This window comes from Vitis riparia, chromosome 18 (assembly GCF_004353265.1).
Source record: "Vitis riparia cultivar Riparia Gloire de Montpellier isolate 1030 chromosome 18, EGFV_Vit.rip_1.0, whole genome shotgun sequence".
Lineage (NCBI taxonomy): Eukaryota > Viridiplantae > Streptophyta > Magnoliopsida > Vitales > Vitaceae > Vitis > Vitis riparia.
The window spans coordinates 38,564,313-38,628,186 of NC_048448.1; the positions used below are offsets into that span (position 1 = coordinate 38,564,313).

Sequence of the window (63,874 nt, forward strand, 5' to 3'; positions counted from 1 at the left end):
TTTTTATTTGAGTTTTTAAACTCATTCTACTTATTTTTTATTTTCTATATAAAGATAAAATAAAATAAAAATATATAAAATTTTAATTAATTATAATTATATATGATTTTTTTTTTCAAAGTGAAATCAAACAATAAAAAATCATTTTTCTTTACAATTTTTTCCTTCTTTAGTACTTTCTTGATAAGATTTGTATCCATAAATACTAATTAAGAAAACATAAAAATTGTAATGTATATATCTTTCTTTTATGTTGGTACAAACACATTGATGAATATGTTTTAGAGTGATTCAAATTATGATGTACGGTTTTTATACTAGTGTTAGATGAAAATCCAATACATCATTTAGTGTTTGATATGATAGAAAAAAAAATATTTATTTGATACTAAAATTAAATAATTAGTTGAAAACAACACTATCAATATAGTTTTCCCCTCCCAATTTAAATCTTCAATAATTATTTAAATAACAATTTGATAAACATTGTCTTCCTTTTAAAGTTATATTTCACTTTCAATTCTACTATTATTAAAATTGAATTCTTCAATAGTTAATGTATAAAATATTTATTCTCATAATTTTTTTTAACAATTTGTTGTAAGTTAGAAGATAAAATGAAGGTAGTTCTAGAGTTTAATTTATAACAAAAGGGGTTAAATGTCTCTCGAGAATAAAATTAGATTGTTAGGTTCGATTAAGTCAACTATTACATATTAAAAAAAATTAAATCATTACTATTATAATTTAGGTTTTTTTCTTATTTTCAATGGTTAATTAAAATATTATGCGTTGAACAATCATTCTCGCCAAACAGGGTTTAATACCATATTTAATTACCAAATTTCTTAAATGTTAAGCTTGTAAACTAACAAAATACATTAATTAGGGTACTCATGAATAATTAAAATGCTTAATCTAATTTTGCATGGACTTTTATGGTCTTAAGAGAAGGTTCTAGTAGGTTTACTATTAGTGTGATTGATAGCGAATCGTTATCTTTACAATATACATATCAAGACTTAAAAAGATAGTTTTGAGGGATGATTTATGATTTTTATTATTATAATATATATATTTTAGGAAGAAAATATTTTTACCGTGTTGTAAACTCTTCAATTATCCATATATATTTTTTTCATAGTGTTGTCACTTTCTTAGACTCATAGAAATCAAAGTCAAGTGACATGTCTCATCAAATCATTTATTTTGAACTACACTCCATCTAATCAATTTGAAAAAATTAGCACCTCCTCAATCTATTTATGATATAATTGGAGTTTGAGAAGTAGATTATGATGATTATAAAGGCTATGACATAAATTAAGGTTATGTTTGTTTATAGGGTTAAAAAGTGAGATATACTTTTGAAATTATATATTTGTATATTTGGATATAGAGGGGACAAGATAATGATCTAAATAAGTCACGAACATTTCGAAATTTTAATCTCTTATGGATGAGATTTAAAAATTGTCTTGTTTAATAGACATCAATGAATTTTTCATAAAAAGAAAAAGTAACTGGACTAAGATTTTTTCCTTTAATAAAGGAAAACATACATACTATTTTTTTTTTCTTAAAATGATACTTAAGGAAGAATGCTTTTCAATGAAACTTAAAAGTTTTTTTATTAAAAAAAATTGCCTTTATTTAAACCAAAAGGAAACATATCTTTTTGGTTTCCCTGTTACAATAAACATAGTGGTTAAAAAACCAAGTGCTTCGGTCTAGGTTTTTATTCTACATTAACTACATGATCTTGTTTGATTTTTCACTTTCTTAGTAGTCCGTATGCCACTGCTAATTAAAAGAAAAATACCAAAAGCTTCATGACCACTACTGATAATGAACTTCCACCGTAAAAATGGAGTACTTCACTACAATTAACTTCCCCTTTCAATTTAAAGAGTTTTTTTTTTTAGAAAAAAAAAATTGCTTTTATCTAAACCAAAAGGCAAACGTATCTTTTTGGTTTATGTGTTATGAGAAATTTTAACAAGAAAAGTCGTAGCATACAGGTTCCCTTTGAAAGGACACCACAATTAATGTGTTGGAAATCGTAATAAGAAAAGTCTTATTTGGGTAAGTTCAAAATTTCCAAGAAGTTTTCCAGAGTGAATTATTTGCATATAAATTGGAGTGTACCCATCTCCATTTCTCTCATCTCACCACTCTCTCTCAATTGTTTTGGGAAGAATGATGTTAAACTCTTCCTCCTCTGTTTTCTTTTCCTTCTCTCATCCTCTCAACTTCTTTCCTCATCTTTCTCTTTCTCTAATTCCACCAAACTCTGCCCTCGTCACCAATCTCGTGCTCTATTCCACCTTAGGAAATCATTTTTCGTTATTGAAAATTCTAGTTTTTGGGGATGCAATTACTATGGTGTCACTTCTTATCCGAAAACAGAGTCTTGGAAGAAGGGTAGTGATTCCTGCTCGTGGGATGGGGCCACATGTGATAAGGTGACAGGCCATGTAAGTGGGCTAGACCTCAATTGCAGCTGGCTCTATGGCACCATCCATTCCAATAGTACCCTCTTCTTCTTTCCCCACCTGCGAAGGCTCAACCTTGCTTTCAATGACTTCAATGGGTCCTCTGTTTTCGCTGGGTTGGCCCCTTCTCAAGCTTGACGCATCTCAATCTCTCTGACTCTGGATTTTCAGGCATAATTTCACCAGAAATCTTTCACCTCTCCAACTTGGTTTCACTCGATCTGTCTGGGAATGGGGCAAAATTTGCCCCACATGGCTTCAATTCTCTGCTTCAAAATTTAACTAAGTTGTAGAAGCTTCACCTTAAAGGTATATCCATCTATTCAGTTTTTCCTAATTCATTGCTAAATCGGTCTTCTTTGATATCATTAGATCTCTCTGACTGTGGATTGCATGGGAGTTTCCATGATCATGACATTCATCTTCCAAAACTCAAGGTTCTCAACTTATGGGGAAATAATGCTCTCAATGGAAATTTTCCACGATTCGATGAGAACAATTTCCTTTGAGAGTTGGTTCTAGCTTCCACAAATTTTAGTGGAGAGGTTCCTGCTTCAATTGGGAATTTAAAGTCTTTAAAGACTTTGGATCTCTCTATTTGCCAATTCTTAGGGTCCATCCCCACTTTCCTAAAGAACCTTAAACAAATCACATCCTTGAACCTTATTGGGAATCATTTTAGTGGTAAAATTCCAAATATTTTTAATAACCTTAGAAATTTAATTTCACTATGACTTTCTAACAACAATTTTAGGGGTCAGTTTCCACCATCAATTGGAAATCTAACAAACCTTTATGATTTAGACTTCTCCAATAATCAGCTAGAAGGAGTCATTCATTCTCATGTGAATGAGTTTTCATTTTCCAGTCTATCCCATGTCAACTTAGGATATAACTTGTTCAACGAGACAATACCATCTTGGTTGTATACTCTGTCAACGTTGGTGGTGTTAGATCTTAGTCATAACAAACTCATTGGTCATATTGATGAATTCCAATTTGATTCATTGGAGAATATTTATTTGAATATGAATGAGTTACATGGGCCAATTCTAAGTTCAATATTTAAGCTTATAAACCTTAGATATCTTTATATTTCTTCAAATAACTTGAGTGAGGTTTTGGAGACAAACAAGTTTAGAAACCTTAGAAATCTTATTGAGCTTAATCTCTCAAACAACATGCTCTCATTGACCACCTCTGGCAATTCCAACTCCATTTTACCTAACATTGAGTCACTAGACCTTTCAAACAATAAGATTAGTAGAGTATGGTCATGGAACATGGGAAAGGATACACTATGGTACTTGAATCTCTCTTATAACTCGATAAGTGGGTTTAAGATGCTTCCATGGAAAAATATAGGTATTCTAGATCTTCATTCCAATTTGCTACAAGGACCACTTCCAACTCCTCCAAATTCTACATTTTTCTTTTCAGTCTCCCATAACAAATTGAGTGGAGAAATCTCATCGTTGATTTGCAAAGCGATTTCCATGGAAATTCTTGATTTGTCTAATAACAACTTGATTGGCATGCTTCCTCATTGTTTGGGGAATTTTAGTAAATATCTCTCAGTTTTGAATTTAAGAAGGAATCGATTTCATGGCAACATTCCTCAAACATTTTTAAAGGGCAATGCTATCAGGGATCTTGATTTCAACGATAATCAATTGGAAGGCCTAGTACCTTGATCTTTGATCATTTGTAGAAAACTTGAAGTTCTAGACTTTGGGAATAATAAGATAAATGATACATTTCCCCATTGGTTGGGAACTCTTCCAGAGTTGCAAGTTCTTGTTTTGTGTTCTAATAGTTTCCATGGTCATATAGGGCGTTCCAAAATCAAATCCCCATTCATGAGCTTAAGAATCATTGATCTTGGTCACAATGATTTCGATGGTGACTTGCCTGAAATGTATTTGAGAAGTTTGAAAGCAACAATGAATGTAGATGAACGCAACATAACAAGAAAATATATGGGGAATGGTTATTATCAAGATTCCGTAATGGTGACAATAAAGGGGTTGGAGATTGAATTTTTGAAAATCTTGAATACTTTCACAACAATTGATTTATCAAGCAATAAATTCTAAGAAGAGATTCCCAAGTCCATTGGAAATCTTAATTCACTTCGAGGGCTCAATTTGTCGCATAACAACCTTGGAAGACATATTCCACCATCTTTTGGGAATTTGAAGTTGCTTGAATCATTGGACCTCTCTTCAAACAAGCTTAGTGGAAGAATTCCTCAAGAATTAATAAGATTGACATTTCTTAAAGTTTTGAATCTTTCCCAAAACAATCTCACCGGATTTATACCTCAAGGCAATCAATTTGAGACATTTGGAAATGATTCATACAACGGGAACTTAGGGCTATGTGGATTTCCATTATCAAAGAAATGCATAGCTGATGAAACACTAGAGCCTTCAAAAGAAATGGATGCAGAGTTTGAAAGTGGGTTTGATTGGAGAATCACATTGATGGAATATGGATGTGGATTGATAATTGGGTTGTCTCTTGGGTGTCTTATTTTCTTAATTAGGAAACCTAAATGGTTGACAACGATGGTAGAAGAAAGCATTCACAAGACGATCACAAGGTTCAAAAGAAGTACTTGTAGAAGAGGAGCAAGAAGAATGTAGCATATTCCAACTGTATTGTATTTTGTGCTACATATTACAAATGGATTTTACATTTGTTAACAAATAATCTACTTGTTATTATAAAAGTGTAATATTGTTTGTAAAATTAAAATAATGTTTTTTTTCCTTTTTTTTCTTTTTTTGTGACAATGCAATAGTCATTGGGTTTAACTTAAAATTCATCAAAGAGCAATTTCTATATCTTAGAGATTAATCAAACACTAATGGATATTAAAGACTTAGTAGGAATTTGGACATACTTCTAATTTTTATTCTTTTATAAAAACAAAACTTTTATACAAGTAGGGACTTACATTATGTTTTCAAAACTACTTTTAAATTATTATTTTTTTAATTTAAGAACACAAATTTTTTAAAATTTTAAAAAACCTTTTAGAAAATATAAGATAAATCTCCTCTCTTGCTAAGAAAAATGACTAGATTGTATAGAAGATTTTAAAAACAAAAAAACAAAAGACAAAAAGTGTTTCGAAACACCACTTTTTTTTTTTCAATAATTCATATTGTATTATTATATAGGGAAAGAACAATAATTTGTTTATATTAAATATGTATGGGTATGTTATAACAACTAGTATTTGATTTGATTAAAACATGTGTAGGAGCCACGATCGGGCCAAGTTCAGACCATGACAAGGTATAAGCATTGCAGCTAAAGCTCAATTGGTATTTCATTGGAAATCATTTTTCAAATATATGTGTGGACCCCGTATTTCGCTCGATGCATTCCCACTCGATGGCGAAACTCACTTTTTTATTTGTTTGGTGAAAATATGATTTTTAGAAAAAGACTTGAAGTCACCACTTATTTTTGCTTTATTTTTAAAGGGAAAACAAAATAAGAAAGAAATAACCCTAAGTGTGACTCCTTATTTGGAAAAGCAGGTTTGTGAAAAATCGAACCTAGATTCGAGAGTCAAGTTACTTATTGGGAAGGTACGATAAAAACCATAGCGCCCCTCTAAGCCCCTAAAAATGTGTCTCTACTAAATAAGGTGAAGCAAGAATGATAATTGACTAGGAGATCAATGGATATCAAAATGAAATAATCCAATAATAAAGTGAATCATGCATAAGAATAAGCAAAATGGGGATGAGATCGTACCTTAACAGCAATTAATAATGGGCTATCATGGAAATAGGGTTAGCTCAAATATAAAATCATCACATGCATATCAAAGAGCAAGACAAAAATCAAGCAATACTAGGAATGACAATTTCGCGGGTTTTTCGGGTCACCCGCCCGCCCACCCCGATTAGAACGGGTATGGGAGCACAGCAATCGGGATGGACGGGTTCACGTTTTTTTAAAAAACCCGAATCTGGTTCGGGGCGGGATCTGGTTTAGTAACAATATATCTCGCCCCGCCCGAATATGGAATTACAATTTTACCCCCACATATAAATATTTGCTTCCTATCATTTCTGGTCTTCCTCTCCGTTTCCTCTCCCGTTTTAGGTTTTTTTTCTCTCGTTTTAGGGTTCTCGTCCTGGGTTGTTGATGAGAACACAAGCGATGATGGAGGCGGAGCTGTCCCGAATCACCTGAGACGACCTCATCATACTAGATTGCCTTGACCCCTTTCTGTACCAGTTTCCAATGTGAAGAAATGGCTTCCGCAAATCCCTTCCATCCTCGTTCTCGTCCCTGAAACTCATCCCTAATATGCAATCAACAACTCAAGTGTTCGTCAAAATGCTAAAAGATGGTGTGTTTGGGACAGTTGGAGTACTCAATGCAGAAATCATCCGAAACTGCCATTTTCTCTATGGGAATCGTTTTAGGTATTTTTTTTTTTTTAATGTTGATTTTTTGGTTTGGGGTTTTTTTTGTAGTTTTTGGGTAAACGATGAGAGATTTGAATGTTGATTTGTTTGGTTTCGGGTGTTTTTTTGTCAATTTCTGGGCAAAAGATGAGAAATTTGTTGGTGATATTTGGGATTGTCCAGATTTGTAATCTGGTAGCAACAAGGTGGTTTTTTTGCTAATTTATTTTCCTCATTTCAGCAGTCTGTAACTCATTTCTTTTCACCTGTTTTTGGGCAACTCGGGTTGGAACGGCCGGGATGGATTTTGATTATTATTTCAAAACGGGATGAGATACATACCCCGGCCCGGGTTTGGGATGGGGATGGGATTTATTTGAATAAACGGGACGGGGTTGGGATGAGGCGGCCGTCCGAACCGCCCGTTGCCATTCTTAAGCTCATCAAACATAACAATTGACAATCAGAAGAGAAAACTCATATATGGGGCCCCCACCAAAACCCAATATATCTTGCACAAATTAGTCTCACAAATTCTATTATTTTGAAATTATGAAAATTGCATTCATACTTATGTAAAATCAAGAAAAACAAAAGATTATTTGAGAACCAGAGTGGAATTAAAACTGTTAGAGAGAAAACTGGATTTTTGAAAATTGGAGTCTCAAAAATTATTTGAAAATTAGAGTCTTGAGAATTAAATTTAAGAATTGGAATTTTGGAAATTAAATTTGAAAGAAATTGGAATTTTTAAAATTATTTGAGAATTAGAGTTTTGAAAATTAAATTAAGGAATTCGAACTTTGAAAATTAAATTTGAAAGAAATTAGCAAATTATTTGATAATTGGAGTTTTGAAAAGTAAATTTAAGAATTAGAATTTTGGAAATTAAATTTGAAAGAAATTAGAATTTTGAAAATTTTTTGAGACTGGGAACTATGAAAATTAAATTATGAAAATAGGAATCTTGGAAATTATTTGAAGATGGAGTTTTTTTAAAAAAATAAATAATAATAATAAACAAATGTGAAAATTGGAATTTTGGAAATTGGAAATTAAATTAGGAAATTGGAATTTTGAAAAATTATTTAAAAATGGAAATTTAAAAATAAATAATAAAATAATAATAACGAAAATAATAATGATTGACTAAATAAATGTGAAAATTGGAATTTCGAAAATTGGGAATCAAATTTGGAAATTGGAATTTTGAAGAATTATTAAAGATGGAATTTTTAAAATAAATAATAAAATAATAATAATAACGAAAATAATAATGATTGAATAAATAAATGTGAAAATTGGAATTTTGGAAATTGGAAATTAAATTAGGAAATTAGAATTTTGAAGAATTATTTAGAGATGGAATTTTAAAAATAAATAAATAAAATAATAATAATAATAATGAAAATAATAATGATTAAATAAATAAATGTGAAAATTTGAATTTTTGGAAAGTGGAAATCAAACTTGGAAATCGGAATTTTGAAGAATTATTTAAAGATGGAATTTTAAAAATAAAGAATAAAATAATAATAATGAAAATAATAATGATTGACTAAATAAATGTGAAAATTGGAATTTTAGAAATTGAAAATTAAAATAAATGTGAATTTTGGAAAGTTAATTGAGAATAGAATTTTTATAAAAATTAAATTTTTAACATTACATTAAATAAAATTAAAAAAATTAAGGAGGGTCAAATACTTGGCCCATTGGGGTCTGTCCCAAGTAAACAAAGACTCTGAGTAATAAAATATATATATATATATATATATACCAAGTAACCTACAATAAAACCCAGTCATACAAAGCCCAAATGAGTATAAGCTCATCAAGCCCAAGGTTGAAGGTCAATGGATGACAACCTAACGAAGAGGGACAATGGTTACACATTGATGATGTCGATGATGGAATGGAGAAATGGGATGGGAGCGACCACTTGTGAGCCGCGGCATGGGCAGGCAAACGAAGGCATGGATGCGGCGAAGCTGAAGCAAAATGAGAGCAAAAGGGACGACAAACAGTGCCGCGAGCCGGTTGATATCGGAATAGGAGGAGGAGCAGAAGAAACAATTGTTTTTGGTGCGGCAGCAGTCATTGGAGTAGGAGCGGCAGCGGCAGCCGCATACACTGGAGCGCCAATCCCTACACGCTGGGAGTACCGACCCTTACCAAATACAAAGATGAACCCTCCCCCCCCCCCCCCCCCCCCAACGGAGCACGTTCAAAATGACGAACAAATAAACAAAGACTCAATATGTGGGAACCCATTTCATGCTGAAATAGACGAGCTCCATGGTCGGTGGCATAACTCAAACCATATCCAGATTTATCTTTGAAGTGAATACCAGGAGAAAACGACAAAAAAAATAGAGCAATAATATACCCAAGTAACAAAGGAAAGCCAGAAAATGACCAGATAAATGCATGAGGAGTGATATAATAAGGAGATGAATAGGAAGTCCACAGTGCTCATACCCGGAAGTCCCTTCCCCTTGCAAGATGTGCTTGTTTGCCAGCACTCATCTTTTTCTCCATCACCCTGCTAATGCCTCGTTTCAACTATCCTCCCCCAGCTGCTATCATTCTGTCCCATCTGGCCACCACAACCAGCTCACTCCCAGTCCTATCTGGCCGCCCAAAGCAGTCCATTTCCCGCGGTGGTCAGAAAAAGAAAAAAAAAAAGAAAAAAACCTTCTCACTCCGAGGGAGTCTACAATATGTTATTGAGAAATGTCAACTATCACATCATGGAAAAGAAAATTTTACAAAAAGATACTTAATATCTTTTCATTTGAAAGAATATCATTGTTAGTGATCTATGTTAAATATTTAAATCAATTTTAAAATAGATAGTGGATTAAAATGGATGAAATCTTTCCCACTTTGAAAAACTAACCCTTCGTCTTTTTTAACCTAAAAAATACCAACTTTTGACAAAAATATTCTTATCTTTTTCTTGCAAAAGTAACTATTTCTTTTAAAATATATATGTAAATAATGAAAAAATTGAAGGGTATTTATGTCAAAAACCGGTTATTTTTTAAGTTAAAAAATGGGGAAGGTTAGTTTTACAAATTTGAGATGTTTTCATCATTTTTAATCAATTAATCCATTTTAGAATTGCTATAGATATTTCAAAAAAAAAAACATAAATAAATTATATAATTTAACATTTTTCAATCAAACTGACTTTAATAAATAAGGTTGAAGATAGTGCACAAAATCAATAAAGAAAAAGCATATTTTTTTTTTATAATTATTCAATTAAACAAACTAATATTCATTCATTTTATGTTTATCTCTTACCCTTTTAAAATATTAATATTTATTTTAAAAATATTAGTGTGCATTATAATTTTTTAAAACAGTATTATTGATTTTAATAAAAAAATATAAATTCTAATATTCATTTTTAAAAGTTGGTGATTTGTGAAATTTGTTTCTAATATTCATGAATTTATACTCATATCTTTTTCTCAAAATAAATAAATAAATATTATTAATTTATTATGAATAGTTTGAATTTTAAAATATAATACTTGATTATTTAATAAAAATGTTGTTATTTACCATAACTTTTATTAAAATTTATTATTTATTATTAATTCGAAGAAATAAAATTTTAATATTTATTTTGATAAAAAAAAAAAAAAACCCCCCAATGATGTTTTGTGGCCTTATAATAATAAAGTTTATTTTTATTTTCACTTTCTATTTAAAAAATCTGGAACTAAAATCATTGCCACGTAGGTTGCAACATAAATGCATGATAGATGTAATAACTTGGTAGTAATAAGAAGCATGTATTGAAATATTATACTCATTTAAAAATATTATTTTCACTTATAAAACAAGAAAACCTATAGTTAAAAAAATAAAAAATTTAATATCTTTACTATTAAGAAATTGATAACAAATTTTATTATGTAAATAAAAAAAAAAATTGAATCCATTTTGATTTTAATATGTATGGAAATTTAATCTAATGAAATTAATTTTCAACATTTATCTTTATTATATAAAAAGTCAAGTGATCACCTTATCTCTTTTAGTTATTATTAAACTCAGATTCAATTGTAAATTTTAAAAACAGCCAAATGTATACAATCTTGAGTGGGGTCCACACTACTGCCACATGCTTTATTTTCATTTTTATTTAAATTTATTTACTTCCACCATTTTTTTAATAAATAAATAAATATTAATGTTTCTTCTTTGTGTGTTGGTTGTGGTTAAATCTATAGGTAGTTTGCATATTCTAATTTTGACTAGATTTATAAGACGAAAACAAACGCATTTGGATTGAGCAAGTTTGAGGAGATAGGTGGATTTGGGCCTACTCAAATTTAGATTTGGGCCTAGAACATGATTCAAAGCTCAGTCCAGCCCAAACTGCACATGTCTTATTGGGTCTCAATTTGGGCCTATTGAGTTGACCTGGGTCAACCCGATTCAATTCATAGTTGTAATTGGCATTAAACAAGGTTTAATTTATAATTAAATATAACAAATATAAGAGAAAAAAATGTTAAGAAAAATTATTTTCTCACATTTTTTTATTATAAAAAGTATAAGAGAAAATAAATATAATTAAAATTAATTATAGATTTATTTATTTTTAACTCATTTAATCTTTATATAGAAGAAAAAAAGAAGTGAAATGAGTTTAAAGAAGAATATAAAAATAATTTATCACATTTAATTCTATTTTTAAAATTTTCTATTATTTTTTTTTATCTTTTTTCATATTTTCTTTAATACTTTTTAGAAACCAAACACCCTAAAACTGGTTTCTTTTTTTTTTTTTTAATCTTGTTTTTCTATTTAAATAAAAAAAACAAAAGTATACGATAAATAAAATGATTAGAAAACCAAGTGCTTTGATTTGAGTTGCATCCTTTAATTTCTCTATTTCATAGAAGAATATTGTTCTACTCTAAACTTTTAAATTCAGCCTTGACTCTAGTGAGTCATAGAAGTCAATCTCTCTGGGTCATAGTAATTGATATGGAAGACATTCCAACTGTGCCCTCTCATGCTCCTCTGCTCTATTTTCTCAAGATATTTCCTTATCTTTGTCTAATTCCACAAAGTTGTGGCCCAGTTTAAGAAATCATTTTTCATTATTGATGCTTCCACACGGTTTTGTGGAAAGATGATCAAGAAGAAGACATGGCAAATATGAAAATGATATTCACTTCTTTCAAATGACAATTTTGCTTTTTATTCCCATTTTATTTATCATACTTTCTTTACTAATATATCACTTTTCAAAGAAAATAATTAATTTACTAATTACTTTTTAACTATATCCTTTAATCACTAAAGTGGCAACAATCTATATAATCGTTTTCAAATTTAGAACCCGTTTGACAGTAATTTTAGGAAATGCTTTTGATATTTTTATTACTTGAAAATTTTTATCATTTAAGTATTAAAAATACTAGAAACGCTTTCTAAAATCACTTCCAAACGGGTTCTTACTCGTCACATTATTTATTTGGCTAGAGGCCACAAGTACAATAGTGTAAACTAACAATATCATTAATTAAGATATTTTGGAATAACTAAAATCCTTAATCTAATTTTTCATGGATTTTTTATGGTCTTAAGAAGGAATTGATTGGTCAAGGTTTCATAAGTTTACTATTACTGTAATTAGTAGCCAATCACCATCTTTGAGTTAATAGATATAAATTTTCTCTTTAAATTAATTATTTAGAAGACTCAATTGATAATTTTGGAAGATGATTTATTTATTTATTACAAAAGATGCTTTAGAAAAAAAAAATATATCCTTATCGTGTTGCAAACTCTTACATAGTGTTGTCATTTTATTGATTCATAGAAGTCAAAGTCAAGAAACATGTTTTATCAAGTCATTTATTTTGTTTGTTTAAGAAATTTCAAATAATCAAAGAGAAGAAAAGAAAGTAAAAAAGTAATGGTTGAAAAATGAGAGGAGGGAAGTTTCTATGAATTTATGATTCATAGAAAAGAAGGTCCCCACACGGTTTTATTTATGGTGGGTGCTAGTGCTAATAATATTATGATTTTAAATAGAAAAGAAATAAATTTATGATTAATAAGTTTGTTCACCTGTTTTTAAAATTTATTTTTTCTTCTCTTTTATCTTTCACAAAAAATAAATTTTTTGAAAAGATATGAATATTTTAATAATTTGAATTGTTATTTTTCTTTGCAATTTTAAATTAAACCAAATAATTAATATTAAATTTTTTTTGTTTTAATTTTAATCTTTTTAATATTTTCTTTGATCCAAAGGGGTAATTTCATTTTCAAACTTTTTACACAAATAATACCAAAAATCTTGTGATATTCTACAATTAGTAATACTAACTTATAAGACAGAAATTATTTTCTTTTACCACTTAATTATTACCATAGGATGGTATTAAATTTAAAAGGAATAAAGAAAAGAGAAAAATAAAATTAAAAATATTTTATTTTACAATAAAGGCGAATAAAAGAAAATGGTAACTATATCAATATTTCATGTTTCATTGTTGGTGTTTATATGGAAAGGTAAAAAAAAAAAAAAATAATAAAAAAAAATAAATAAATATAATTTCCTGCCCATTTCCTTGTTTTTTCATCTACTATTGGTGGTCAAAGTATTACATATTTGTATTTGTTTTTACAATTTTTAGATAACCGGAGAAAAGAAAGAAGAAGGTCAAGGGAAATTGTTGAAAATGAAATTGAGAATGAATGAAGGGGAAGGGAAGTTTCTGATGAAGAAGATGAAAAGGATTGCATGTGACGCAGGTTGTGATGATCCCATACTCCTATTTCTTCTTCCCAAATTTGCTCTTCTCTACTCTTTTCATATTTGATACTCCATTGAAAACCGATTCACATCAATTCCTTGCTTCTGCTTTTATATCAGGTAAGTTGTCCAAATCTGCGTTTCTCAAAGAAATCATAATGGAGATAAAAAAAAAAAATGAAGTCCAAAGATGATAAGGTAGGAAAAGTATAAGATGTTAGCGTCTATAAAAGAAGTATACAAATTATTATATTTTTGGTTTACATGTCTTAAAAACAAAATTTTTGTTAACTTTTCATCCTCCTTGGTATCATTTATTTTCCTTTTGTAGGTAATAAAGAATTTCCACTTTAGAAATGGAGGAGGAGACAGTAATAAAGCTAATATGAAAAGAATTTTGTAAATTTGCTTTGTCATGGGGAAGGGACCACTTATTTTCCTATTTCTTCAATCACTACATCGAGATGAATTTTTCACCAAAAATAGTAAGTAGATTATGATTTTTTAATAAAGAAAAAACATATCTATTGTTTTTTCCTCTTATAATAGAGAAGGAAGAAAAATGCTTTGGATGAAATTCAATGCTAAATTTGCTTTCAAGGAAGTATTAAGGCAAGAAAAAAAAAGTTAAGAAAAATTATTTTTATATATTTGATTTATTATGAAAAATATGAAAAAAAAAATTTAAATTAATTATAAATTTATTCATTTTTAAATCATTTAATGTTTATATAAAAGAAGAAAAAAAAGTGAAATGAATTTGGAGAAGAATATAAAAATAATTTATGATCTTTAAATTTTTTTTTTAAAGTTTTATGTCATTTTTTATTTCTTTTTATTTTTCTTAGTATTTTTTTAATACTTTTTAAAAACCAAACACAACCTAAAAATTATTTTTAAAAATTTTTATTTTTTTATTTAAACCAAAAAATAAAAATATGTTTTTATTTCTCTTTCATGAGAAACAAAATAGTTAGAAAACCAAGTGCTTTGGTTTGAGTTTCTCCTTTCATTTATTTGATCAATAAAACATTATTATTCTACTTTAACCTTGCAAATTCAGCCATGACCATACTGAGTCATAGAAGTCAAGCTCTTTGGGTCATAGTAATTGATATGCAGGAAATTCCAACTGTGCCCTCTCATGCTCCTCTATTCTATTTTCTCCCAAGTTATTAATTTCCCCATCTTTCTCTAATACCGGAGACTTGACTTCTTGTGGTCCAACTTAAGAAATCATTTTTCATTATTGACCCTAAGTCAATGGTTCATGCTTTCTCATGAACCTTCCTGTTTTGCTTTAATATTATAAAAAAAGGGGTAGGGGTTTCACACGGTTTTGTGGAAGATGATGAAAACATTATCATTCTAACTTTTGAACAATATTTCTGGCCGGTTTCACTTGAAATATCAAGAAAAAAACATGACAAATCTAAAAAACATACTCCACTTCTTTCAATTAACAATTGTTTTTTTTTTTTTCCTTTTAATTGATTTATACTATTTACTTTTTAGCTATATCCTTCAATCACTCTAGAGTGGCAACAATTTATTATATTTGCAAATTTAACCATCATATTATTTATTTGGCTTGAAGTCACAAGTACAATAGTGTAAACTAACTTTGTTAATTAGGGTATTGATTGGTTTAGGTACATTTCATAAGTTTACTATTGATGTAATTAGTAACTAATCACTATTTTTAAGTTAATAGATATAATTTTTCTCTTTTAATTAATTATTTACAAGACTCAATTGATAATATTGGAGGATGATTTATTTATTTATTGCAAAATATGCTTTAGAAAGAAAATACTTTTGTCGTGTTGCAAACTCTTAGATAGTGTTGTCACACTATTGACTTATAGATGTCAAAGTTAAAAAACATGTCTTATCAAATCATTTATTTTGAGTTATATTTTACCTAATAAGTTTGAAAATAAAAATAGTATTATTTTAATTTATTTATGATGTAATTGTAGAGTTTTGAGAAATATATTATGATGACCATAAAAGTTAACTATAACTTAATTTATTTAGTCTACTAGAATAAATGGTGAACATAGTTTTTTTTTTTTTAAACCTATTGTACTTTATTTTATAATGGGTTTGAGATCATGATAGTTTCGGATTTAGTAATTCTTTTGTTCCAATCTTTATTTTTATTTTTTTGATGTTTTATTATAAATATATAAATAAAAATTTACAAGGGCCATTATGAGATCTCACATATCTTCCAATAGAAATATTATAAATATTGTTTGGATTAGGATGGTATTTCACACCTTTGAACCACATCAGTAAGCATTTTGATATGAAATGTAATGTAATTCCAAATATTTAAATTCAATAAAATAATAAAATTTGTTGTTTTTTTTTTCATGATTTGGAATAAAGAAATCTTAAGTCTTCGTCAAATTTTGTTAAATATATATATATAATCCAAGATATAATTATATACCATAAGAACCAAAATATCAACCTCTTTTCCACAAAACCGTGTGGGGACTAGTTGTGTTTGTTTTCTTTACGTGTCCACTCAGTTAGACTTCAATCTTTACTTTTTAATTGGGTACAATTAATGCATTAGGACTTGACATGCAAAACCGTGTGGGGACTAATTATGTTTGTTTTCTTTACGTGTCCACTCAGTTAGACTTCAATCTTTACTTTCTAATTAGATAGAATTAATGCATTAGAACTTGACATGTAAGTTAAACTTTTTGGTCAAATTAAATTTTCATTGTTTTATACTAATTAAAAAAGTAACAAAAAAGTGGGCTTAGGACCAAGAAATTAACTATTTAATGGGGATTGGTCTATGAAAGTATGTTTAATATATTAATAATATGATTTTAAAGTGAAAGCACTAACAATGATTTTGGATTAAAGAAAGTATCCCCACTCACTCACACTACTTTTGGGGTAATTGATAAATAATGAAGTTTACATAGACTCCAAGAGAAAAATCCGATCAAAGACTTAGGGTGGAAAAAGAATCATCCAATCAATATCTTTTTTTTTTTCGTATAATTAATGTTAGATAGTAATTATTAATTTAATCATCTTTATCAATCTAGAAAATGATTATTATTTAGGTGGATTGAAATGGTCTCTAAATTCGTTACTTGAAAGAAGCCTCGCCAAATTCTTTTTATACAAATTATCATCTAATCATGTCAACTACAAATATAACAAAGATAATCATGCCAAATTTCAAAGAAGCAAAAACACTCTCATTCATGTATCAATGAGTCTAAAACAATAAAATTCAATTAATGAACCTAAAAAATAAATTATTAAATGAAATTAAACATAAATAATAGTTCAACAAAATTAGACTATTAGGTTTGATTAAGTCAACTATTACATATAAAAAAAACTAAATCATTACTATTATAATTTAGACTTTTTCTCACTTTCAATGGTGAATTAAAATATTATGCATTAAGATTCAAATACATCATCTCTCGCCAAATGGGGTTTAATACCATATTTAATTACCAAATTTCTTAAAATCTTAAGCTTATAAATTAACAAAATGCATTAATTAGGGTACTTGGGAATAATTAAAATGCTTAGTCTAATTTTTCATGGACTTTTATGGTATTAAGAGAAGGTTCTAGTAGGTTTACTATTAATGTAATTGACAGTGAATCGTTATCTTTACGGTATACATTTAATTTTTCTATTGAATTAATTATTTAGAAGACTTACAAGATAGTTTTGGAGGATGATATTATGATGTTTATTATTATAATATATATTTTAGGAAGAAAATATTTTTGCCGTGTTGTAAACTCTTCGATTAGCCATATCACTTTCTTGACTCATAGAAGTCAAAGTCAAGTGACATGTCTCATCAAATCATTTATTTTGAACTACACTTCATCTAATCAATTTGAAAAAATTAACACTTCCTTAATCTATTTATGATATAATTGAGGGAGTTTGAGAAGTAAATTATGATGGTCATAAAGACTATAACATAAATTAAGATTATGTTTGTTTATAAGGTTAAAAAGGACAAGATAATGATCTAAATAAGTTACTGATCTAACATTTTTATTTTTAATCTCTTATGGATGAGATTTAAAAATTGTCTTGCGTAATAGACATCAATGAATTTTTCATAAAAAGAAAAGGTAACTAACTAAGATTTTTTCCTTGAATAAAGGAAAAACGTACTTAAGGAAGAATGCTTTTCAATGAAACTTAAAAGTTTTTTATTAAAGAAAAAATTGCTTTTATTTAAACCAAAAGGAAACATATCTTTTTGGTTTCTCCGATAAATATAGTGGTTAAAAACCCAAATGTTTCAGTCTGGGTTTTTATTCTACATTAGCTACATGATCTTGTTTGATTTTTCACTTTCTTAGTAGTCCCTATGCCACTGTTAATTAAAAGAAAAAATACCAAAAGCTTCATGACCATTGCTAATAATGAACTTCCACCGCAGAAATGGAGTACTTCACTACAATGAACTTCCCCTTTCAATTTACAGATTTTTTTTTTTAGAAAAAAAAAATTGCTTTTATCTAAACCAAAAGGCAAACGTATCTTTTTGGTTTCTGTGTTATGAGAAATTTTAATAAGAAAAGTCGTTGCATGAGGTTCCCTTAGAAAAGGACACCACAATTAATGTGCGGGAAATTGTTACAAGAAAAGTCTTCTTTGGGTTTCTCTGAGTTCGAAATTTCCAAGAAGTTTTCCAGGGTGAATCATTTGCATATAAATTGGAGTGTACCCATCTCCATTTCTCTCATCTCACCACTTTATCTCAATTGCTTTGGGAAGAATGATGTCTAAACTCCTCCTCTATTTTCTTTTCTTCCTCTCGTCCTCTCAACTTCTTTCCACCTCTTTCTCTTTCTCTAATTCCACCAAACTCTGCCCTGGTCACCAATCTCGTGCTCTGCTCCACCTTAGGAAATCGTTTTCCGTTATTGATAATTCCAGTTTTTGGGGATGCGATTACTATGGTGTCACTTCTTATCCGAAAATAGAGTCTTGGAAGAAGGGTCGTGATTGTTGCTCATGGGATGGGGTCACATGTGATAGGGTGACAGGCCATGTAATTGGGCTAGACCTCAGTTGCAGTTGGCTCTATGGCACCATCCATTCCAATAGTACCCTCTTTCTTTTTCCCCACCTGCGAAGGCTCAACCTTGCTTTCAATGACTTTAATGGGTCCTCTGTTTCCACTAGGTTTGGCCGCTTCTCAAGCTTGACCCATCTCAACCTCTCTGAATCTCTATTTTCAGGCCTAATTTCACCAGAAATCTCTCACCTCTCCAACTTAGTTTCACTCGATCTGTCTGGGAATGGAGCAGAATTTGCCCCGCATGGCTTCAATTCTCTACTTCTAAATTTAACCAAGTTGCAGAAGCTTCACCTTGGAGGTATATCCATCTCTTCAGTTTTTCCTAATTCCTTGCTAAATCAGTCTTCTTTGATATCATTAGATCTCTCTGACTGTGGATTGCATGGGAGTTTCCATGATCATGACATTCATCTTCCAAAACTTGAGGTTCTCAACTTATGGGGAAATAATGCTCTCAATGGAAATTTCCCACGATTCAGTGAGAACAATTCCCTTTTAGAGTTGGTTCTAGCTTCCACAAATTTCAGTGGAGAGCTTCCTGCTTCAATTGGGAATTTAAAGTCTTTAAAGACTTTGGATCTCTCTATTTGCCAATTCTTAGGGTCCATCCCCACTTCCCTAGAGAACCTTAAACAAATCACATCCTTGAACCTTATTGGGAATCATTTTAGTGGTAAAATTCCAAATATTTTTAATAACCTTAGAAATTTAATTTCACTAGGACTTTCTAACAACAATTTTAGTGGTCATTTTCCACCATCTATTGGAAATCTAACAAACCTTTATGAGTTAGACTTCTCCAATAATCAGCTAGAAGGAGTCATTCATTCTCATGTGAATGAGTTTTCATTTTCAAGTCTATCCTATGTTAACTTAGGATATAACTTGTTCAATGGGACAATACCATCTTGGTTGTATACTCTGTCATCGTTGGTGGTGTTAGATCTTAGTCATAACAAATTCACTGGTCATATTGATGAATTCCAATTTGATTCATTGGAGAATATTTATTTGAATATGAATGAGTTACATGGGCCAATTCCAAGTTCAATATTTAAGCTTGTAAACCTTAGATATCTTTATCTTTCTTCAAATAACTTGAGTGAGGTTTTGGAGACAAGCAAGTTTGGAAACCTTAGAAATCTTATTGAGCTTGATCTCTCAAACAACATGCTTTTATTGACAACCTCTGGCAATTCCAACTCCATTTTTCCTAACATTGAGTCGCTAGACCTTTCAAACAATAAGATTAGTGGAGTATGGTCATGGAACATGGGAAATGATACACTATGGTACTTGAATCTCTCTTATAACTCGATAAGTGGGTTTGAGATGCTTCCATGGAAAAATATAGGTATTCTAGATCTTCATTCCAACTTGCTGCAAGGACCACTTCCAACTCCTCCAAATTCTACATTTTTCTTTTCAGTCTCCCATAACAAATTGAGTGGAGAAATCTCATCGTTGATTTGCAGAGCGAGTTCCATGGAAATTCTTGATTTGTCTGACAACAATTTGAGTGGCAGGCTTCCTCATTGTTTGGGGAATTTTAGTAAATATCTCTCAGTTTTGAATTTACGAAGGAATCGATTTCATGGCAACATTCCTCAAACATTTTTAAAGGGCAATGCTATCAGGAATCTTGACTTCAACGATAATCAATTGGAAGGCCTAGTACCTCGATCTTTGATCATTTGCAGAAAACTTGAAGTTCTAGACCTTGGGAATAATAAGATAAATGATACATTTCCCCATTGGTTGGGAACTATTTCAAAGTTGCAAGTTCTTGTTTTGCGCTCTAATAGTTTCCATGGTCATATAGGGCATTCCAAAATCAAATCCCCATTCATGAGCCTAAGAATCATTGATCTTGCTCACAATGATTTTGAGGGTGACTTGCCTGAATTGTATTTGAGAAGTTTGAAAGCAATAATGAATGTAGATGAAGGCAACATGACAAGAAAATATATGGGGAACAATTATTATCAAGATTCCATAATGGTGACAATCAAGGGGTTGGAGATTGAATTTGTGAAAATCTTGAATACTTTCACAACAATTGATTTATCAAGCAATAAATTCCAAGGAGAGATTCCCAAGTCCATTGGAAATCTTAATTCCCTTCGAGGGCTCAATTTGTCTCATAACAACCTTGGAGGACATATTCCACCACCTTTAGGGAATTTGAAGTTGCTTGAATCATTGGACCTCTCTTCAAACAAGCTCATTGGCAGAATTCCTCAAGAATTAACAAGTTTGACATTTCTTGAAGTTTTGAATCTTTCCCAAAATAATCTCACCGGTTTTATACCTCGAGGCAATCAGTTTGAGACATTTGGAAATGATTCATACAACGAGAACTCAGGGCTATGTGGATTTCCGTTGTCAAAGAAATGCACAGCTGATGAAACACTAGAGCCTTCAAAAGAAGCGAATACAGAGTTTGATGGTGGATTTGATTGGGAAATCACATTGATAGGATATGGATGTGGATTGGTTATTGGGTTATCTCTTGGGTGTTTTGTTTTCTTAACTGGGAAACCTGAATGGTTGACAAGGATGGTAGAAGAGAACATTCACAAGACGATCACAAGGTCTAAAAGAAGTACTCGCAGGAGAGGAGCAAGAAGAAAGTAGCATATTCCAACCGCATTGTATTTTGTGCTACATATGACAAATGGATTTTACATTTGTTAGCAAATAATCTACTTGTTATTATAAAAGTGTAATATTGTTTGTAAAATTAAAATAATGTTTTTTTTTCCCTTTTTTTCTTTTTTGCAATAGTCATTGAGTTCAATATTTTTCCAATCAACATGATAACTTAAAATTCATAAAAGAGCAATTTTTATATCTTAGAGATTAATCAAACACTAACGGATATTAAAGACTTAGTAGGAATTTGGACATACTTCTAATTTTTATTCTTTTTAAAAAACAAAACTTTTATACAAATAGAGACTTACTTTATGTTTTCAAAACTACTTTTTAATTTATTTTTATTTTTAAAATTTAAGAACACAATGTTTTTAAAATTTTAAAAAATCTTTTAGAAAATATAAGATAAATATCATCTATTCCTAAAAAAAATGACGAGATTTTATAGAAGAGTTTAAAAACAAAAGACAAAAGACAAAAAGTGTTTCCAAACACCACTTTTTTTTTTCCCGATAATTCATACTTTATTATTATATAGGGAAAGTTCAATAATTTGTTTATATTAAATATATATGGGTATATTATAACAACTAGTATTTTATTTGATTAAAACATGTGTAGGAGCCACGACCGGGCCAAGTTCAAACCAGGACAAGGCATAACCATTGCAACCAAAGCTCAATTGGTATTTCATTTTTCAAATATATGTTTTTCAGAAATGTCAACTTGATATCTTTTCATTTGAAAGAATATCATTGTTAGTGATCTATGTTAAATATTTAAATCAATTCTATAATTGCTATAGATATTTGAAGAAAAAAAACATAAATAAATTATATAATTTACCATTTTTCAATCAATCTAACTTTAATAAATAAGGTTGAAGATAATATTCATTCATTTTATATTTATCTCTTACCATTTTAAAATATTAATATTTATTTTAAAAATATTAGTATGCATTATAATTTTTTAAAACAGTATTATTGATTTTAATAAAAAAAATCTAAATTCTAATACTCATTTTTAAAAGTTGGTGATTTCGGAAATTTGTTTGTAATATTCATGAATTTATACTCCTATCTTTTTCTCAAAATAAATAACTAAATATTATTAATTTATTATGAATAGTGTGATTTTTAAAATATAATACTTGATTATTTAATAAAAATGTTGTTATTTACCATAACTTTTTATCAAAAAAAATTATTATTTATTATTAATTTGAAGAAATAAAATTTTAATATTTATTTTAATAAAAAAACCCAATGATATTTTGTGGCCTTATAATAATAAAGTTTATTTTTATTTTCACTTTCTATTTAAATAATTATTTAAAAAATCTGGAACTAAAATCATAAATAAAATAAAAAAATTGAATCCATTTTCATTCACATTTTTATTTTAATATGTATAGAAATTTAATCTAATAAAATTAATTTTCAACATTTATTTTTATTATATGAAAAGTCAACTGATCACCATATCTCTTTTATTTATTATTAAACTCAGCTTCAATTGTAAATTTTAAAAAACAGCCAAATGTATACAATCTTGAGTGGGTCCACACTACTGCCACATGCTTTATTTTCATTTTTTTTTAAATTTATTTACTTCCACTATTTTTTTTAATAAATAAATAAATATTAATATTTCTTATTTGTGTGTTGGTTGTGATTAAATCTATAGGTAGTTCGCATTTTCTAATTTTGATTAGATTTATAAGACGAAAACAAACGCATTTGGATTGAGCAAGTTTGAGGAGATAGGTGGATTTGGGCCTAGAACATGATTCAAAGCTCAGTCCAGCCCAAACTGCACATGTCTTATTGGGTCTCAATTTGGGCCTATTGAGTTGACCTGGGCCAACCCGATTCAATTCATAGTTGTAATTGGCATTAAACAATGTTTAATTTATAATTAAATATAATAAATATAAGACAAAAAAATGTTAAAAAATTATTTTTTCATGTTTGTTTATTATAAAAAAAATATAAGAGAAAAAAATATAATTAAAATTAATTATAGATTTATTTATTTTTAAATCATTTAATCTTTATATAGAAGGAAAAAAAAAGTGAAATGAGTTTAAAGAAGAATATAAAAATAATTTATCATATTTAAAACTATTTTAAAATTTTTCTATCATTTTTTTTTTATCTCTTTTCATTTTCTTACCTTGATATTTTTTCAAGATATTTCCTTTATCATTTTTCATTATTGACGGCAAATCAATGGTTGATGCTTCAACACGGTTTTGTGGAAAGATGATCAAGAAGAAGACATGGCAAATCTGAAAAAGATACTCCACTTCTTTCAAATGACAATTTTGTTTTTTTATTCCTTTTTAATTTACACTAATTACTTTTTAACTATATCCTTTAATCACTAAAGTGACAACAATCTATATAATTGTTTCTAGATTTAGAACCTGTTTGATAGTTATTTTAAGAATCTCTTTTAATATTTTTATCAGTTAAAAATTTTTATTATTCAAATATTAAAAATATTAGAAAAACTTTCTAAAATAACTTCAAAATGGGTTCTTACTGGTCACATTATTTATTTGACTAGAGGCCACAAGTACAACAGTGTAAACTAATAATGTCATTAATTAGGATATTTTGGAATAACTAAAATCCTTAATCTAATTTTTCATGGATTTTTTTTATGGTCTTAAGAGGAATTGATTGGTTATGGTTTCATAAGTTTACTATTAATGTAATTTAGTAGCCAATCACTATCTTTAAGTTAATATACATAAATTTTCTCTTTAAATTAATTATTTAGAAGACTCAATTGATAATTTTGTAGGATGATTTATTTATTTATTACAAAAGATGCTTTAGAAAAAAAATATCTTTATCGTGTTGCAAACTCTTAGATAGTGTTGTCATTTTATTGATTTATAGAAGTCAAAGTCAATAAACATATTTCATCAACTAATTTATTTTGTTTGTTTAAGAAGTTTCAAAGAATCAAAGAAAAGAAAAAAAAAGTCAAAAAGCAATGGTTGAAAAATGAGAGAAGGGAAGTTTCTATGAATTTATGATTCATAGAAAAGAAGGTCCCCACACGGCTTTATTTATGGTGGGTGCTAGTGCTAATAATATTATGATTTTAAATAGAAAAGAAATAAATTTATAATTAATAAGTTTGTTCACACATTTTTTAAAATTTATTTTTCTTCTTTTTTATGTTTCACAAAAAATAAATTTTTTGAAAAGATATAAATATTTTAATAATTTGAATTATTATTTTTCTTTGCAATTTTAAATTAAATCAAATAATTAATATTAAATTTCTTTTTATTTTAATTTTAATCTTTTTAATATTTTCTTTGATCCGAAGGCGTAATTTCATTTTCAAACTTTTTACGCAAATAATATTACCAAAAATCTTGTGATATTCTACAATTAGTAATACTAACTTACAAGACATAAATTATTTGTTTTTTACTAAATAATTATTACAAAAAGAGAAAAATAAAATTTAAAATATTTTATTTTACAATAAAGACGAATAAAAGAAAATGGTAACCATATCAATATTTCATGTTTCATGTGTTTATATGGATAGGTAAAATAAAATAAAATAAAATAAATATAATTTCCTGCCCATTTCCTTGCTTTTTCATCTACTATTGGTGGTCAAAGTTATAAATATTTGTATTTGTTTTTATAATTTTTAGATAACAAGAGAAAAGAAGAATATAAAAATAATTTATCACCTTTAAATTTATTTTCTTATTTTAATTTTATATCATTTCTTATTTCCTTTTATTTTTCTTAATATTTTCTTTAATACTTTTTATAAACCAAACACAAACCTAACAAATATTTTAAAAAAATTTTATTTTTTTATTTAAACCAAAAAATAAAAATATATTTTTTATTTCTCTTTTATGATAAATAAAATGGTTAGAAAACCGAGCGCTTTTGTTTGAGTTTCCCCTTTCATTTATTTGATCAATAAAACATTATTATTCAGCCATGACCATACTGAGTCATAGAAGTCAAGCTCTTTGGGTCATAGTAATTGACATGCGGGAAGGAAATTCCAATTGTACCCTTCTCATGCTCCTCTATTCTATTTTATCCCAAGTTATCAATTTCCTCATCTTTCTCTAACACCGGAGACTTGACTTCTTGTGGGCCAGCTTAAGAAATCATTTTTCATTATTGACCCTAAGTCAATGGTTCATGCTTTCTCATGATGAAACATGTCTGTCATTTATTTTGAACCACATTTTACATAATCAATTTAAAAAATTAGTATAATTACTTTAATCCATTCATAACTTAATTAAGGGGTTTTAGAAATAATATCAGTACGTAGCTTTAATTTGTTAATTCTTGGAATGTGGAATTTTACCTTTTATAATAAATTTTTTTATGAAATTTTTTATTAATTTTTGAAAAGACTAATAAGAAATCTTTCTTTTTGCTTTCTTTGTTATGGAGGCCAGTGTGCCCTCAAACTAAGTGCTCTGGTTTCATTTCTCTTATTTATAAAATTTCATTTTTGTACTTCAAATCTACATGATGTATTTTGATTTTAAAACTCTAATGATCTGGAAATTGTAACAAGAAAGGTCTTCTTTTGATTGTTCCTGTTTAAGCTGGAAATTTCCGAGAAGACCTTTCTTTAAGATTTGTTGAAGTTATTTTAAGTAGATTAAGGAAAGGCAATGAACTCAACTTAAATTCATATTCAATTCCTAATAATTTCTATGGGCAAAATAAAGAGTATAAGAAAAATATCCTCAAAAGATAATAAATTTTTTTTTCCTCATTTCATTTATCATTTTTTTTAACTGCTCACCAAAGATAAGATAATAATAAAGTTAAAAAGAAGAACAATAGACAAAATAAAAGAAAAAATACTTTACTTTCAACAAAAAGAATAATGGTGTTACTAAAATTTATTTCATTTAATTTTGTTAATGAGATTAGGTCATGAAAATATCAGAAAATAAAATAAAATAAAATGGTAGTCATGAACATTTTTTTTTTTTAATTGAGTTGGAAGTTTTAAGTTTCTCCGTTTCAACAAAAAGACAAATTATTAGGATTGAATATCATTTTTAAAACTTAAATTAATTGATATTTTATTTTTTTATGTTCTTTGGTTATGTCTAATAATCATATATGAAAATTTTATATAATTATCATATATAAAATTTAAAATTTGTTTTAAGAAAAAAAATATATTATATTTATATTAAAAGACTTTCCAAGAAGTTTTAACAAGAAAAGTCTTCTCTGGTCCACCATTTGAGTTGGAAATTTTCCATAATGAAGAAGAGTAGGGTAAAGTTAGAGTGAGTCATTTTCATATAAAGTGGAGAATCCTCATCACCATTTCTCTCATCACACCTCACTTTCTCAATTGCTTTTGGGAAGAATGATGTCTACACGCCTCCTCCTCTGTTTTCTTTTCTTCCTCTCATCCTCTCAGCTCTCTTTCTCTAATTCCACCCAACTGTGCCCGCGTCACCAGACTCTTGCTCTGCTCCACCTTAAGCAATCATTCTCTATCAACAATTCCAGTTCTTCGGATTGCCATTACTATGGTGTCACATCTTATCCCAAAACAGAGTCTTGGAAAAAGGGTAGTGATTGCTGCTCATGGGATGGGGTCACATGTGATTGGGTGACAGGCCATGTAATTGAGCTGGACCTCAGTTGCAGCTGGCTCTTTGGTACCATCCATTCCAACACTACCCTCTTCCTCCTTCCTCATCTACAAAGGCTCAACCTGGCTTTCAACAACTTCAGTGGGTCGTCCGTTTCAGCTGGGTTTGGTCGGTTCTCAAGCTTGACGCATCTCAATCTCTTCGACTCTAGATTTTCAGGCCTAATTTCACCAGAAATCTCTCACCTCTCCAACTTGGTTTCACTTGATCTCTCTTGGAATATTGACACAGAATTTGCCCCGTATGGCTTCAATTCTCTGGTTCAAAATTTAACCAAATTGCAGAAACTTCACCTTGGAGGTATTTCCATCTCTTTAGTTTTTCCTAATTCCTTGCTAAATCGGTCTTCTTTGATATCATTAGATCTCTCTGGCTGTGGATTGCATGGGAGATTCCCTAACCATGACATTCATCTTCCGAAACTCGAGGTTCTCAACTTATTGGAAAATAATGATCTCAATGGAAACTTCCCACGATTTAGTGAGAACAATTCCCTCAAGGAATTGTATTTATCATCCAAAAATTTTAGTGGAGAGCTTCCTACTTCAATTGGCAATCTACAGTCTTTACAGACTTTGGATCTCTCCTATTGCGAATTCTCAGGGTCCATCCCTGCTTCGCTAGAGAACCTCACACAAATCACTTTCTTGTACCTCAGTCGGAATCATTTTAGTGTTAAAATTCCAAATGTTTTTAACAACCTTAGAAATTTAGTTTCATTACACCTTTTTGGCAACAATTTCAGCGGTCAGCTTCCACCATCAATTGGAAATCTAACCAACCTTCAGGATTTAGCCTTGTATGATAATCAACTAGAAGGAGTCATTCCTTCTTTTGTAAATGGGTTTTTAAGTCTATCCTATGTCGACTTAGGATATAACTTATTGAACGGGACAATACCATCTTGGTTGTACACTTTGCCATCGCTGGTGGAGTTAAATCTCAATCATAACAAACTCTCTAGTCATATTGGTGAATTCCAATTTGATTCATTGGAATCTATTGATTTGCGCATGAATGAGTTACATGGGTCAATTCCAAGTTCAATATTTAAGCTTGTAAACCTTAGATATCTTTATCTTTCTTCAAATAACTTTAGTGGCGTTTTGGAGACAAGCAACTTTGGAAAACTTAGAAACCTCACTACGCTTGATCTCTCAAACAACATGCTCTCATTGACCACCCCTGGCAATTCCAACTCCATTTTACCCAACATTGAGGGCCTAGACCTTTCAAACAACAAGATTAGTGGAGTTTGGTCAAGGAATATAGGAAAGGATACATTAAGGTACTTGAATCTCTCTTATAACTCGATAAGTGGGTTTGAGATGCTTCCATGGAAAAATATAGGTATTCTAGATCTTCATTCCAACTTGCTGCAAGGACCACTTCCAACTCCTCCAAATTCTACATTTTTATTTTCAGTCTCCCATAACAAATTGAGTGGAGAAATCTCATCGTTGATTTGCAGAGCGAGTTCCATGGGAATTCTTGATTTGTCTGACAACAATTTGAGTGGCATGCTTCCTCATTGTTTGGGGAATTTTAGCAAAGATCTCTCAGTTTTGAATTTACGAAGGAATCGATTTCATGGCAACATTCCTCAAACATTTTTAAAGGGCAATGCTATCAAGAATCTTGGCTTCAATGATAATCAATTGGAAGGCCTAGTACCTTGATCTTTGATCATTTGTCGAAAACTTGAAGTTCTAGACCTCGGGAATAATGAGATAAATGATACATTTTCTCATTGGTTGGGAACTCTTCCACAGTTGCAAGTTTTTGTTTTGCGTTCTAATAGTTTCCATGGTCATATAGGGTGTTCCAAAATCAAATCCCCATTCATGAGCCTAAGAATCATTGATCTTGCTCACAATGATTTCGAGGGTGACTTGCCTGAAATGTATTTGAGAAGTTTGAAAGCGACAATGAATGTAGACGAAGGCAACATGACAAGAAAATATATGGGGGACCATTATTATCAAGATTCTGTAATGGTGACAATCAAGGGGTTAGAGATTGAATTTGTGAAAATCTTAAATATGTTCACAACAATTGATTTATCAAGCAATAAATTCCAAGGAGAGATTCCAAAGTCCATTGGAAATCTTAATTCACTTCGAGGGCTCAATTTGTCTCATAACAACCTTGCAGGGCATATCCCATCATCTTTTGGAAATTTGAAGTTACTTGAATCATTGGACCTCTCTTCAAACAAGCTCATTGGGAGAATTCCTCAAGAATTAACAAGATTGACATTTCTTGAAGTTTTGAATATTTCCCAAAACAATCTCATTGGACTTATACCTCAAGGCAATCAATTTGAGACATTTGGAAATGATTCATACAATGGGAACTCAGGGCTATGTGGATTTCCATTATCAAAGAAATGCACAACTGATGAAACACTAGAGCCTTCAAAAGAGATGGATGCAGAGTTTGAAAGTGCGTTTGATTGGAAAATCACATTGATGGGATATGGATGTGGATTGATAATTGGGTGTCTCATTTTCTTAACCGGGAAACCTAAATGGTTGACAATGATGGTCGAAGAGAGCATTCACAAGATCACAAGGTCTAAAAAAAGTACTTGTAGCAGAGGAACAAGAAGAAAGTAGCATATTCCAACCGCATTGTATTTTGTGCTACAGATTATAAATGGATTTTACATTTGTTAGCAAATAATCTACTTGTTATTATAAAAGTGTAATATTGTTTGTAAAATTAAAATAATATTTTTTCTTTTTCCCTTTTTTTCTTTTTTGTGACAATGCAATAGTTATTAGGTTCAATATTTTTCCAATCAACATGATAACTTAAAATTCATCAAATAGCAATTTCTCTATCTTAGAAATTAATCAAACACTAATGGTTATTAAAGACTTAGTAGGAATTTGGACATACTTCTAATTTTTATTCTTTTAAAAAACCAAAACTTTTATACCAGTAAGGACTTACATTATGTTTTCAAAACTACTTTTTAATTATTATTATTTTTTAAATTTAAGAACACAAAGTTTTTAAAATTTTAAAAAATCTTTTAGAAAATATAAGATAAATCTCCTCTCTTGCTAAAAAAATGACGAGATTTTATAGAAGAGTTTAAAAACAAAAAACAAAAGACAAAAAGTGTTTCCAAACACCACCTTTTTTCAATAATTCATACTTTATTATTATATAGGGAAAGAACAATAATTTGTTTATATTAAATATGTATGGGTATATTATAACAACTAGTATTTTATTTGATTAAAACATGTGTAGTAGCCGAGAACAGGCCAAGTTTAGACCACGACAAGGCATAACCATTGCAACCAAAGCTCAATTGGTATTTCATTGGAAATCATTTTTCAAATATATGTTATTGAGAAATGTCAACTATCACATTATGGAAAAGAAGAATTTACGAAAGGACCATTTGATATCTTTTCATTTGAAAGAATATCATTGTTAGTGATCTATGTTAAAAAATTTGAATCAATTCTATAATTTCTATATATATTTGAAGAAAAAAACATAAATAAATTATATAATTTAACATTTTTCAATCAATCTGACTTTGATAAATAAGGTTGAAGATAGTGCACAAAATCAATAAAGAAAAAGCATTTTTTTTTATAATTATTCATTTAAACAAACTAATATTCATTCATATTATATTTATCTCTTACCATTTTAAAATATTAATATTTATTTTAAAAATATTAGTATGCATTATAATTTTTAAAACAGTATTATTGATTTTAATAAAAAAAAATATAAATTATAATATTCATTTTTAAAAGTAAGTGGTTTCGGAATTTATACTCGCATCTCTTTTGCAAAATAAATAATTAAATATTATTAATTTATTAGTGTGATTTTTAAAATATAATACTTGATTATTTAATAAAAATGTTGTTATTTATCATAACTTTTTTAAAAATTTATTATTTATTATTAATTCGAAGAAATAAAATTTTAATATTTATTTTGATAAAAAAACCCCAATGATATTTTGTGGCCTTATAATAATAAAGTTTATTTTTATTTTCACTTTCTATTTAAATAATTATTTAAAAAATATGAAACTAAAATCATTGCCACGTAGGTTGCAACATAAATGCATGATAGATGTAATAACTTGATAGTAATAGGAAGCATGTATTGGAATATTATACTCATTTAAAAATATTATTTTCACTCATAAAACAAGTAAACCTATCCTTAAAAAAAATAAAAAAAAAATAATATCTTTACTATTAAGAAATTGATAACAAATTTTATTTTGTAAATAAAATAAAAAAATTGAATCCATTTTCATTCACATTTTTATTTTAATATGTATAGAAATTTAATCTAATAAAATTAATTTTCAACATTTATTTTTATTATATAAAAAGTCAACTGGTCACCATATCTCTTTTATTTATTATTAAACTCAGCTTCAATTGTAAATTTAAAAAAAAGGCCAAATGTATACAATCTTGAGTGGGGTCCACACTACTGCCACATGCTTTATTTTCATTTTTTTTTAATTTATTTACTTCCTCTATTTTTTTAATAAATAAATAAATATTAATATTTCTTATTTGCGTGTTCGTTGTGATTAAATATATAGGTGGTTCGCATTTCTAGTTTTGATTAGATTTATAAGACGAAAACAAACGCATTTGGATTGAGCAAATCTGAGGGGATAGGTGGATTTGGGCCTTCTCAAATTTAGATTTGGGCCTAGAACATGATTCAAAGCTCAGTCCAGCCCAAACTGCACACGTCTTATTGGGCCTCAATTTGGGCCTATTGAGTTGACCTGGGCCAACCCGATTCAATTCAATGGCAGGCAATTTGGTACCATCATCACTAGTATACAATTGCTGGTCTAATTTTAGTATTCTCTCTGTTTTTGAGTTTTCTCAATCCCAATTCACTAGCCAACTTTTCATACTTGTAACGGGCATTAAACAAGGTTTAATTTATAATTAAATATAATAAATATAAGAGAAAAAAATGTTAAAAAAATTATTTTCTGATGTTTGTTTATTATAAAAAAATATATAAGAGAAAATAAATATAATTAAAATTAATTATAGATTTATTTATTTTTAAATCGTTTAATCTTTATATAGAAGAAAAAAAAAGTGAAATGAGTTTAAAGAAGAATATAAAAATAATTTATCATATTTAATTCTATTTTTAAAATTTTCTATCATTTTTTTTTTTATCTCTTTTCATTTTCTTACCTTGATATTTTCTCAAGATATTTCCTTTATCATTTTTCATTATTGACGCCAAGTCAATGGTTGATGCTTCCACACGGTTTTGTGGAAAGATGATCAAGAAGAAAACATGGCAAATCTGAAAAAGATACTCCACTTCTTTCGAATACAATTTTGTTTTTTATTCTTTTTTTTTATTTATCATACTTTCTTTACTAATATATCACTTTTCAAATAAAATAATTAATTTACACTAATTACTTTTTAACTATATTCTTTAATCACCAAAGTGGCAAGAATCTATATAATTGTTTCCAAATTTAGAACTCGTTTGATAGTAATTTTTAAAAACACTTTCAATATTTTTATTGCTTAAAAATTTTTATATTAAAAATACTAGAAACACTTTATAAAATCACTCCTAAACTGGTTACTCGTCACATTATTTATTTGGCTAGAGGCCACAAGTAAAATAGTGTAAACTAACAATATCATTAATTAGGATATTTTTGAGTAACTAAAATCCTTAATCTAATTTTTCATGGATTTTTTAGTCTTAAGAGGGAATTGTTTGGTCAAAGTTTCATAAGTTTACTATTAATGTAATTAGTAGCCAATCACTATCTTTAAGTTAATAGATATAAATTTTCTTTTTAAATTAATTATTTAGAAGAATCAATAGATAATTTTGGAAGATGATTTATTTATTTATTACAAAAGATGCTTTAGAAAAGAAAAAAAAATTTATAGTGTTGCAAACTCTTAGATGTGAAGTCAAAGTCAAGAAACGTGAAAAACGAAAGAAGGGAAATTTCTATGCATTCATGATTCATAGAAAAGAAGGTCAAAAGGCAAATGGTTGAAAAATGAAAGAAGGGAAGTTTCTATGAATTTATGATTCATATAAAAGAAGGTCCCCACACGGTTTTATTTATGGTGGGTGCTAGTGTTAATAATATTATGATTTTAAATAAAAAAAGAAATAAATCTATGATTAATTAGTTTGTTCACATATTTTTCAAAATTTGTTTTTCTTCTTTTTTACCTTTCACAAAAAAATGAAAATTTTGAAAAGATAGGAATATTTTAATAATTTGAATTTTTTTTTGAAAATTTAAATTAAACTAAATAATTAATATTAAATTATTTTCTTTTACCACTTAATTATTACCATAGGATGGTATTAAATTTAAAAGGAATAAAGAAAAGAGAAAAAAAATTAAAAATATTTTATTTTACAATAAAGGCGAAAAAAATAAAATAAAAAATAAATATAATTTCCTGCTCATTTCCTTACTTTTTCATCTACTATTGGTGGTCAAAGTTATAAATATTTGTATTTGTTTTTACAATTTTTAGATAACCGGAGAAAAAAAGAATATAAAACTAATTTATCACCTTTAAATTTATTTTCTTTTTTTAATTTTATGTCATTTCTTATTTCCTTTTATTTTTCTTAGTATTTTCTTTAATACTTTTTATAAATCAAACACAACCTAAAAATGAATTTTTTTTTATTTAAGCCACAAAATAAAAATATGTTTTTTATTTCTCTTTAATGATAAACAAAATGGTTAGAAAACCGAGAGCTTTGGTTTGAGTTTCCCCTTTCATTTATTTGATCAATAAAACATTATTATTCTACTTTAAACTTGTAAATTCAGCCATGACTACACAGAAATTCAAACTGTGCCCTCTCATGCTCCTCTATTATATTTTCTCCCAAGTTATTAATTTTCTCATCTTTCTCTAATACCAGAGACTTGACTTCTTGTGGGCCAGCTTAAGAAATCATTTTTCATTGTTGACCCTAAGTCAATGGTTCATGCTTTCTCATGAACCTTTTTGTTTTACTTTAATATTATAAAAAAAGGTGGGTGGCTTTCACACGATTTTGTGAAAGATGATCAAAACATGATTATTCTAACTTGGAATCATTTGCATATAAATTGGAGTGCACTTGTCACCATTTCTCTCATCTCATCACTCTTTCTCTCTATTGCTTTGGGAAGAATGATGTCTAAACTCCTCCTTTGTTTTCTTTTCTTTCTCTCGTCCTCTCAGCTTCTTTCCTCCTCTTTCTCTTTCTCTAATTCCACCAAACTATGCCCGCATCAGTAGGCTCTTGCTCTGCTCCACCTTAAGCAATCCTTTTCTATTGATAATTCCAGTTCTTGGGATTGTGATTCCAATGGCATCACTTCTTATCCTAAAACAGAGTCTTGGAATAAGGGTAGTGATTGTTGCTCATGGGATGGGGTCACATGTGATAGGGTGACAGGCCATGTAATTAGGCTAGACCTCAGTTGCAGCTGGCTCTATGGCACCATCCATTCCAATAGTACCCTCTTCCTCTTTACCCACCTGCAAAGGCTCAACCTTGCTTTCAATGACTTCAATTACTCTTCTGTTTCCGCTGGGTTTGGCCGCTTCTCAAGCTTGACGTATCTCAACCTCTCTGAATCTTTATTTTCAGGCCCTATTTCACATGAAATCTCTCACCTCTCCAAGTTGGTCTCACTTGATCTGTCTTGGAATTCTGATGCAGAATTTGCCCCGCATGGCTTTAATTCTCTGGTTCAAAATTTAACCAAATTGCAGAAGCTTCACCTTGGAGGTATTTCCATCTCTTCAGTTTTTCCTAATTCCTTGCTAAATCGGTCTAATTTGATATCATTAGATCTCTCTTTGTGTGGATTGCATGGGAGATTCTCTGACCATGAAATTCATCTTCCGAAACTCGAGGTTCTCAACTTAGAGGAAAATGATGACCTCAGTGGAAACTTCCCACGATTCAGTGAGAACAATTCCCTCATGGAGTTGGATTTATCATTCACAAATTTGAGTGGAGAGCTTTCAGCCTCAATTGGCAATCTACAGTCTTTACAGACTTTGGATCTCTCCGATTGTGAATTCTCAGGGTCCATTCCTACTTCAATTGGCAATCTAAAGTCTTTAAAGACTTTGGATCTCTCCGATTGCGAATTCTCAGGGTCCATCCCTACTTCAATTGGTAATTTAAAGTCTTTACAGACTTTGGATCTCTCCTATTGTGAATTCTCAGGGTCCATCCCTACTTCAATTGGCAATCTAAAGTCTTTACAGTCCTTATACCTTTTTGGTAACAATTTCAGTGGTCAACTTCCACCATCAATTGGAAATCTAACAAACCTTCAAGACTTAAGATTCTATGATAACTTGTTCAACGGGACAATACCATCTCGGTTGTATACTCTGCCATCATTGGTGAAGATAGATCTTAGTCATAACAAACTCACTGGTCATATTGGTGAATTCCAATTTGATTCATTAGAGTATATTGATTTGAGCATGAATGAGTTACATGGGTCAATTCCAAGTTCAATATTTAAGCTTGTGAACCTTAGATATCTTCATCTTTATTCAAATAACTTGAGTGGTGTTTTGGAGACAAACAAGTTTGGAAATCTTAGAAATCTTACTAACCTTGATCTCTCTAACAACATGCTCTCATTGACCACCTTTGATAATTCCGACTCTATTTTACCCAACATTTGGCGGCTAGACCTTTCAAACAATAAGTTTAGTGGAGTATGGTCATGGAATATGGGAAAGGATAGACTATGGTACTTGAATCTCTCACATAACTCGATAAGTGGGTTTGAGATGCTTCCATGGAAAAATATGCGAATTCTAGATCTTCATTCCAACTTGCTGCAAGGACCACTTCCAACTCCCCCAAATTCAACGTATTTCTTTTCAGTATCCCATAACAAATTGAGTGGAGAAATCTCACCGTTGATTTGCAAAGCGAGTTCCATGAAAGTTCTTGATTTGTCTAACAACAACTTGAGTGGCATGCTTCCTCATTGTTTGGGGAATTTTAGCAAAGATCTCTCTGTTTTGAATTTGCGAAGGAATCAATTTCATGGCATCATTCCTCAAACATTTTTAAAGGGTAATGCTATTAAAAATCTTGACTTCAACGATAATAAATTGGAAGGCCCAGTACCTCGATCTTTGATCATTTGTCGAAAACTTGAAGTTCTAGACCTTGGAAATAATGAGATAAATGATACATTTCCCCATTGGTTGGGAACTCTTCCAAAGTTGCAAGTTCTTGTTTTGCACTCTAATAGTTTCCATGGTCATATAGGGTGTTCCAAGATCAAATCCCCATTCATGAGCCTAAGAATCATTGATCTTGCTCACAATGATTTCGAGGGTGACTTGCCTGAAATGTATTTGAGAAGTTTGAAAGCTATAATGAATATAGATGAAGGCAACATGACAAAAAAATATATGGGGACCATTATTATCAAGATTCCATAGTGGTGACAATCAAAAGGTTAGAGATTGAATTTGTGAAAATCTTGAATACTTTCACAACAATTGATTTATCAAGCAATAAATTCCAAGGAGAGATTCCAGAGTCCATTGGAAATCTTAATTCACTTCGAGGGCTCAATTTGTCTCATAACAACCTTGCAGGACATATCCCATCATCTTTTGGGAATTTGAAGTTGCTTGAATCATTAGACCTCTCTTCAAACAAGCTCATTGGGAGAATTCCTCAAGAATTAACAAGTTTGACATTTCTCGAAGTTTTGAATCTTTCCCAAAACCATTTTACTGGATTTATACCTCGAGGTAATCAGTTTGACACTTTTGGAAATGATTCATACAATGAGAACTCAGGGTTGTGTGGATTTCCCTTGTCAAAGAAATGCATAATTGATGAAACACCGGAGTCTTCAAAGGAAGCGGATGCAGAGTTTGATGGTGGATTTGATTGGAAAATCACATTGATGGGATATGGATGTGGATTGGTTATTGGGTTGTCTCTTGGGTGTCTCGTTTTCTTAATTGGGAAACCTAAACGGTTTGTTTGGATTATTGAAGAGATTATTCACAAAAAGATCAAAATGTATAAAAGAAGCACTTGCAGGCAAGGAGTAAGAAGAAATTAATTCGTTCCACTCCCATTTTATTATGTGTTGCATATTACAAATGGCTTTTACATTCTTATGTTAGCAAATAATCTATATTGTCATTATACAAGTGTAATCTTGCCTATAAAGTTAAAATAATGTCTTTTTCCTTATTATTATTATTATTATTATTATTATTATTTTGGTTTTGTGATAATGCAATAGTCATTTGTTTAGTATTTTTCCAATCAATATGGTAACTTTAAACTCAAAAAGCAATTGTCATATCTTGGAAACCATACACTAACGAATAAATATTAAAGAGTTATGAGGCATTTGGATACATATCAATTCTTTATAAAACAGACAGTAATATCATATGTTCTGCTTTAGTTGCCCTTGATCACTTTTTGGGATGACGGTTAGTCTTCTCACCAATTGGGATTTGTATGAGTGAGACCTCAAGTTCAAACCAATAAATGATTCAATTCCTCCGATTAACATGGTTCCAACTGATCAATTTGTTGTTCCTACCTTCCAATCCCCAACCAATGTAAGGCAAAGGTAAGGAGTGCCTTTTTTCTCAAGCCAACACTCAAATGTGATAATCCATAGGAAAGAAATGCTGATTTTTCTTGTATGCCTAATCGTGAACCCTTCTCTCTCTTTCTTTAATTAAATCCTTTGGTTCCTTCTTCTAACAAGAGTTGTCCTCCATCCTTTTGTAAACAACTATTTAGTCTTTTCATTGCATTCCAATTTATTTAAGAACCTTAATTAGGAAATAACAATAATCTTGATTATATTTCAATATGTATAGAATGGATTATTTTCAACTAGTATTTGTTTTTATTATAACATGTATGGGAGCCAATTTGTTCACGGCCCAAGTTTAGGCCACAACAAAATAGAACCAGTGCTGCAACCAAAGGGCTGAAGCTAGCTTTAACTTAAGATCCATGAGTCAGGGCCCAAGCCCAATTGGCATTTTCTTTGGAAATCATTTTTTTTAACCCCATCCTTAATTCAAAGGTGTTTTCTTTAAAACAGCTCTCTTCAAATTGAGAAATCTCAACTATCAGATCAGTGAAAAAAGTAAAAAAGAATTAACTAGAACCAATTGTTTCATGGGCTACATTTGAAATCTTTTAATTTGAAAAGAAATTGAATGTACAATGTTAGCCCCATTATTAGTCATCTATGTCAAATATTTAAATCAATTTAATATTTGTTATAGATATTTAGGGAAAAAAACATAAATAAATTATATGATTTAACATTTTTCAATCAAGTTGATTTTAATAAATAATAAAAAAACATAAATAAATCATAGAAAATTGTCCTTCTAATCAATTAGTTAATCAAGTTAATATAATTATAGTATTTTTATCTAAGTGGAAAATAGAGTCATAAATGATTGAAGAAGGAAAATAATTAATACTACCATATAAAGGGCTGAGAATTAAAAAAGTTTCCGTATAGTATATAAAAATCTGGTCAATGAAAATTGTAGCCACAAGCTCGTGTGACATCACATGCATGACATGGAAAATGGAATGGTTTGAAATTCTCAATCTAGAAGGAGAAAATTTTGGCAAATGAGTCCATTTTCTGAGTCAGCAAAAATATTATATGGTATGATGTAAGTGTACGTGGAATGAAAATTATTATAATATTAATTATTCTCCATATAGGGCAAGTGGAATGAATAAATATTAGAATATTAATTATCCTCCGTGGATGAGAATAGGAGGTATAACATAGAATGACCATTTTTAATCAACAACATTCTAGAAATTCTTTAGCAAAATAAAATAAAATTGTATATCATTATATAGAAATATTTATATTTAACATTTTAAAGCTTGAAACTGAATAATCAAAACTCATAATTATAATATTAGCATTTTTTTTTCTATTATGAAGTTTGATCCTTTTTCAAAAAGAAAAAAAAACTATTTTTTGAGTCCATTAGTCAATCAAATTAATATAATTATTGTATTTTTATGGTGAGTCAAAGACATCTCAATCAATATTATAATCTTAGAGGAAATGTTATAAACCATATTAATTAACATCCATATTTATATAAAAAAATTATTAATAAATAATGATATTCTCAATTTTTACTGACCTTAAAAATTCTAGCACTCTTGGATGGTATAAAATGAATACAATAGGAGCTTTGAAATTAAAAAGCATATATTAGATTTGTTGGATTCTTCTAGGTTTTACTAGAAGATGGAACATTTTAATTTTTTTCTTTTTTACTTTTAAATCATATTCTCAAATCTCTTTATTTATTTAAAGTCCGAAGCACTTTTAGTTCAATGATGTGTTGTAACCTTACAATAAAGTTTCTTTCTATTTTTATTTTTATTTTCTATTTAAATAATTATTTAAAAATCTGAAACTAAAATCATTGCCATGTAGGCCACCCAAGTGAGATGGCGCAACATAGATGCAATAACTTGGTGGTCATAGGATGCATGTATTGAAATATTATACTAATTTAAAAATATTATTTTCACTCATAAAACAATTAATATGTAAATAAAATAAAAAATTGAATAAATTTTCATTTTAATACGTATAGAAATTCAATCTAATAAAATTAATTCTCAATATTTATTTTTGTTATATAAAAGGTCAAGTGATCCCCTTATCCCTGTTAATTTATTGGACAAATAGAAAAGCATTTGGATTAAGCAAGTTGGAGGAGATAGGTGGATTTGGGCCTTCCCAAATTTAGATTTGGGCCTACAAAAGTGATTCAAAGCTGAGTCCAGTCCAAACTGCACATGTCTTATTGGGTCTGAATTTGGGCCTATTGACCTGACCTGGGTCAACCTGATTCAAGTCAATGGGAGGCAATTTGGTATCATCGTCACTAGTGTACCAATGTTGGTCTTATTTTAGTATTCACTCCGAATTTGAGTTTTCTCAATCCCAATTCACTAGCCAACTTTTCATAGTTGTAATTGGCATTAAACTAGGTTTAATTTATAATTAAATATGATTAGCCTTAAACTAAATCCAATCATCTATGGTTGAATGGGTAATTTTCATATGAAAATTTATGTTGTAATTCATATTATTGGGTATTATAATAACCGTTCATTTAGTAGTAATTTTAGAAAGCGTTTTTAATGTTTTTAATATTTAAAAATTTTTATCATTCAAGTGTTAAAAATATTAAAAATATTTTCTAAAATCACTTTCAAATGCACTCTAAATACTCTTCAATAATTGAATTCATGTCAAGTTTCAAAATTAATATCATAATTCTTCCTAAAAAGTGTCAAAGTTTTAATGTAAATACCTCAAAAATTAAAATAAATTTAACAAAATTAAGATAATTATTTAATACAAGGTTTGAATTTTATGTGGTAATTATTAGTTTAAATTAGAATGTATAATTAAAAAATTGAATGAAATAAAACAAAAGAAATTAATTGTGAAGGTTACCCAATACTATTCTGCATCGTTGGTTGACCAAATATTAGTTGTAACAATTTCACCAATTTCGTTTTCGCTATCAAGAACCATATGAGTTGCAAATTTCAATCTTTCAAGGCTCATGTGTTCCTACACATTAAACTTATGTTAGACCCTACATCCCGGTAACATTTAACATGTACATTTGAAAATAAAAACATAACATCATATTTAACAACTTACAGAATTAATGGTTCTATTAAGACCACTTCCATCCCAATGTTGCATATAGAGAATAGCATACATCCCAGTATGACATCTGCAATAACAAGTATGATTTGTGACATGTTATTAACATAGGACCCAATTAGGATTGAAAATGAATACATGAAAAAAAAATATATGTAACTAACAATTTTGGATCACCAACGATATCTACATACTGTGGATGTAAATTATTTATATTCACATCATTCCGTTTGAAGGAATTTTTTAATAACTGCGACATAAATCCAACTACTTTGAAAGCTTCATTAACAAAGTGAACGCGTTGAATGCTATTATATGATGAAAGTAGATCCACCCTTTTAGCCTCCAAATTGATTACCATGATGACCCATTCATTAAATTGGAATAAGGGGATATAAAACTACAAAACAGACAATCATCATAACAACAATGAAGGCTTAAATATTTGAAATATAAATTCAAAATTACTAAAAAATTGTCATCAATCTATGTAATCAATACAATAGTCAAGTATTACCTAGTTGCAACATTCAAGATTAACACAATAGCTACCTAATATTTTCTTGAGTGTTGATTTTGAGGTAGACTTGCTCATTGAACCACATATTTCATGTAAAAAGTTGTTGAGATCATAGTAACAATGTATGACTAAAACTATACATGCATCTTATATTAGGGACAAGATTTGGTGTACTCGAGGAAAAAACCTCACCCTAAAGTATGGATTAAAAAAGTGTCTGCGAGAAGGATTCTCTTCTTTTGCATTCATGTATCAGCAAAACATGGAAATCACCTACATAATGCCTCTTCATTAGTTAAAATGATCAATGGAAAGATGAAGGTATTTTTTCTTATTTATCATAAACCTTACCGGAATATCAATGAAGCTCTCCCCTACTAAGCATTGAAGTTGTTCCCGTGTCACGCCATAGCCACCATATGCACAAAGCATCTCACTATTAATCACATGAAACACAAGACGTGAGTAATTTTTTTTGTTTTCTAGACAAATCCATAATCATAGTCTTTTAAGAACAATACTTGCTAAACGTGTGATTTGGGACTAACCTAGGATCTTTTGACTCGTCAAACACATAGTTGGCAACATGTGTCTCTTCCTCCGTCAACCTTTTATATTTTGATACACATAATTGTACAAAAGGTGACTTGCAGGCAGCTGCTTGTTGCCTATGACGACGTACTTTCATTTTTATTCTTCGTGGTCGTATTTCTTCTGAGGCTTGTGGTGCTACATCCACATTGTTGTTCATGCACGATTGCACTAACACCAACATATTGTGTGGCCCAGGGTGAAGGGGATCCTCGTTTGAAAAGAACACACCATCTTCTACATTGGGTCTTTTTGACACCCCTTTACATCCAAGGTCATCTTCAAAAGATCTTCTTTGACCACCAAAATGAACAAGTGAATGTTGTGGATTATTTGTATAAAATGGTGCACCACTTTCATTAACATGTTCATGAAAATTTGACGATTGGCCTTTATCTATGCGATAGTGTGAAGAGGTGAAACGAGTCCTCAACACTTTCACGTCACGGTTGTATGATGCAATAAGACTATTAAGATGACTTTGTGCATCGGTGATTTGACGTTGTGTTGCCTTCATGTGAGCACAAATAACCTAAGTCAAACATAATGAAGGAACATTAAATGACATATATTTAAACTAAGCCTTAATATAAGTTACTATTCATAGTCACTAGGTATGAAGGATTACATCAAAGTCTTCATTCTCATCTGGGTCAACTGGGTCATCAACTGCAGCAACCTTATTTTTTTCTGTTTCATCTTGCTCCGCCGATGTGCTAACCAACTATCATTGCAAAACATGTAAATTGTCATCCCATTAATCTAATTACAATGGTAATCAACTATCTTAATATAACTAAAAGCTAATTATACCTCAACTTTGCCAAATCCTTCAAGCATTTCTAACTCCAACTTGATGCGTTGCTTGACCAAAAAATCGTTCCATGCAACAATGCGAGGAATGGTAAGTTCCACATACATGGCTGGAAAATTAGATATTGAAAAGTAGAATATCTATTGCATTATATAAGACATAATTAGTGGTAACATCATGGCCAACATAGTGTATAACCATTATTGAATATCTAATACATGGACATATACTTATAAATAAGACAAAAAGTTACCTGTAGAAACATCAAACACCCTTTAATCCAAACACTTTTCTTCCTCCTATGTTCATGTATAGCTTGAATAAAAAATTCTAAGACATTCTCCCCAATTTATGTTCCCAAGTAACTGCTCTCGGGGTGTATACCATAACGAGTGACTACCTTCCAAACGAGATGTGGGTGCCAACAAGGTTGCACAAGCGAAAATCAAGAAACCCGCTTAAATTCCTCCATATCATCGATGCCAACCATCATTGACTCTATATCTTGCAAACTCAACATTTGACTAGCTTTAACACTTCCCTTCTCAACAATTAACTTTCTTCCACTATGTGGAATGCCGATCGTCATCCCAACATCATGACATGTCAAAGAAACCTTCTTACCCCTAAATAACTCGAGTTGGGAATAAGCAATGTTTGTGTTTTTTATCAACCAAAAACATAAATCTAAATTAACCTCCTTACAACCTAATTGCAATAGCCCACCAAAACCAAGTTCTCTTATTACATCCTTCTTCACTTCTGAGAGCAAATGGATTCTAGAGAGGAATCTACGGCAAGAACAACGACACCGTATGTTCATATTATCACTGCATTAAACAACCATAATTCATTAATAAATTAATCAAATGTTAAAGACATGTGAACGTGAATATAGTGTTCTTATATACATTCATCATAATTATTACACAAATATAACATATATTAACAAAGAAATGGGAAACATTTTGTTACATCATGTAAATGAAAATCATTGAGATCGGTTTCCCCTAGCCTTTCAATAATATGGTTATCAATAAGGGTGAAATTGTTATATATAGGGTCACCCACTATGATACCCACTGCAAAAAAAAAAAACAAAAAAAAACAGACAATGTGCATTTTAGTGGGTCAGCCAATTAAACAAATGGTATGCCTCAAAGTTACATACTCATCTAACCAAATCAATATAGTTTAGGGAAAAGTGGGATTTGATTCATTAATAAGAAAATATATGGTAAAAAGAATCCCAAATATTTTAAATTAGTATTATCTTCATCCATTTAAAAATAATTTGAAATATATGCATTGAGTTATCCAATTATTCCAAAAAATGTCATTTTATTTTTTATGTTATTAAGGTTTTTGACAACTACACTCCTCCATATAAATGTTTCCTTATTATTTTAGATTTTTTTATTATTTTATTATTTAAGATTTTTTTTCCTCTAGAAACAAACACCTTATAGGATTCTTATTTTAGTTTTCTAAAAGTTTAGGAAATATTGTCAAACAAATCATATTTAATCATAATTACCAATTCAAAAATTAATAAGATTGTTTATTAAATAATAAAGAATAAACTTCGTAATATATAATTATTTTAATATTATAACAAATTTATTATTGAAAAACTCTAATAACAAATTTTATTCATTATTATATTAAACAATTATTAATATTATATAATAAATAGAAATTTTTATTGGTTTATTTATTATCAAGAATATGAATCTATTTTTAACTTATTAATACTATAATAAATTCTGTTTTTTTTTTTTTTCAAATTATTACTTTATAATGTTTCTAGAGAAAAAAAATTCCCAAATAATAAAATAATAAAGTAATAAAGTAATAATAATAATAATAATAATAATAATAATAATAATAATAATAATAATAATAAAATATCTAAAAAGAATGGAATATTTATACAAAGGATTCTAATTGTCAATGGATTAAGATGACATGACAAGTAAAGGGCTATTTTTGGGAATAATTAAATCATAAATTAAAAAGTGCATGCATTTTAAATTATTTTTAAATAAATGAAGATAATATTGGAATTTTCTTTGTCAACCAATCAGTTTTGAGAAAAAAAGTTCTTGTAACGGATAAACTCCAGAATTGAGGAGGTTAGTTTTTGTATATATATATATATAACAGTTCATGTAAATTTTGATTTTTTTGTAAATTAAAATATAATATTTTTTTTATATTGATAAATAAAATCCATATTGTTTTAAACTACTTTATTCAACAAACAACAAGATTGGTGGCCCCAACATTGATATGGTTACAAAAATAGCTATAAAAGAAAATATGACATATCAAAATCCAATTCAATAAAAATCATAGTCCTCAAACCTCTGTTTCAACCGTTAGTGTTACTCAAGTACGTAATCCTACAATTCACTTCATATGACCCATGAAGTTAGCGCCATCAAGATGAATTGTCATAACTAAAACAAATCTACACAAACAAATAGAGACCATTTCACATTTTAAACTACAATATCCATCAAACAACAAAAAGACCAATGTTTACAAAATTAATGAAGTTACAAAACTACTGAAAGAAAAGAGTAACCTATCATTTAAAAATTTTCTACATTTGTATTAAAAATATGTGGTAACAAAATTTTCTATTAACATTAATTTATTTAAATAATTAATAATTTATCTTATCAAATTAATTTTAATTTATAAAATATTACTGATAAAAATTGAAATTTTGATTTAACCAAAATAAAGATGGATAATTAATAATTAATAATTTTGATTTATAATATTGTTCTTATGATTTGTTTCCTTTTTATTTCTATACTATATCTAAAAAACAAACAAAAGACGGCCACCATGAGTGAGGCATCAAGAAGCCCCTTTGCTGAATTCCTCTCTAGGCAAGCATCATGCCCTATTTTCCTCTGCCACTCTCAATCCTCGCAGGTACTAATCTAATCATGTTATTAATATTTCTTTTCAACCCCGGTTTGCTTCCTAAGAAAATCCATCCCCCATTCGATTTCGGGAAAATTCATCCTCGTTTGATTTCTGAGAGAAATCCATCAAAACTCCCAAGGAAAACCAAAAAAAAAGCTTTTATTTTGTTGCTCCTTGTGTTTTCTGGATCTGTTCTAGGGTTTTATTTGCTTTTGTGCCATTGGATTTAAATTCTACAAACCCTAAATCCATGATTTTTGAGCCACGCTGAAAACCACAACCTTTGGCCACAAATTGTGGATCTGTGTGCGTGTGCGGGCTGGACTGGTAAGTGGAGTTCAAATACACTATTTCTTTAATTAATCAATTTTTCCTTTTATTTCCATTAAAGCCTCTTTTTAATACCTACAGCTTAAACCCTAGAATTTTTTTTTTTTTAATTTTTTGACAGTTACAAACTTACAACCTCACTAGTTTCAGTGACATTTCCCGTATTTATTTATTTTTTTCTGAAAAATGGGTAAAAAATACGCATTAATACCGAAATCTCGGTGATATTTTTAAAAAATTACCCAATTTTATATCAAATATCTCAACAAGCAACAATACCAACCCAAATTAACTCATAAATCATTACATTCGTACCTGGGAAAGCTCCTCTCAGCTTAGACCACCTCTCTCTGTTTTCACTACAAGCTCTCCTCGCGAATTGTGGCTGTGAAAGAAAGTGAAAAAATATGGGTTTTTGGAGTTAGGGTTTGGTTCAAGAGAGAAGAAGGGATTTAGTTCAAAGAGAGAAGAAGGGATTTAGGGTTTTGATTCAACACAGAAGAAATGATTTCGGGTAAATCTCACTATTATATTTTAGTAAATATTTTTTAAAAAATATTGCCACGTGGAGTGTCTACATGTCATATGAGCCATGTCATTGGCTTAAGTGGAACATGACTTTTCTGAGCAATTGATTATGTCAAAGTGTATGAGGGTATTTTTGGAAGGGCCCTCAATATCACTATTACAGTGTATGAAAGGTGGTTTATTTTTCACAAAATCCATTGAATTTGAAAAGTAAAAAGTAAAGTTTCCAAAAGGCAAAATTTTGCCCCTTGGTGTATGGTTACATAAATTCCCCTTTTCTTTTTTTCCTCCCATCTTTTCCCCCCAATTCTCAAGACAGGCTCTGTGATTTTTTTTCCATCATTTCTCTGCCACCCCCCTCCCCTCGATTCTTCTTCCGCTTCATTCTTTACTCTCTTTTCTCTACTGAAACACACACGCACGGCTCCCCATCCCAGCTCCTCATTTGTTTTTTTTCATTTTTTACTTATTAATTATTTATTTATTTATTCATCTTTTCATTTTTTTCCCCCCTGCTTTCCCAACTCACATAGAAGACGACCTATCCCCATTTTCTCTATTTTTCTTTTTTTTTTTCTCCATTTTTCCTCCCACTTTCACGCAAATCAGCCGAGGAACCCCCCAGATTTTTCCTTCCTTATTTATTTATTTATTTTTTCTTTCTTTTCTGGTTTTTTTTTCTCCTTCAAAACACCCACTACTACACACCCCCTCATTTTTCCGCCATTCCATTTCTTTTTTCTTTTTCGTTTCTTTTTATTTCCCGTGAAACCCATCTCCATATCCACAACCGGTTAGTCATCGTCGACAAGCTGCCGTCATCGGTATCATTTCCGGCAGTCGAGGATCCCATCCCCTTCCATCCATTTTTGGGACCGTCGCTTGTTATTAATGTTATTATTATTATTATTATTATTTTCTTTATTTGATTTTAATAATAATTGTTGTTGAAATTGGGCTTGTACATTTATGTTTATTTGTGTGCTTTATATTTGAGCTTTATTAATTAACATATAATTTATGTTAATTTGTTGTTGATAAATTAATGTGAAATTTGAATTAATTTGTTATTCAATAATTAATATGAAATTTGGGTTAATTTATTGTTGGTGGATTAATTTGAAATTTGTTAATTTGGGTTTGTGGGCATATTGTATTTGGTGATTAATTTGGGGATATTTGGATTATATCAATTGCATATTTTTTACTTGGACTTGGGTCTATTGTTAAGTTGTTATTTGTTTGGGCTTATTGGATTGGGTTTGAAATATTATTTCTTTTGACCATATATTTTTTTAATGTGGGCTTGTTAATTAATGTGAATTTTGGGGCCTGCAATGTGGGTGAAAATTGTTGGATGATTTGAATATTTGATATGGGCTTGACCAATTTGAACTATTAAATTTGGACATGGGACAATTGTGGTGCATATTATATTGGGCTTGGATTAAGAGATATTAGATTTAGGCCCAATGAGATTTATTTTAATTTATAATGTTTTAGGTTTGATTAATTGAGCTTATATTTTGGTTATTAATTTGAAAATTTTGGATTAAGGCTTATGACATGTGAGATGTTTTTGTTGGGTTGTATTTGTTAATTTGGACCAATTTTTAATTAATGAAATTTATTAGACAAATTTGAAGTCTGAATTTGGGTTTGAATAATTATTTTGGACTCTACATATTTTTGGATATTTACATTCGTACCATTTTTGTTTTTGCATGGACCCATTCTGCAATCTTATTGGCTGAGTACGAATTGATGGCGCGTGGAGCTTGTTGTAAGTTTATTTAGATATATATTTTATTTTCCACTTTTATTTGGTTTTATTTTAATTAATTCATGTAAATATTTGTCCGTATATATTTATTGAGTGTGTATAGAATTGAACATCGAACAAATTAGAAATTTTGTTTAAATGAGAGGAATAATTTAGTAAATATGTTCTAATAAAATACTAATTTTAAAATATTCTTTTTAATAAAAAAAGTTTTTTTTTCATTATTTATAAAAATTCAAAAAAATGTATTTAGAAAAATAAAAAAAATTGTTTTTAATAGAATTCGAAAAATTGTTTTTAATGACGTTGTTAAAAAATTTCTTTGTTTAATAAAAATTGTCCAAAAATTCTTTTGTAAATAAAGTTGTTCCAAAAATTAATTTTTAATAAAATTGTGTAAAAATATTTTTTCAAATGAATTTTTTTTCCTTAATTAAAATGGGATCAAAAGTGTTTCAGAAATAGAGAATTTAAATCTTTGTTTTTCTTTTTAATTAAAATTTCTTGTGCAAATAAAGTTATGTCATTTTAAATAATTTATAAAAATCACTCTTTTAATTGAAAATGAATCTAAATACTTTTGTAAATAAAATTGTAAAAAATTCATTATTTTATAGTAAAAGCAAGTAAAAATAATTTTTGTACTCAAATTGAAATTTTGTAATGAATTCTTTTGATACAATAAGTGTAAATATTTTTTTTTTTTTAAAAAAATTGAATACAACTGAAATTGAGAAAATAAATTGATTATTTTTATAAGTAAATAAATGGAAATCATTAATTCAAAATCATTTTTAATAAAATCCTTTGAAATTTCTTTAAAACTTTTTTTAATATCTTTTATTTATTTAATTCAATAAATCATCTTGCATAATTCTCTTATTATTTATTTTGTGTATTTTTGTAATTAGATTTCATCATTGTTTTTATGCATATTAATTTTCACCATGACTTGTATATTGATTATTTTTCTTGGTATCCATAATTAATTAATTAATTGCCACAATTTCCTCAATTCGTTTAGTAAAGGTCATACGTCTGCGGGCTTAGAGGGGTGCTACAGCTCACCACCGTACCTTTTCAATAAGTAACCTGACCCCTGGACTCAGACTTGGTTTTTCACAGACCCGTTTTTTTTCTTTAGGAGTCACACTTAGGGTTTTTTTTTTCTTATTTGGTTTTTCCCTTTAAAAAATAAAACAAAAATAAGTGGCGACTCCAAGTCTTTTTCTAAAAATTAAATTTTCATCAAATAAAATAAAAAACGAGTTTTGCCATCAAGTGGGAACGCATTGAGCAAAATACGGGGTCCACACTTACATTTTCAATCTCCTTTTCTCTATAATATTTTTTTCAATGTTCATTTTTCTTGAGTGTCCCATTTTATATGGTGTTACACTGTTTTGATGAGTACTCACAAATATAATACTCTATGAGTCTAAGTCTATTTCAATCATTCACCCCAAATATTTAAGTCCATAATATGTTGGAATTTTTATATGTGGACTTACATAATCAATGTGATAATGCCGTAAATCAATGTTATTTTATTTTTTGCATTATGGTTCATAATGGGGCTGAACACATTGTTGCTTGATTTTTTATGGGCTCACCCTAATTTACTTGATTGACACATTAAGTCAAGTGGTCCAAATAATGTGTGTAATGTGATATATAAGAATATATTTATTTGTATATATACATAAGTGCAAAATGGGCTTCTTTATCTTGGGACTAAACAGGGCACGCACTGCACGAACTCTTCAAAGTACACACGAACTAAATTTTGGGTGTAGAAAAGGAAGAGCTCATTGAACCTGAATTTTCACACCATCACGCATTGAGCATATCCTTGGACATCAGTGGAGCACAAAAATGACTTTTCATGGCATTAATCAAGGTAAGCATTTTATTAATTGCTATTTTACTGTATGTTTTAATGTTTACATGTGATCCTATGTGGTTTAAAGTTTTCATCAATTGGTATCATAGCCATATATGGATGACATTTAAGCTGCATATTTAGGTTATTTTGGGTTTCTCGTTTTCTAGTCTGGAAGCCATTTTTTTGGGCCTTTTTTCGTTTGGTGTTGATTCTCGGTTTTCAAGCCCGATTGATGTTGGAGACTTGTAGAAAACATTGTTTGGAGCAAAACCCATATATTTTTTTTTTGGTTTTTGGAGCTCATTTGATAGGATTTCGAAAATTAGGGTTTGTTTTGGTTATCCCTTTTGTGCGTTTTTTTTGTGCAATTTTTGGGTTTAGTTTAAAGGATTGATGTTAGAGGATGGAAACCTAATTGTTTTTCTCAAAAAATGCACAAAATTTTGGCCAAATTTTTTTTTTCTTCTCCAAAAGAACCAGGTCGTGTTCATCCTGGTGGAGAAGATGACGACATCATAAAAAAAAGTTGGAATTCTTGGAATGATTATGCATATGTTGGAATTATTATGCATTTGTTAAATTTGGTTTTATTGGGACAATTATTATTATTATTATTGTTCTTTATGGTATTTTTTTTATCTTATACCAATAATGTTGTCTTAGACCATTTTTGTTAAATATTTAAATTTATTATGGCATTAAAGAACACTTGTGTGATTGCCTACCGCAATTCCAAGTGTGTCAAGTTGTGCAAATTAAATATTTGAGTTTATCATGACAATAGTGAACATATATGTGATTGTCTATCGTGATCCTATATGTGTCAAATTGTTTTTGTTGAGATATTTTATCTCCCACTTTTGGTTGTTTTATTATTGTGATTACTAAGGTCCATACGGGTATTTTAATTGTCTTGTCGATGATTATAATACTTGGTAGGATGCTTAGATTGGTGAAGGAAATTAATTATATATTATGAACTGTACTAATCTTCTTTTGTCCTTTCGGTAATAAAATTAGTGCATCTTGTTATGATATTTAATTAGTTGTCCTTATCGCTATGGAATTTCAAAATTCCAAGCTATTGCTAAATTAAGAAATTTTGGAAACTAGCAAATAACATGATATTGTAGTAACATGCATATTGTTTAATTTTGCTATTTTTCAGCTACTAGCAATCCTGGAATTACTCTGCAATTATCTGTCATCAAGCCTCTTACTGGAAATAATTTGGAGTAATGGTATGAGTTTTTCAATATGCATATGACTCTGCACAATTTGGACTTGGCTTTGAGAGTTGATGAGCCAAGTAAGCCCACTGATGTGAGCTTTGCTGATGAGAGATCCTTTTATGAGAAATGGGAGCACTCCAATAGGAGTTGTTTGATGTTGATGAAGTATACTATGGATAAATCTATTAAAGAATGTGTGTCAAAAATGGAAAATGCCAAAGACTTTGTGGAATATGTGAAGGTCAATTAAACCAAGATTGATAGGGTAGAAATGACAACTTATTTGAAGTTTCTCACAACCACTATGTATGATGGAGTAGGTGGGGTTAGAGATCACATCATCAAGTTAAAGCACTACTTCAACAAGGCAAATGAGATGAAAGTAGAGTCAAGTGAGAAATTCTTGAAATGGTTGATACTTGAGTCTCTTCCTACTTCCTAAGATGCAGTGAAGTTGACTTATAATGCCTTGAAGGAAGAATGGACTTTGGAGGAGTTGATGTCCATTGTGGTGCAACATGAAGTGTCATTAAAGAAAAATGAGACTCATTCCCTTGCTCTTGTTACTGATCAAGTTAGCAATATGAAGAAAAAACTTCCACACAAGAATTTTGGAAGCTCTAAGCAATTCAAGAGGAAAGGGAATTCAAGTCAAGGAACCTCTAATGCATCTGTTTCTTCTAATGCTACAACGAATGAGAGATTTAAGGGGAAGTGCAATTTTTGCCACAAGATTGGCCACAAGTAGGTTGATTGCTTCAAGTTTAAAAATTGGTTAGAGAATAAGAAGAAATGTGAAATTGTGGTTGTGGTTAATTTGAATGCAAACATGATTAAGATTAATATTGTTGATGTTCATGCTAATTCTTGGTGGTTAGATATTGGTGTCACTATTCATGTTACTAATTTTTTGCAGGAGATGACAAACAAAAGGAGACCGTCAAAGCATGAAGAATGTGTGTATATGGGTGATGGAAGCAAAGTGAAAGTAGAATTTTTTGGCATGATAAAGCTAAAATTGACCACATAAAGTTTTTTGTTGTTACACAATGTTGCTTACATACCCTCACTTAGGAAATTTTTGATTTTTGTATCTATTTTGGATAGACAAGGTTACACTTTCCACTTTGGAAGGGGAAAAGTGGATATATTTAGCAACCCAGTTCTAATTGACAATGTTGTTTTGTTTGGCAATCTTTATAGTCTCGGTTTGCATCATGGTCCTTTATGTGATTCATCTTCAGTTAATTTTGTTGTTGGTTGCAAGCGTGCTATAATGAATTTGAGTTCTTCCATGTTGTGGCACAAACGCCTAGGTCATATTTCTAGGCAAAGATTAGAGAGATTGGTTAAATATGGTGTGCTTTCTAATCTTGATTTCTTAGACTTTGAGACTTATGTTGTTTGCTTAAAGAGGAAGATGACAGCTAAGAATAGAAAGAAGAAGATTGATAGGTGTGGAAGTACTTTAGACTTGATCTACACAGATATATGTGGTCATTTGACACCAACTGCTTTAAAAGGTTATAAACATTTCATCATTTTTATTGATGATTTCTCTAGATATGGTTATGTTGAACTAATCCATGAGAAATCTGAATCCCTAAATGTGTTTAAGGTCTTTAAGGCTAAGGTGGAGTTGTAGTTGGGAAAACCCATTAAAGCTATGAAGTCTGATAGAGGTGGTGAGTATTATGGGAGATATGATGAGATTGGACGGAATCCTAGACCAATTTTTTAAGTTTCTATTGGAATACGACATTGATGCTAGATATATAATGTCAGGCACTCCTCAACAAAATGAGGTTGCAGAAAAGAGGAATCGCACATTGTTGGATATGGTAAGGTGCATGTTGTCTAATTCCTCCTTACCGGAATTTCTGTGGGGTGAAGCCTTAAGGACTCCGACATATATTTTGAATCAAGTGCCCAGTAAGTTTGTGCCTAAGACACCTTATGAGCTATGGTCAAGGAAGAAACCGAGTCTTCACCATTTTCATGTTTGGGGATGTAAGGCTGAGGTTAGGTCATATAACCCACAATCAAAGAAACTTGATCCTAAAACCATTAGTGATTTCTTCGTTGGTTATTGCATTGGATTAAGGGGTTCTAGATTTTATTGTCCATCTCATACCACCAAGATCATTGAGTCAAACAAGGTTGTATACTTTGAAGATGAAGTTAATGTTGATCCTAATTTTCTGCCTCTTGAGATACCTTTTGGAGAAGAGCATGTTATAATTCATTTTCCTATATCTCACGTTCCAGATGTGGATGTTCCTATTGTCCAATAGCCAACCACTAATCAAAGAGAGCATGGTGATCAAGTGGAACCTGACATTCTTGTTGACGACACTGTTGTTGATGGGATTCCTTTGAGAAGATCACAGAGGGTTCGTAGACCGGCTATTTCAGATGATTACATGATTTATTTATAGAAGCATGAGTATGATAGTTATGATGTTTCTGATCCAGTCACTTATCAAGAAGGAATTCATTGTCTTCAATTCACTTCTTGGAAAGAAGCCATGGATGATGAAATGAACTCTATGTATATGAATAGTGTTTGGGATTTGGTCGAATTGCCACATGGTTGTAAACCAATTAGGTGCAAGTGGGTCTTTAAGACCAAACGTGATTCTAGCAGGCAAATAGAGAGATATAAAGCTAGATTGTGCTTAAAGGTTATAGTTAAAGAGAATGAATTGATTTTAAAGAAACCTTATAACCTGTGTCGACTAAGGACTCTTTTAGAGTGATTATGGCCATAGTAGCTCATTTTGATTTGGAGCTACATCAGATGGATGTCAAGACAACTTTCTTGAATGGTGATCTGGATGAGGATGTGTATATGGAGCAGCCTACTGGTTTTGTAGAAGTTGGAAATGAAGATTTAGTTTGCAAGCTCAATAAGTCAATTTATGGTCTTAAACAGGTTTCGAGGCAGTGGTATCTGAAGTTTGATAGAATTATCACCCAAAATGGTTTTAAAGAGAATACAGTTAATAGATGCATATATTTGAAGGTCAATGGGAGTAGTTACATATTTCTTGTTTTATATGTTGATGATATACTACTCGCATCAAATGATTCCAACTTGTTAATTGAGATAAAGAACATGTTGTCAACCCATTTTGACATGAAGGATTTTGGTGAGGCTTCTTATGTTTTGGGCATAAAGATTCTTTGTGATAGGGCTAATGAGGTGCTTAAATTGTCTCAAAGAACCTATATTGAGAAAATATTGAAGATGTTCAATATGCATAACTGTAGTTCTACTAGAGCACCAATTATGAAGGGTGATAAGTTTTCAAAGGCTCAGTATCCTCAAAATGATGATGAGAGAGAGGAAATAAGAATCATTCCTTATTCATCTTTGGTTGGCAGCCTTATGTATGCTCAAGTATGTACACGCCCTGATATTGCTTTTGTTGTGGGCATGTTGGGAAAGTACTTGAGCAATCCAAGGAGTCAACATTGAAAAGCTGTTAAGAAGGTCCTTAGGTATTTGCAAAGAACTAAGGACTTCATGTTGACATATCGGCACACCAACATACTTGATGTAGTTGGGTTTTGTGATGCTGATTTTGCTGGCTGCATAGATGATAAGAAATCCACTACGGGCTATATTTTTGTTATGATAGGAGGAGTTGTATCTTGGAAAAGTGTCAAGCAGACACTTACGACATCTTCAACTATGGAGGCAGAGCATGTGGCATGTTGCCATGCTATATGGATGCAGAATTTTATTTCAGCTTTGGGAGTTGTTGACTCCATTTCGAAACCGCTGAAATTATTTTGTGATAATTCTGTAGCTGTTGCTTTCTCTAAGAACACTAAGAGTACTTCTCGCTCCAAGCATATTGATGTAAAGTTCTATTTTATTAAGGAGAAAGTGGTAGAGTCTCTTATTGATATTGAACACATGTCCACAAAAGGTATGTTGGTGGATCCACTAACAAAAGGCTTACCCATAGTTGTGTTTCATGAACATGTATCTCAAATGGGGTTGTTGGGAGCCTAGGTTGCATTAAGTTAGTGGGAGCCATTTTTGGTATTGTAATATTATGCTATTGTTAGAAGGATTGCTATTATTGTATATTTCCCCGTGAATCAAGCAATGTAGCATGAATGATTGCTTTTTGATTATTTGTTTTGATGAGATTCAATGGGACGTTGATTTATGATTATGTATATGTTGTGATGTTTAGTTATATGGTCCAAGTGGGAGAATTGTTGGAATTTTTATGTGTGGACTTACATAATCAATGTAATAATGCCATAAATCAATGTTATTTTATTTTTTGCATTGTGGTCCATAATGGGGTTGGACACATTGTTGCTTCATTTTTTATGGGCTCATCATAATTCACTTGACTGGCCCATTAAGTCAAGTAGTTCAAATAATGTGTGTATAATATGATATATATATATATATATATATATATATATATATATATTTATTTATTTATTTATTTATTTATATATATACATAAGTGCAAAAAAGGTTTCTTTATCCTAGGGCTGAAAAGTGCACACACAGACTGAATTTTGGGTGTAGAAAGGAAAGAGCTCATTAAACCCAGATTTTCACACAATCACGCACTGAGCATATCCTTGGACACTAGTGGAGCACGAAAATGGCTTTCATGGCATTAATCAAGGTAAACATTTTATTAATTGTTATTTTACTATATGCTTTAATGTCTACATATGATCCTATTATAATATTCATGAATTTATGCTCTTATATTTTTATCAAAATAAATAAATAAATATTATTAATTTACTATAAATAGTGTGATTTTTAAAATATAATACTTGATTATTTAATAAAAATATTGTTATTTATCATAACTTGTACAAAATTTATTATTTATTTTTAATTCGAAGAAATAAAATCTTAATATTTATTTTGAAAAAATACTCAATGATGTGTTGTAACCTTACAATAAAGTTTCTTTCTATTTTTATTTTTATTTTCTATTTAAATAATTATTTAAAAATCTGAAACTAAAATCATTGCCATGTAGGCCACCCAAGTGAGATGGCACAACATAGATGCAATAACTCGGTGGTCATAGGATGCATGTATTGAAATATTATACTAATTTAAAAATATTATTTTCACTCATAAAACAATTAATATGTAAATAAAATAAAAAATTGAATAAATTTTCATTTAGATTTTTATTTTAATATGTATAGAAATTCAATCTAATAAAATTAATTCTCAATATTTATTTTTGTTATATAAAAGGTCATGTGATCCCCTTATCCCTGTTAATTTATTGGACAAATAGAAAAGCATTTGGATTAAGTAAGTTGGAGGAGATAGGTGGATTTGGGCCTTCCCAAATTTAGATTTGGGCCTACAAAAGTGATTCAAAGCTGAGTCCAGTCCAAACTGCACATGTCTTATTGGGACTGAATTTGGGCCTATTGACTTGACCTGGGTCAACCTGATTCAAGTCAATGGGAGGCAATTTGGTATCATCGTCACTATTGTACCAATGTTGGTCTTATTTTAGTATTGACTCCGAATTTGAGTTTTCTCAATCCCAATTCACTAGCCAACTTTTCATAGTTGTAATTGGCATTAAACTAGGTTTAATTTATAATTAAATATGATTAGCCTTAAACTAAATCCAATCATCTATGGTTGAATGGGTAATTTTCATATGAAAATTTATGTTGTAATTCATATTATTGGGTATTATAGTAACCGTCCATTTGATAGTAATTTTAGAAAATATTTTTAATGTTTTTAATATTTGAAAATTTTTATCATTCAAGTGTTAAAAATATTAAAAATATTTTCTAAAATCACTTCCAAATGCACTCTAAATACTCTTCAATAATTGAATTCATGTCAAGTTTCAAAATTAATATCATAATTCTTCCTAAAAGGTGTCAAAGTTTTAATGTAAATACCTTAAAATGAAAGAAAGTATAAACTAAGAATTTGTTTTTATTTTAAATACTTTCTTGAGATCTACATAAAATTAAAATTAAAATTATTATTCAATATTCACATTTTTGTGAACTTCAAATAACAACACATCAATAAAGAAATGGGGAAAAAATTAAAATAAAAATGAACTTCCACAAGGACACCTCCATTTCTTAGACCATATTTACCTGAAACATGCATACCGATGAAATGAACTTTCCTAACCACCCTTCCACAGACTTTTGTCATTAATTTGACTCTAGACGACTGATTAATTTAATAAGTCACAAGTCCTCCTTAGAACCATAAACGCCCTCAAAAATAAAAATAAATAAATAATAAAATGGAATTTTAACTCCATGCTTTATGAACATTCTTTACAGAAAACATTGAATGAAAGCATGAGCATTTAAACATAGATTATAGTTTAATCTATTGTACTTTAATTTATATTGGGTTTGAGCTCAAGTTAGTTTTGGATTTAGTAATTCTTTGTTACAATCTTTATTTTTTAATTTTTGATATTTTATTATAAATATATAAATAAACATTTACTCTGAGATCGAACATATTTTCCAATAGAAATATTATAAATATTTGTAGACCCCCATTTGGGGATCTTAGTTTTTAATATAACATTAGAGGAGCTGACAGCACATTGGAGATAAGAGGGGGGGTCCCTCTTTTTTCCACACCAGGAAAATCAGCTGCATAAACATGGGCGACCATGCTGGTGGTTGGGAGACGACGTGCTGCTGATGCGAGGAATAGGAGGAGGCAGGTAGTGGCTTGCTGTGGAAGATGGAAACTGGAGGAGATAAAAAGGAGGTTTTTGGCTTCAAGCTGGGGGATCGAGCGCAAAGGAGGGGAAACCAGAGCCGAGGAGTTCGAGAGCTTTCCTTACTCACTTCTGGGAGTAGACACACCTAGCTCGAAATCAAAAAACAGACACTTGTTTGAAAGGAGGATCAGAAGGTAAGTGCAAGCCCTACGCCTCTGTTTTCTTCATTACATTACTTTGCTCCTCACTGGTTTCTTAGCATTGTTTGGATTGAGTGTGGGCTTAAGGCCATACTTCTGATTTACTTGTTGATCTTTGAGATGATTGTAGGCTGCTTGTTGTTGTTTCATATCTGCAATTCCTTTTGATTTTGCTAAAAAAAATGATTTCACTCTGCTTTGCCTCTATTGCTAAGTGTTCAAAAATCATGTTTTGTTCCTATTCGATCTGGTCTCCCCCACTCGATCAGCCTTCTCATTGATAATCCATGCAGTGGAGCTTCAACTGATGTCCTGTACTTTTTGTTTTGTCATGCTCCCTTTCTGGAGACGTTTCTTTGCCATGGTTTTCCTCTATTTTCTGGTTTTTCTATTTATTTATTCAAATACATGAGCCACAAGGAGGAGTTTTGAACTGAGGAAAAAAGGGTCTTTATAGAGGAAACGAAGAGCAAAGGAACAGAGGATGAACTCTTGGGTTTTCTGAATTGTTTTTATTGAGAAGGAGTATACCCGGGTGAGAGCATTGTGGGTTTTCCATTCCTATTTTCTATTTACATTATTCTTCATGCATTCTCCTGGTTGTCTTTATCTTTCATTCACTACTTGGATGCGATGATTCTGTTGCTCTCTTATGTTTTTGTTCTTTGTGATTTCATTTAAGGATATTATGCATATGGAAGCATCTGAATCATATTTACATTCTCTGTCATTCCCCTGTTCGTAGCCCATGGATTCCCATTTGAAATGAGGCTCAATATACTTGCTATTTGGTATTTCTTGTTCGTTTCTTGGGATTTACCGTGTTTTACTCTCTGCTATTTCTATTTCCATACATTTTTTTCTCTTTAAATGTGTGAATCACCTGTCGGGGCTGCCTGAGGTTTGAGAAGAAAGGGTATATGAAGCTACTTGTCATCAGTACTCTTAGGCATAAGAAGCTCGTCATTCTTTGCAAACATAAGAAGTACAAGCTGGAATTATGGAGGCCACAGGTTTCACATGGTAAAAAGTGGGTTGACTGAGGAATTGAGAAAGAGATAAAGCAAGCAAAGTTGTCCTCAAACGACGCCGGCGGCTTGCCGCCGGTGGCGAAGCGCCTTCGCCATCACCAGAACAGTGATTTCACCATGCCCTTCTCTCTACACCACGTACCTTTCATGCTCCACCCTACCCAGCGGTTACACCCCCTACGATGCAGTTTCTCATTGGTTTTGAAGGAGGAAAGCCCATATTTGATAATGGCAGAGAAGGGCAGAGGATGCGTGACAGGCGCAGGTGGGTATAATTGCTTCATGGGTCGTTAAGTTTTTCCCTCCAAGGGCTACATCGTCTATGGAATTGTTAAAAATCCCAGTGATAAAAAGAAGGCTCATTCGAAGCAACTTGAGCAAGCGCCTGAGAACCTGAAACTCTTTTAAGGCAGACTTGCTGGGGTACGGAGCTCTTTGTTCTGCCTTTGAAGGATGTGATGGAGTGTTCCATACTGCCAGTCCCGTCCCCCTACACCTGTAGTGAATCCCAAGGTAGAATCGATGGAGCCTGCTGTGAAGGGCACACTCAATGTATTTACGGCATGTGCTGAAGCAAAAGTTGAACAGGCCGTCGTTGCGTCCTCTGGAGCTGCTGTTGACATGAATCCTAGCGGGTCCATAAAGGAGGATAACAAGTGCGGATCAATGAAGTTTGCTGTTGACTGAGGCAACTGCCATAAGCAGATGGCACAGTCCATTGAGAAGGAAGCTAGTGATTTCATCCAAGAGTGCTAGGTTTTCTCTGACTTCAGGAGATTTTTCAACACTTGGTTCAAGGAAAGACAATTCTGGAAGAACACCTTCTCCAGATGGCGCCCCGGTTTAGAGAACCTCCAGGTCTTCCATATGGCGCTCCGATTTCTCCTGGTGGCTTTCCCATGGAACCGTCTCCTTATTATAGCCCTCAGATTTCAGCTGCTGCTTTTACCAACTCCCAGCCAGTTTTCTATTATGAGCTGGGAATCAGAGGACATGCGCTGTGTTGTTTCTTCCCATTTCAGCCATGAATCGAATCTTTAGCTTCTGGTGCAGTGGGTATAGGTTCCTTTTTAAAGCCAACTTCAGAACCCACATCCTGGGCCCACTCCACAGGCTTCCCGCTTGCATGGCTATGCATGGCACCCATCATGCCCTTCTCTCTACACCATATACCTTTCACAGTCCACCCTACCCATACCTTATTTCTCTCATCATGCATGACCCCCAAAAGTCGTCCATAGCCTTCCTTAAGGTTCCAAATCCACTCACCCACGTGCATGGAATCCATGCAAACCCGGCCACCCTTCCATAGCCATTCTACCATACTCACCACACCCATTTTTATACTCACCACCTTTCTCTCACTAACCTTCACGTATCATTCATGCATGCCACTCCCTTATCATCCAACACCAATTGCCATCTTTCTACTCTCTACCCCCTATGCATTTCCATTATACCCATTATCACCCATTATACCCATCAAACCATCCTACTAAGCTCATTCCTCACTCTAAATTTTCTTCATACCCATGAACCCATCTCATCTTTCATCCAGCATTCTCTCTCTCTCTACACCACAGCCATTCTAATCTTATCCAATCATTTTCCTTTACTTTCACTCACCACCTATTCCTCATCCTTCCGCTTCTCATCTCCCTTACTTATCACCCTTCTCATTCTCTAAATCTACATACCCATCCTCCACACCTTTAACCTCATGTTCGTTTTATGTTAAACCCGTTTTCCACGCATGCATGGCCGCCCCGGGCCCCCTCCAAGGCCTTCCTTAAAATCTCGAGATCCACCTATCCTCATACATAGAAACTATATTTGCATGGCCGCCCTCCATATTCTTCATGCACCCCACCACCCTTTGATACCCAGCCTGCCCGTTTTCTCAAGTGTCTACATTTGGACTTTCATTTGCGCGTCTCAACATGAGTAGAAGAATTTGGCCGATATACTGATGTAATGGGTGCCATCACGGGGTGCCTGGAAGTGGTTTCTTACCGAGAACGGTTTGAGGAGCATCGTCACATCTATGAGAACGGGCCACAGTGGATGGTTTCGTTCTATACAATGCATGTATGGACGTGTACGTGAAGCGTGGGTGCATGGTCCCGACATGGCATGTGACCAATAATTTATTGAGTTACCAGCCGGATGAGGAGTTGAATTTGTCTTCTGGAAAGAACATGCAGAGTATGATCCAGCTCTTGTCAAGCGCGTTAATTGGCCAAGCTGCTTCTAGGATCGTCAGTATGAATTGGGTTGAGATTATCTGCAAAGCCCTCACGATTCTCTAAAGAATCCCCATGTCTGATGCATGCCGAATGATGTCAGCTCAGAAAAGTAGATGTTGTTTTGTTGACAGATTCAAATACGATGCTCTCTAGGATCGTTACAGACAAAAATATCACTACTGGAGCTATAGCGGAAGAACTGAGGTCAGATTTTCAAAATCTATGCCGAGTTATCCAATCTTGATCAAACCCGGATTCATTGGCTATTGAGGCTCTTGAGAAAATGGTGCAAGGCCGATTTAAGCACTTTCTTGTAGCAGAAAACAGAGATGTTATTGCTTTATTGGACTTAGCAAAGTGTCTTCGTGATGTTGCATCCTTAATAGAGAAGGATGCGGAGCATGGTAGTGTAACCGCGGCTGTCGTTGACAGGATAGAACGCCAAGGGACCTACGCCGTTTGCTAGAATATTGCCAAGGCCTTGGTCGCTTTCTGTCAGTAGCATGTGGACGAACAGCCCACGAAGTTCGGAGGTCGTGGCGTCCGTGCCAGGTTTCAAAAATCTTACCGTTGAGGAATTAAGTTTCGGAGACTCGTTTTCTTAAAAGCAAAGGGTCTGGCTGGGAACACTTGGCAGCATTTGAAAATAAATCCAAGTTTTGATGTCGTGGAGAGAATTGCACAAGGAATAAAGGAATTGACCGAAAGCTTAATGATTATGGTGGGTATAGTGGCAGTGGCAGGGAACTCAGAGCCACATGTTATCATCCGCTTCTTATTCCCGTGATTTTCGAAATTAATTCCCTTGAGAACCATGTTATATATAATTCCTCCAATTGTCTTCTTTTTAATGATGCCAAATTTTCCAAATTCTTCAATCCTCATTCTGTTTTCCTTAATTGATCCCTCACATTCATAGTTCACAAATAATTTTGTTAAAATATTATTTTATTAAATAATCCTCAAATTTCTAAATCCTTCAAATAATTTTTGCTTTTCAAATTCTCACCCTTAGATTCATTTTTACCCCCTAAACTCCCATTTTCCATATATTTTCCCGAATCCCAGTTTTCTTTTCAATTTTCCAAACTCTATTTTTATTAAATAATTCGTTCATTTATTTATTTATTTATTCTGTCTTATTTCCATCTTTAGAATTTTTTTTTTATTTTTATTTTTATTTTTATTTTTATTTTTTTAGGATTACTTAAGAATCTTATTTTTAATAAAACTTTGTCACCATCTTTCCTTTTGGCCAACAATTTCTTACGTCTCCTTTGTTTTAAATGAGTTTTAAAATAAGCACAAATTAAATTCTGTAATTCCAATTAAGGGAATTTACGAAATTAATTCATGCTAAAATAAATGGGCTTTGGTGGGGGCCCCACATATGTGATTTCATGACTAATTGATTGATTGATTTATTTATTTATTTATTTGCCATGTGTGATTGGTTTACTCTGTTCTTGATATACATATAATCATTTTGTGTTTATTCACTAACCCCATTCCATGATAGCGCGTTGCTGTTTGTTGCCCAGGTACGCATTCCCTCATTCTGATACTTCACTATACATGTTCCGATCCTCATATGTGCATGGTCATTCAGGATATTCATTGATTTCCTCATCAATTGCCATGATTGCTTCATTTTATTAGTAGAGACCTGACTTTAGGGACTTAGAGGGTGCTATGGTCTCTACCGTACCTTCCCGATAAGTAACCTGACCCCTGAACCCGACCCGGTTTTTCGCAGACCACCTTTTCCGAAACAAGGAGTCACACTTAGGGTTTTTCTTTCTTATTTTGTTTACCCTTTTAAAAATAAAACAAAAATAAGTGGCGACTCCAAGTCATTTTCTTAATCAATAAAAATCATTTTTCGAATAAAAATCGAGCTCGCCATTCGAGTGGGAAACATATGAGCCGAAATGCGGGGTCCACAATATTGTTTGGATTAAGATGGTATTTCATACCTTTGAACAACATAGTGTGGACCCCGCATTTCGGCTCATGCGTTTCCCACTCGACGGCGAGCTCAATTTTTATTTTGAA

General features: G+C 30.7%; 2 protein-coding genes and 2 long non-coding RNA genes across 4 annotated transcripts; 2 read left to right on the forward strand and 2 right to left on the reverse strand.

Moving 5' to 3' along the window:
- Positions 1–8,787: 8,787 nt before the first annotated feature.
- LOC117905855 (receptor-like protein 43) lies at positions 8,788–21,468 on the forward strand. The gene is made up of 3 exons (XM_034818714.1): positions 8,788–9,092; positions 18,597–19,391; positions 20,307–21,468. Exons 1-3 carry the CDS (start codon positions 8,788–8,790, stop codon positions 21,466–21,468), a joined length of 2,262 nt encoding a protein of 753 aa, XP_034674605.1.
- Positions 21,469–26,898: 5,430 nt separating this feature from the next.
- LOC117905856 (receptor-like protein Cf-9) lies at positions 26,899–37,334 on the forward strand. Its single transcript, XM_034818715.1, has 5 exons — positions 26,899–27,487; positions 27,551–27,692; positions 34,557–35,398; positions 36,521–36,616; positions 36,856–37,334. The coding sequence occupies exons 1-5, from the start codon at positions 26,899–26,901 to the stop codon at positions 37,332–37,334; spliced, it is 2,148 nt and encodes a 715-aa protein (XP_034674606.1).
- A 3,475-nt stretch (positions 37,335–40,809) lies between these two features.
- On the reverse strand, positions 40,810–41,159 carry LOC117906092. The gene is made up of 3 exons (XR_004649766.1): positions 41,147–41,159; positions 40,977–41,052; positions 40,810–40,883 (listed from the first exon to the last, which is right to left on the reverse strand). It is a non-coding gene; the product is annotated as an uncharacterized LOC117906092 (long non-coding RNA).
- Positions 41,160–41,700: 541 nt separating this feature from the next.
- LOC117906263 lies at positions 41,701–42,092 on the reverse strand. The gene is made up of 3 exons (XR_004649788.1): positions 42,051–42,092; positions 41,854–41,938; positions 41,701–41,775 (listed from the first exon to the last, which is right to left on the reverse strand). It is a non-coding gene; the product is annotated as an uncharacterized LOC117906263 (long non-coding RNA).
- Positions 42,093–63,874: the final 21,782 nt, after the last annotated feature.

Coding starts and splice junctions, on each gene's coding strand:
- LOC117905855 (XM_034818714.1), top strand. CDS start 8,788: ATGGATGACAACCTAACGAAGAGGGACAATGGTTACACATTGATGATG. Junction 9,093..18,596: donor CCAATCCCTACACGCTGGGA/GTACCGACCCTT, acceptor CACCTCTTTCTC/TTTCTCTAATTCCACCAAAC. Junction 19,392..20,306: donor GCTTCAATTGGGAATTTAAA/GTCTTTAAAGAC, acceptor GTTGATTTGCAG/AGCGAGTTCCATGGAAATTC.
- LOC117905856 (XM_034818715.1), top strand. CDS start 26,899: ATGTCTACACGCCTCCTCCTCTGTTTTCTTTTCTTCCTCTCATCCTCT. Junction 35,399..36,520: donor GTCCATCCCTACTTCAATTG/GTAATTTAAAGT, acceptor ATGGTCATATAG/GGTGTTCCAAGATCAAATCC. Junction 36,617..36,855: donor GCCTGAAATGTATTTGAGAA/GTTTGAAAGCTA, acceptor ACAACCTTGCAG/GACATATCCCATCATCTTTT.